This window comes from Haliotis rubra, unplaced genomic scaffold, assembly GCF_003918875.1.
Source record: "Haliotis rubra isolate DU_JTF1 unplaced genomic scaffold, ASM391887v1 Scf31, whole genome shotgun sequence".
Lineage (NCBI taxonomy): Eukaryota > Metazoa > Mollusca > Gastropoda > Lepetellida > Haliotidae > Haliotis > Haliotis rubra.
Genome location: NW_025766980.1, coordinates 3,625,903 through 3,697,991, shown reverse-complemented (window position 1 = coordinate 3,697,991; position 72,089 = coordinate 3,625,903). Strand labels below are relative to the sequence as shown.

Genomic DNA, 72,089 nt, shown 5'->3' with positions numbered 1-72,089 from the left:
GTCACGGTAGCTGAATGAATGATACGTCATGTTATCTAAATTGCGACGCTCGATGTTCATGACGTCAGTCACTGGGTTGCCTGGTCAGAATCGAATATTTACAGAACGCTGTAATATAGCTGTAATATCGCTGGGTACACTTACCCGACAATCAGGAAAACAAAATTAAGTCTCCTCAGTTTTGGTTTCCAAAATCTCAATTACATGTTGACGTAAACATCGCTTTGGGACAGAATCAGTCTCAGGTTGAATACATTACTCCATTTTTCGTTGGAGTGCAACGCGGTGCTCGTGGAGTTTATGCATCATGTCAACTGGAACAGAGCAAACCTGTTACCTTTGATGTTGTTATCGACTGCACCTAAAACAGGACTGAGTTAGCAGTAAGTTGACAAACTGGCACTGCAACATAGGCAAATCCTCAATTTGTAATAAACATAGATATTGGCACTAAATACATGAATGCCCTGTCAATTTGCAATATTCTAAATATGTCGGCTTATGAAATTGCTTTGATGGAAACATGTGCGTATTTTTCAAGTTTGTCTTTTTACCAACAGAGATATCCTGTGGTTTGGAAGGCATCATTCGAGAACGTGGCAGCATCTAAAGGGAATGGCGTGTTTGACGACGTCATATCTTATTTTTTGCAACGTGGGTCTGCGAACAAGTGGGCGGTAGCAATGGCAGTATGAGATACAACGAGACGGGGAGCTGGGACCCGGACGTGGTGTATGGGAACCCGCCATTATGTGAAAGTAGGATCATTTTGTTATGTTTAGGATTTGCATCCGTGACATTTGCGGGGTAGGAATTGATCTTAAGCATCCGACTTTTAACGTTAGAATCGATCAACAGAACCAGGTGGTCAGGCTCGCCGACTTGAATAGTTAAATACCGCTATGTTGGCAGTTGCATCGATCTATGCTTACGATTTCTATGACTGAATGGTCCATAATCGAATATGTACAGATCGCCGTCATATAGCTGAAATATTGCTGAATATGACTGTAAGACACAATCAGAAAACAAATCTCGTCATTTTATGCTTCCAAGCGTAATAATATTTTGGCTTAACCGAGGTTAACTGGTGTACGGTCAAATCTGCTCCCGTGCCGTTGTACGTGTAACAGGATTGTCAGCAGCAAACAGACAGAAGACGCTGCCGTGTGCCTTGTATCACTGGAATATTGAAACAATACAGTGATGTAAAACAAGACATGACGTCACTCGACAAGAATCCTTGCAAGACTCCTGTTTATTATATAAATACATTGATCATGTATCACAATCAAATTACATGGAATCGCCAAGCGTTAAAGCTTATGCAAAGCCCAGTGCCATGGCTATTCGCACATTTCTGAATGGACGTCTGTTTTAAGTTACTAAGAAACTATATGCATATTACTGTGTTTTCAAGCGTGTTTTTCAACAGAGATATCCTGTGGTTTGAGCCCATCATTCGAGAACGTGACAGCATCTCAAAGGGAATGGCGTGTTTGAAGACGTCATATCGTACTCTTGCAACATGGGTTACGTACAAGTGGGCGGCAGTAACGGCAGTATGCGGTGCAACGAGACGGGGAGTTGGGACCCGGACGTGGTGTATGGTGACCCGCCATTATGTACAAGTAGGATCATTTGTCATTTTGGATTTTAGTCGTTAGTGTTCACATCTTCGAAAACACGTGGGTTAGATTTGGTTTTCAGCAACCAATGCTTGTCGAAAGAGGCGAGCAACCGGACCAGGGTGGTCACGCGCCTTGGCTTTAATGATGCAATTCATAATATAACAAATGCGTACATCGATGATTATGATGTCAGTGACTGGGTTATCTGGTCAGATTCGAATATTTACAGATCGCTGACATTAAACTGGACTATTAACTTGGACCATAAACAACAAACAGAAAAGCAAACTTCATCGCTTTGGGACAGAATGCATTCTCCATGGAACGAAAGAACGCAACGTTGTGGGAAGGTTGTAGATTGGTAACGTCATGACACAACGTTGTCACAACGTTAGCATTACGTCATTTTATAACGTTATCTCACAACGTTACAGCAACGTTACATACGTTGTCAAAACGTTGTGTATCGACTATTACATAATATCTTGATAGCGATAGCGTTTAGTAAGACTTTTCACTTTGAGATTCTTTCTTCACTATTCAGCTACAGCTTCAGAAAACACACGACCAAAACAACATGCACATTGACGAATACACATTGAATTGATTTTCTGCTTTGTTTTTCATGTACTGTTCACTAATGGGAAACTATTCAACTATTCACCTTAAAAAGAACCTTAAGACAACGTAAAATGTGTTAACATCAAATAACGTTAACATTGTGACGGCAGTATGAACATGACGTGTCACAACGTCAAACCACAACGCCAGCTGGCAGCGTAATACCACGTAAATGGGAGGGAATACAGAATAACGTTTTAACAGCAGAAAGCAAAACGTTGTGACAACATGACATTATTAGCTTCGGTTACACTTGGAATTTATGTATCTTGTCAACTTGTACACGAGATAAACCTACCACCCCTGCTGACGTTATCGAATGTAAGCAGGACTGCGTTAGCAACAAACGAACAAACACATGTCATATCACTTCTGGGTTAAAATTACCCCTAATATCTCCAAGCTGTTTTGTTTTGTTGTTTAACGCCGCTGAGTGATGTGGGTTATAGACTACTTATATCGTCCCATTTGGGAGGACATTATCAATTATATTCCAAATGAAATGATAATAATGCACATTGCACATTAGATGCACTCAGCAATATTACAGCTATATGGCGGTGGTCTGCTGCAACTATTCGAGTCTGGACCAGACAATCAGTGATCAACATTATCAGCATCCATCTACGCAACTGGGTTTACGATGACATGAATTAATCAAATCAACAAGCCCGACCACACGACAATACGTTAGTCGAGTTGATGGTGACATAACACGGATCTTCACGGGTATACCTTCTCAAGTCCGGGGTGAAAAACTGACAGTACTCTGTAGAAACATCAACCTCCTATCTGTAGAGGATTACAAGAAGGATCACGTTGATTCTTGAATGATTTGGTGAATGTTTACAATTCAACACTCTCTTCTCCAGGAGGAACATGCTCCGTTAGGAATGTTCGAACCAAGACACAAGCCCCTTGCCACAGCGAGCATTTCTTGACTACTAAATCTCAGAGAGGGCTCCAGAACGACAGCGCAGACAATTAAAATAAATCGACTTTCAAGTCAAGAATGAAGTAATTATTTTAATAAAGGCGAAATCAGAACATTGTATAGATCAAAGGCCCCCAAATTTGCAGGGGACACCAGGTTTTGTTCTCTCACCTGTTTGATCTGCAAATCAAAGACTCACCCTATACTCCAGATAGATGACCTACATTAACTGAGAAATGATTATGCTGAGTATCATGTGAATCAAAGAATGGCACAATTTGTCCGTATCTTATGAAGAGTCTCCCGAAACTGTTTTCAATACCGATGTCAGTCTCAGTGACCAGATATTGGATACGTTGAAACGATTTTCCCAGAAGGTCTAGAGCTCATTAAGAGTCTTAAACAACTTGTGACCTAAGTTGCCAACCAAGTTAATGAATCGTAACTTGAATGTGTTACTTCTGTCATTACAGAATAATACATAAGAGTCAAAAACTCAGGAATGGTTCTAAGGGGTTTCAATCTAACCTTAGTTACACAGCTTTTGAAAACGTCTGATCTTGACACCAGTCCCTTAAAACGCTATCATCCCACGTCAGATCTGCCTTTCCTGTCGACGATCATAGGAAAAGGCAGTGAAACCTCGACTTATCAATCATCTTTCTACTCCTGAGCTTATGTACAAATATCAGTCGTCATACAGAGGTTCCCATAGTACCGACACGGGTCTTCTATGTGCTGTCAGTGGAGTTCATCAAAAGTGTTGATGCCAGCAACATTGCTCGACTTGGTCTACCGGACGGCGTTCTCGCTGTATTGTCAACCATAACAGAGTACTAAATACATAAGCCATTATCACCACACCTGTTGTCACCACACCTACTTGTGTGATCAATTTCAATCTGTAATAACTGAAAACATTACCTCCGAGAAATAGAAACTATCAAGTGGTTTGCCACAAGGATTCGTGCTTGGAATAGTCCAATTTACTGAGTACAAACGGCAACTCGGTAGTCGTATTGACAAATGCGATGTTAGACGTCACTCCGTGTGATCTTTCAGTCTTGTCAAGAATTGACTACTTCAGTATTCTATGTTCTTCAACATTGTTTGTGTGTGTGACTTGCTTGATAAAGGTGCTGGCATCTATACTGCAAGTCGTGAATCCATAACATGTCTTCTTCATACCAGCTTCTAAATGCCACTTACAGAGGTAGCACTCACTTGTCAGCAGAGAAATTATGAAAATGTACAGTACATGACAGAAAAACTCACATGAAGAAATATTGAGATACCCGCAATCCGTTATATCATATATAAGGATAGCAGCAGCTCCTGAAATTCGAATTTCAAATGTTAAGTGTGTCAACCAATGGTTAGTAAGCATTCAGTTAACGTTCGTATGATATCAAACATTCCATAACTGTCACACAGTCTGATTATCCAGTTATAAAAATAATGAACGGCAGTTGTTTGGGATAATTCGATGTGATGCATTGTGAGCAAAATACTTGACATGAAAGTTGATGCCGTTATAAACTACCTTTATCATCTACTTAGCATAAAGTTTCAAACGGCTTCATGTCACAAATATGAGCTGTGGGATAGCCTGGTGATAACGTTTGGCACTTTACTTGGACACCCGGGGTCGAATCTGCAGAAATACTTCTAAATGAGACCATTTATTATCCCAGTGTATGTCTTTCAGAAATATCCACAACCAGTGTCCTGTCAGCGTCCAGTGTCACCGTCGCCCATAATGCGGCGTCAACGGAGGCGTCCACCGCCACGTCGGTTGATTCTGGTTATTTAACCGGTGCTTCGTCAGTTGTACTCACAGATCACTCAAGCGGCAGCATCACTGCATCGTTCACAGCAACACCGTTCACTGCGACGCCGTTAGGGTATACATCTCCGTTACCGACGCTGTCCAAAATGGTAACATCGTTTTCAGCGACTGTACCAAAGATAACGTCAACGCTGGATGTGCCGTTATCAACGTCATATCACATCAACGATGCATCTGTACTTCTTGTAAGATGTTTCCATGTTAATGTAACGCGTTCTTCAGAAGAGTATACTAAAAATATTCCAATCACCAAGAGGTTTGCGCCTGAGCCGAAAGAAGCAAAAGGAGGTGAAGCTCTAGGAGCTGTAGCTATAATAATACTGGTGTCCAGTATGTTGTGCATTGTTGTTATTGATTTAATGAGCATTCAAAGGCATTGCAAGACCCTTAAGTCAAATCTGCGGGACATGAAGATGCGATGTCGGGAAGTTACCGATGATGACGTTGTGCATGTTGAAGATACCAGCAGGAAAGGAACGACGGCAGCTAACGACAATGTCAAGGTCGCCACAATTTTCCAAATCTCCAGAACATGAGGTATTTTAGTGCTGTAATGATACTGCTGGAACATACCATATATATGCTATTATGACACAGTGAAAGTGAAAATACATAAGCTCCACAATGGACGCTGTGTAGACTGTATGTTGAACACATATGATATAATTCTTAAATTTAATATCTCTTTCTGACGACTATAAGTGTTATTATTTCGATGATAATAAATATGCATTTTAACCTATTGCCTGAGGATGATGACCACGATGATGATAGTGATGATGATACCAAACATTAGTTTTCCTCAGTAAATATGTCATGTACAAGATTGGTTCCACGGGAAGCTCTCGGGGAAATATCCAAGATTCATCTCATCACCTGCAGGAGGTGCCCATAGTTGGTATCCTGTTTATTATTGTCAGTATCAGACTCTGTGAGATGTATAATAATACTTAAATTGTAATATTTATTTAAATTTGAGATCTGCCCTTTCAAAATTTAGATGCGGAAACTTTAATCTAGCAATAGAGACTGGGAGATATGAAAATATTGCTTCTAATGAAAGATTTTGTTTATTTTGTAAATCCAAAGGTATTAATGTTGTTGAAGATGAGTGGCATATTTTGTATATTTGTGAATGTTTCTCTGATATTGGAGGGAAATATATTGGGAAATATTTAAGTAAGCCGCCGAAGATAAACAACTTTATCCATATTATGCAATCTGCAAAGGTCGATATGATTAAGAATGTTTCTTTATTCTTATATAATGTACAAATTAGAATTAAGAGCAGAACATTTTTATAAATCATTGTGTACCATTCATGTGATGTGTGATCACGCATTTGACTGTATTATGGGCCAGTGGCCTTTTACTAAATAAAACTGTCTGTCTGTCTGTCTGTCTGGTATCCTGCGTGTGGAGTAAGCTGCTCAGAGCAGATGCCTGCAGGTGAACTCATATTTCCTTCATGTGTTGCACATCTTCTTCGAGAATTGCGTTCATATATGTGTGTGTAATTTCATGAATGTATCTCATTGTACATTTGACGAATTGTAAATAATATCTAAAATGTCCTGTATTGTTGAAGCCTTGTTTTCGCTCAGACCTGATACCTCGTTGGCAACAGAGCGATAGTTTTAAAAAAACCGAACAAGCTGATCCTGGCGTAACCAGCAGAAAAAAACCAGTCGATTGAATTCTAGCATAAAGACATTTGAAATGAGCCAAACGTGCTAAAATGTACCGTCTTTTGGGGTATATGAACAATTCCGGTTATCATATCCGTAATCAGCATGATATTACAATCATCCTGTAGAAACTGGTCTTCGGGATGTTAAGGCACCGGTGGGAACGTCATGGTATCTCGGTTATTCGACAGCTACTACTATCTTTGTCTTTGTTAATTATGGATCTGAATATATTGCATCTTGTTATGATGAATGAGTGAGTGAGTTTAGTTTTACGCCGCACTCAGCAATATTCCAGGTGTATGGCGGCGGTCTGTAAATAATCGAGTCTGGACCAGACAATCCAGTGATCAACAGCATGAGAATCGATCTGCGCAATTGGGAACCGATGACATGTGTCAACCAAGTCAGCGAGCCTGACCACCCAATCCCGTTATGATGAATGCACTTACCTATGTAAATACAGGAATCTCTTGAGCACAAGAAATGTTTCCATTGTAAAAGGAACATTTTGAATTTATATCAGTATTAACAGTAAATGTACCACATAGCTGCCTTTACGATTGCGTTAAGTATTGTTGTGTGATTATTGTTTATATATGCTCTTGAACAACCGTCCCTGTTGGAAAATTAAAAAAATAAACGACATGTTCCAGGTGTAACCATAGCATCCATACCCCGTGAAGGAGCGGGTTCGGACATGCGTAGAACGTCTGTCGGGAGTTGCAGACCTGGTACCCTGGAATGGCTTGGTTTGGCTGCGCTACATAGAGCAAGTGCAACCATTCCATGGGAACAGGCTGTAGCAGCTGTTGGCATGGGTTCGGAATGCACCACAACCATCATTTAGCATATCACATACACCTGTCCTATCCACTATCGCAATCAGTGTCACGCCATTAAAAATCATGTGCCTATGCTCTGTCCCTATGGCCTAAGTGAGTGAGTTTTAGTTTTACGCCGATTTTAGCAATATTCCAGCAATAGCACGGCAAGGGACACCAGCAATGGGCTTCACATATTGTGCCTATGTGGGGAATCGAACCCGAGTCTTCGGCGGGACGAGCGAAGGCTTAACCACTAGGCTACCCCAACGCCCCCTTTCCCTATGAAGCTGTGTAAGTGAGAGGGTGTGTTTCTACGGTGTAGCCAGGACAGGGATGCATCCCTGTGTCGTTTCTTTTATTCCTCTCCAGACATGGAACCGCTTCCACTTCAACAGTGATGCTGATTATTGCACTGTATACTGAATGGCATTTGGGTTGACGATATCAAGTGTTAACATTAGGTGTTAATTGATAAAGCATTCTTTCATCAACTAAAAACATAATACAATAGAAACTGAGAGTTGTGAGATTTTTCTTACACAATAGTGCACAGGTATTACAGAAGTGATTCAAAGACATTTGACTAGCTATCAAAACATCAGTAGTGTTTTCTAACTGACTGGCAAATGAGTAGCGGGGTATATTATTGCATTTGTGGAGGTATAAACGGGAAATATACGATCTGCACACTTTAGGTTCATCTGCGTCTTGTCCTCGTTACAAGCAATGAAAGTAGAAGTGACTAAATGTGGGTACAGTGGCTGGTGGTTAGTTGCTACAGTGGATGTTGTTAAAGTGGTGGTGGTGGGTAGTTACTACAGTGGGTGTTGTTACAGTGGTGGTGGTAGGTAGTTATTACAGTGAATGATCGTTTGTTACTACAGTCGTTGTGGCTACAGTTTGTGGCTTGTAGTTACTACAGTGAAAGTGGTTACAAGTTGTACACTGGATGTGGTTAGAGTGGGTGGCGGGTGGTTGCTACAGTAGCTGGTTACAGTTGGTGGCGCGTAGTTGCTACAGTAGCTGTGGTTAAAGTAGGTGGCGGGTAGTTACTACAGTGGATGTGGTTACAGTGGGTGGTGGGTTGTTGCTACAGTGGATGTGGTTACAGTAGGTGGCGGGTAGTTACTACAGTGGATGTGGTTACAGTAGGTGGCCGGTAGTTACTACAGTGGTTGTGGTTACAGTGGGTAGCGGGTAGTTACTACAGTGGTTGTGGTTATAGTGGGTGGAGGGTAGTTACTTCAGTGATTGTGGTTACAGTAGGTAGCGGGTAGTTACTACAGTGGTTGTGGTTATAGTGGGTGGAGGGTAGTTACTTCAGTGATTGTGGTTACAGTGGGTGGAGGGTAGTTACTACAGTGGTTGTGGTTACAGTAGGTAGCGGGTAGTTACTACAGTGGTTCTAGTTACAGTGGGTGGAGGGTAGTTACTTCAGTGATTGTGGTTACAGTAGGTGGAGGGTAGTTACTACAGTGGTTGTGGTTACAGTGGGTGGCTGGTAGTTACTACAGTGGATGTGGTTACAGTAGGTTGAGGGTAGTTACTACAGTGGATGTGGTTACAGTAGGTGGAGGGTAGTTACTACAGTGGTTGTGGTTACAGTGGGTGGATGGTAGTTACTACAGTGGATGTGGTTACAGTGGGTGGAGGGTAGTTACTACAGTGGTTGTGGTTACAGTGGGTGGAGGGTAGTTACTACAGTGGTTGTGGTTACAGTAGGTGGAGGGTAGTTACTACAGTGGTTGTGGTTACAGTGGGTGGAGGGTAGTTACTACAGTGGTTGTGGTTACAGTGGGTGGAGGGTAGTTACTACAGTGGTTGTGGTTACAGTGGGTGGCGGGTAGTTACTACAGTGGTTGTGGTTACAGTGGGTGGCGGGTAGTTATTACAGTGGTTGTGGTTACAGTAGGTGGAGGGTAGTTGTTACAGTAGCTGTGGTTACAGTGGGTGGCGGGTAGTTACTACAGTGGTTGTGGTTACAGTGGGTGGAGGGTAGTTACTTCAGTGGTTGTGGTTACAGTGGGTGGAGGGTAGTTACTACAGTGGTTGTGGTAACAGTGGGTGGAGGGTAGTTACTACAGTGGCTGTGGTTAGAGTGGTGGCGGGTAGTTACTTCAGTGGTTGTGGTTACAGTGGGTGGCGGGTAGTTACTACAGTGGTTGTGGTTACAGTGGGTGGAGGGTAGTTACTACAGTGGTTGTGGTTACAGTGGGTGGAGGGTAGTTACTTCAGTGGTTGTGGTTACAGTGGGTGGCGGGTAGTTACTACAGTGGTTGTGGTTACAGTAGGTGGAGGGTAGTTACTACAGTAGCTGTGGCTACGGTGGGTGGAAGGTAGTTACTACAGTGGTTGTGGTTACAGTTGGTGGAGGGTAGTTACTACAGTGGCTGTGGTTACAGTTGGTGGAGGGTAGTTACTACAGTGGTTGTGGTTACAGTTGGTGGAGGGTAGTTACTACAGTAGCTGTGGTTACAGTGGGTGGAGGGTAGTTACTACAGTGGTTGTAGCTACGATTGTATGTTGTTACTTGCTGCAGTGGATGTCCACAGTGTGGACAGGAAAAGGTGAACTTTGTTGTAGTAGTTGTCCTTGACAGGGTGGTAAGTAGTTTCTGCAGTAGAGGTTGTTGAAGTACGAGGTGTTTCGCTAATATAGGACACGCGATTGCAGAGACGCATAGCGGGATACAGCGTACATTGTGAGCGTTTATAAAAGACATGAAATAACAAATACAAACGAAAGATGAACAAATATATACCAACTATTTAGTTAACTGACATTTACCATTGACATAGACATGTTCCAAAATGAATGAAAGGAAACTTTGATTGTTCTTAGCATACATTATTTGCAACGTTTGACTTTCACGTATAACCTTTCGTTCTTTATCTGTCACGTTGGAGGCAATGACGTCATAAAACATAAATGCGTTAGAACCTTTAAAACCATTCAAACCTCGCTAAAAGAGCAGTATCAATTCTACAAACCCGACTGCACTATTAACGTATGCTTGTGATGACACAAGGTGTTCGCGAGAGGGTGAGCGCGTTCTAACCCACCCGTGGTACCCGTCATAACAAAATACACAGGAACGTATAGTACAAGTGAAATAGGGAGACTATCGGGCACCGTTATTGTCACTGACACGAGCTTTATGTGAGTAAGAATGATTTTACGAAGCCTCTAGCAATATTCCAGCAATATCACGGCGGGGGACACCAGAAATGGGCTTCACACGTTGTACCCATGTGGGATAGATCAGTGAAATTGCATATAGAATGATAAAATAATGATGCAAGTCGTCATTCCGAATGTAATATTTTGGAATAATATGAAAATATGTATGCCTAAGTCCTACCAATCAAGCTGGTAATAACAGAATATTGAATATCTTGGTGTCTCCATAATGTATATTTGTTTTAGAAACAAAGCAAATTTTGAAACATAATGTTGATCTTATTTCCTTTATAATCTGAAATCAGATGTGATCTAACTCACGACACAAATGCAGAGAAATGTAATAAAATTAAACCTTAATACTCGAAACTAGCTAATCAAGGAACGAAACATGGTGATATTACGAGCTGAGAGAAGACAAATTAATCTTCAGATCTCTTATTTTTCAAAATAAACTCATAAAGTTGTTGTCACATTTTTGGTGAATTACTCAGTAACTTTAAACTGTTATTTCATGCCCGCAAAACACCTATCATATCATGCAAAATATCGTTTTCGAAGTTTTCATTTTCAAATTTTCAGGTTAGTGGCAACTCACATAACCGCTCATTCATAATTGATACATAGGACTCTTTAGAAGAGACTGCCAAATTAGATCTCTGTTCATCTTTGAACTGACGTGTAATATTATAGATCGTAGATAAGCGCTGCACGTTTTGAACAGATTGAATCCAGGCTTGCAAACTATCGACAGATTAAATCTGTTTTTGCAAAGTATTACTATGAATGCTTCGGCCGTTTTATGTCTGTTGCAGAAAATATATGATTACGGTTTTCTAAAATTAAAACCATTAAGCCTATTGTCGAGTGTTTTGCCCTAAATTGATCGGTTGTTAAGAAGGAGGTGAGATAATGTTTTCACTCATTTAGCTTCTTTTCTGTTTAGAGATTCGAACAATGGCAGCAATTAAGTTTGCTAGATCAGTAAACACTATTATCAAGAAAGGCAACGTGACGACCGATACCGTTATGTAGCCTATGCCTGGAGATGATGGCCTGTTGTCTGTTGCACTAGTCTTCTTGCTGATGGTGCTGGTGAGATTGGTTGTTTTCACTTGCAGCTTCTGTTGGAGATGTGTTTTCTGTTCAGAAACAGCTTTGGTTGACAACACATCAAGGCGGTCTTTGGATTTACAAAAGCATGAGCATTTCGCCTGGACATTTCTGACTGGTTGCCCATTGTGGTCCAGCTGAACAGTTGTTGCCTTCGGAGTTGTTGTGGAGGTTGGGTATGAGGAAGAGGATGATGTGGTCGACGATGCTGAATGAGGTGTTGTAGCATACAGGTTTGATGATGTCGCCGCATCACATCATATAAATTCATATGTGTTGCGATACTTTGTCAAAGAGTATATGTAAAATATTATCATCGTGGTAAACCGTCATGTCATCCTGAAAATATAATGATAAATAGAAATAGGTAATAATTATTTTGACAAGGACGATATCGCTTTAGATACGGACAAGTGTGTTTAGTACACAGCAGAAGAGAAGAACAAGACTTTACTCATAAACTTTCAAATGAAATTTTGAATTTAGTAATTTGGGTTTAATTATACAAATAAGGGTCTTCTGAAAGCGTTTATCCCTAAACCACCCGTGAAGATCCGCGTTAGAACTGATCTTCAGTAGCCCATGCTTGGCGTAAGAGGCGACTAACGGGATCCGGTGGTCAGGCACGCTGACATGTGTCATCGAATCCCAATTGCGTCGACTGATGTGCATGCTGTTGATCACTGGATTGTCTGGTCCAGACTTGATTACTTACAGACCGTCGCCATATGGCTGGAATATTGTAAAACTACACTAACTCATTCACTCACTAACTCACTCATTATCCTTAAGCCGATAAAACACTGCCATACAATACATATTTGATTCAAAGGATGACTGGCTTATATAAAATCACAAACATTTATAAACAATTAAGATCACAACTAAGAAAATCAGATTTTATTCAGATGAACTGTCACTAGCCGCACATATACACCAAGTACTTCATCATCCATTCATTCACCTCATGAAGCTTAAGCATATTCTCTGAAGTGAGTGAGTGAGTTGAGTTTTATGCCGTTTCTAGCAAAATTAAAATAGAAATCTCATATTGCACCCAGGTGGGGAAACGAACCTAGACCTGCGAGATGACCAGCGAACACATACCGTATAGGCTTCCCCAGCGCACATATTCTCTGAAACCTTATGTTCTCAAACATAAAGAAGTTGATCACCATACTTCTTCACACAAAGTGTTTCACTGTATGAAATCTAATTCAAAACAAGATCACAATTGTTTCGTACATATGTCTCTGAGAGCACTGCTATAATTATTTAACTTACCAGACTGTCCGTCCTACAGACTTCATTGTGATTGTGGCATAACACCCAGGGCACCCTGATCCCATCAACTACGTCCACTTAGATATTCTGTGTGATTTGTGAACCATGGCAGTGTTCAGCTAAATGGTATAGACAATCTTATCTGATGTTTCTGTCGCTTCTGTGTTGATGCATGTTTCGTTACGCTTCGAGTCAATGCTGTGTTTCCGATAGCAGTGGTGTGTAACTATTTGGAACATTTTCGTCGGAACAGCACTAAAGTGAAGGGTCTGTTGTACCGTAGAATAATTCTTTTCATGATGTACCATTCATCATCCCCTGGTAGTCCCGGAGCAGATTTTACCATAGCTTGATCCAGCTTGAGTGTAGTTAGAGCCTTTTAACGACATTTTATTCAAACTGAGTGAGTGAGTTAAAATTTCAAGTCACATAGGTAGTAGTTCAGCAATATCGTTGACTATGAAAACTTTATATTAATAAAAAAAATAATAACATAAATGGTATGCATATCTGTCAAAAAAGGACAGTAAAATAACTAGAATATCACAGATTTACATATAATATACCTAGCACTTAACCATAAAATGATATTTGTATTCATGAGACATTGTAAAATCGGGCTATAGATCGACAGCATCTGTCACCGACATCAAAGATGATCTCGTCACATCGTCAGAAACATCGTGACGTGCCTGACACAAAGTAAGATCGCTCTTACGAAAGGCGAACTAAGCCAAAACATCAACAATATGTTAACCTTGTTATACGGTACTTAGCGTTACTTAGACCTTACAGAGTTATGTTAAATGGCGGCCCAAAACTGCGAGGAACTTATCTCCGGGTTTGATGCTTCCTTTGCAGTTCGGGGCGGTGGGGTAGCCTAGTGGTTAAAGCGTCCGCTCGTCACACCGAAGACCCGGGTTCGATTCCCCACATGGGTACAATGTGTGAAGCCCATTTCTGGTGTTCCCCGCTGGAATATTGCTAAACGCGGCGTAAAACTCTCAGTCAGTCATTCAGTCAGTCCTTTGCAGTTCTGTGGGGAAATTAAGAGACGAGGCTAGGAATTCAATAGGCTGACTGACTGACTGACTGAGTTTGGTTTTACGCCGCTTGTAGCAATATTCCAGCAACATCACGGCGGGGGACACCAGAAATGGGCTTCACATATTGTACCCATGTGGGGATTCGAACCCGGGTCTTCGGCGTGACGAGTAATTCAATAGGCGCTAACACCAGTGTTATAAGGTTAAAATGCATCCCTAAAACCACGGGAGAATTACATCCGATTCCGTATTTAGATTTGCAGTTTTGCTCATGAGTCATAACGGTTAGGCACGGTATGGAGACGGAAAGTCTCCATAGAATAGCCGTAGGCTATGGAAAGAGAGACAGAACACATTCGTCGTGAAATACATAACAGATTAATCTTACATTGAAACAATAACAAATCAAATAAAAGAGGTGAGCCACCAAACGGTGCTGCCCGATATTCATCCAATCACAACACACAATATTAATCCAATCACGACATACATGAGTCTAAGATCGGATACAGCATTAACGAATTAATGTGACCAAAAATCAGGATAGGTTCGAACCATTTAAAAAGACATGTTTGGCACTACGAGCTCAGTTCGAGCTCAACAGTTAGAAAGCCAGTCCAGGCCACTCAGTTGCCCCGTGTGGTACGAGCCTACCCTGTTTGTTGATGAAGTTGTATTTAGAGATGGACTGAGACAGAGTAAAAACTATGTGAGTATAACTTGATGTTGCGTTTATCTATGAATGTATCTGCGCCAGTACATGCATGTTATGTAGTTAGTTAGGAGATACGGTTGCCCGACCCCTCACTCCTTGACTTAGCATCCTGCAACGGACCAAGCGAGTGGAGCGCCAGAGCTACCATCTCCCAGGAAAATGTGGAACGACCATAATTAATAGGTAACTGTGGTAGGGTTTACTGAAGCCCAATCGCAAGTTACGACACCAGACACTGACTGGACATTAGTCTTCCAATCACGGCATAATTTCATACGTTTCCTGTCTGATATATGTTCAACAAATAGAAATCCCAGGACACGTGGCATCAACTGGATTTGGACACATTATAAAGGTCTAAATGTTAAGAGAGATGCATGCATAAATTATAAGTATACTGAACAGCAGAAGAAACGCAAGTTTCGAAAAAAGGAAATCTCATACAAGTAAGCGTTCATGTTTTTGTTTTCTATTTAAAAACTTGACAAAAAAATAGTGTTGCGTTTCTTTTGCTGTCAGTACAGAAGCCTTGGTCAGTTACTGGACTTCACGAATTAGGAGAGAGTAGCATCGGAGACAAGAACGGTTTGAAAACGCGTAAATAGACAATAGCACATTTGTCAATGATCATTGAAAGTTCCGAAATGTGATCAGGTAGTGATTAATTTAACAATCTTACCAGAAATGTAAGTTCTTAGATTGCTTGAAGGCCAGTTAAAAATAACGTTTTAACGATCGGAATTATCTATTGGGATTGTGCAATTTCCATGGACAGGGGAGATTGTCAATATCTACCAGGTTGTAGTTCCGGGTGAAGAGATCATCACTCTCAGTGAACTGTAAGCATAAAGAGGTTCAGTGTTATGGATAACCACTTCAGGTTGATTACATACATGGCGAGGTTTCCATGAAGACATGCGGTAGTGGTATAGGGAAGGAGGCCATGAATATAATCAGTCAGTGCCCAATACTTTATTCAAACTCAATATGGACATGGTAAATTTAGCGGTTGTCATGCTGGAACTTCATATAATCAAGTTCGAAAACGTAACTGACAGTGGGTCAAAACCTACAGATGAAATAACTCCCAGTTTCACACAAATCACAATGGTGCAATCCATCTGTTTTCGATGAATCATTCCTCCGTGGTGTAGTGGTTAGAGCGTTCGGAGAGCTGAAGGTCGCGAGTTCGATCCCCGGCCGCGTTATACTACAAGACGTTAAAATATTATGTGAAATATATGTTGGTCTCTGCCTGGCGCTCGGCATTAATGGCTACAACAAGGACTGGTCGGCTCAGAGTCAATATAATGTGTCTGGGGTATTCATGCTTCACTGCGGCATGGTATCTCAGTGGGCCAGCACTATAAAACCAGCTTAAGTCTGGGCTAGTACAAGCAGCCGCACATACACATACACACGCATGCACGTCGTCATATGAGCGAAATATTCTTAAGCACGACGTTAAACCCCATTTCACCTCACCTTATTTGGTCAGCTGTGATGATTTTATATGTCATATCCGTGGAAAATAAATGGATCTAAGACTGTAAGAGTTTGGATGATAGCTGGGATCAAATAAGTTTATTCCAATTCTGTTTCCTTTCTTTCCAGTTTGTGCATTCTACCGAATTCAACATCAAGGACTGACTTCAACCATATGAAGGGCATTTAGCAGATTGGTGTTCTTTAATGACTCCCTTGAAACGCTCAAGTGATTTCCATTGCGCCAATGTTTATGACGAAATGAACCACTTAACACTTTATTCACGCGTGCGTGTTGAACCCGTATGTTTGCATGGCAATGAATAATTTACAATGTGAACGCTGTACATGTAAGCAAATATCAGTGTCAGGAACGTTGAAGATGTGATGTCTTTCAGTTCGAACAAATTTCACTGCATGTTCGCTGGCTGTAAAAGCAATACTGTTTTATTGTTACTGATCCAGGGGAGTTCACTTGCCATCTTCATTGCTTAAATATATATGAGAGTGTTTGTGTGAACGGGTATGATACAGCACGTGAGTGTAACGCAACATAACACAGCGCTTTGTGCATTGAAATATATAAGTACAAGACAGTACTCGTCGTCCGTTTGGTGGTAGGTTGGTAGACAACAGATCGGGGTGACCGTGAACATTGTGAAACATGTTGCTTTTCGTCCTTACATAATCTAGTATCTATCTAGTACTTATACTTATATATTGAATGGTAGACACTGGAGTACCTATCAAGTAGTAACCATGAAGCGTTCCTTTTATACTTTTTCCATTTTCCAGACATGTTCCTCAACATCTTATCAAATAACCTATATTTATGCCTGACTGACTGACTGAGTTTGGTTTTACGCCGCTTTTAGCAATATTCCAGCAACATCACGGCGGGGGACACCAGAAATGGGCTTCACACATTGTGCCCATGTGGGGATTCGAACCCGGGTCTTCGGCGTGACGAGCGGACGCTTTAACCATTAGGCTACCTCACCGCCCCCTATATTTATGTATTGAATGGTAGCCATTAGAGTAAAAAACGTTTGTACATACTTACCCTGTTTGCGAACACCTGGTGTCATCTCTGATTTTTAGTTCTCCACTTATCTCAATATTGTGTAACACGTCTATGTCTTACCCGTGAAGATCCGGGTTAGAATTGATCTTCAGTAACCCATACTTTCGTAAGAGGCGACAAACGGGATCGGGTGGTCAGGCTCGCTGACTTGGTTGACACGTGTCATCGGTTCCCAATTACGTAGATTGATGCTCATGTTCATGATTGATGATCACTGGATTGTCTGGTCCAGTCTCGATTATTTACAGACCACCGCCATATAGCTGTAGTGTTGCTGATTGCGGCGTTAAACTGAACTCAATCATTCAATCTTCCGTCCGTTAGCCAAGACTGGTTATTATTTGGCGTTGGTGTTTCGTATGAACTATTTTGCTTATTTACGCGAGTGAGTGAGTGAGTGAATGAGTGAGTATAGTTTAACACCGCGTTTAGCAATATTCCAGCAATATCACGGCGGGGGACACCAGAAATGGGCTTCACACATTGTACCCATGTGGGGAATCGAACCCGGGTCTTTGGCGTGACGAGCGGACGCTTAACCACTAGGCTACCCTACCGCCCCAGAAAGAAAAGTAGCCTTACCCATTTATGAAATAGTCATTAATCAGTTTGAAAATATAGTTAAAGGAAATATTTTAAAATAGGCTTAAGATAGCCTTATTCTATGATGTGGAACGAAGTGCAATGCTGACTGTACTGTGGTCATGAGGCTGAAAGTTATTCTCTGGCGTTGACGTTGTATTATAACCATATCCTATTTAAACAACAAAAGATATAGGACGACAGATCATGATGTTGAACACACGATTAGAATCTTAAGATACTGATGCGTTAACTTTAAAAAAATTCTACTTATTTGACACGTCCTGAGCTGGATTAATGGTTTCAAGGTATTAAAGATTGCATTAATTCAAATTTAAAAAAATATGCCAATGTACGGTTTGGGTTAGTGAGGCACAATAATTTACAGTTATTGCTTACCGTACAGGTCGGATAGTGGCTGTAGGATTGCTGTGCTAGTCGTACACGGACGGCGCTGGACGTAGCTGACGATGCCAATCACCGAGCTGTAAGGCCCGGAATCAACTATACAGTATATTTACTTTATGGATAACAACTTCTTTTTTATTATGATGCGACGTTGTCAAGCCAGAGTAAATTGATACAGCACAGATCGTGATGAATAAAGAAGTTGTTATCCATAAAGTTTTATACTTTTCTTATGAGAGAGAGAGATGACGATGACACTAACACAACGTCACACCTGGAAGATGTCATATCGAAATAGTCACCTACTCGCATAATTCGAAACTCAACCTCAGTCTGTATTCATACCTTACCTGGGCTACAATGGACTTGCTTTGTCAAGGACACTGACATATACCAGCGCCTCCATGGAGGCATAGTGCGCTATGGATATATGCGCCATATAATATCCTATATTAATATTCAAGATTTTGCAGGCCAAATTTATTCAAGACAATTCTGAGTGAAAATAATATTAAAACATGGTTAGTACTGGGAATACAATATAAAATCATCATGCATAATGTTCAAACCAGTCATTAGTTCCACAGAATTATGAGAAGAGTTATCATGAGTCACTGATTGTCCAATAGTCTATAATAGTATGCATTTCAGGCACTCATATTGATATGATTACATCTTCTTCATCTTGGTTTCTTCAACAAGCGTAATTGGTATGTATGTCCTTTAGAGGTTCGTGTGTTCATTGTCGAATCTGTGTGCACATCCGTGACGGTTTAACCTATTACAACACCATCAATCTCTGCCTCACACAAGAAATACTGTTGCTGAGAACAGAACTCGTCATCCCAGAGGAATAGGTTATTCTCTCTCCAGACCATCAGACAGTTCTGGTGCGTGTTGTGGTCGTCCATATCGTCATTATTTGGGTCGCTGCCGTTCCACCATGTCAGACCAATTTTTCCGCCCCCGAAACCCCATTGCCATTCACCCTCTATTAAATAGTCCAATCCCCCCAACCAGACTCCGTCTGTTGGTATGGTGGTTGCTTCCTTCTGCAATTGGGCCTTCACGAACTGATGCTCAGCGGCAGTTTGGACATAAGCAAGGTGAGCTCCAATCGCCTGACAGTATGTTGCCGCCTCTGCCCAGCTCGCCTTAACTCTCACCAAGGCATAGCAAGATTCGTCGTGGTGGATATAACCATTTAAACACTGTCCAGCAACAGATGGTACTCCCAAAAAAGCCAGGACAACAATAGAAAGAGAAGTCATCACGCCAGGATTTTCAGGGGACTCAGTTGTTCAGTTTACAGCGCTCAGTTTGCCGTACTTTAGCTCTGTCTGCATTTATATAGGCAAGTAGTGAATATGCATTAAAGTGAAACTTCAATTCACTTCATACACACAAATCTCAGGATGATACCACTTGAACAAACTCACAGGAGGCCAGGTAAGTGACAATTAGGATTGATAGCGCTACTTATTCAAATGCAAGAAACTGCTATGTCAAGACTGTGATTGTATGAGCTTGCAGAACGTTTCTTATTGTTATCAGACTTTCTCCTAACCCTCAAATCAACAACAAACGCATAAGCCACGTATAAATATGCAAACGGAAGTGATTGATGTATCAGCTAAAAGAAGTTGAGTAATTAAACCCCCAGTGAGCTTATGTGTGAAGGTCGTATGGACACCATCCGTAATTGTCATCGTTTGTCACGATTATACAGACAGGTAATCAACAAACGTGTGCAGTGAATGTATACCACAGACAAGCAGCTCAAACTTAAAGAATAGGGCCATTCAGCTTTGTGAGATATCTTAAGACATGGACATACACTACACTTAGAGGATAATAAATTGAGTATAGTGCCCTCTCCAAATTATACTTTTTTGATAAACTTTCTCGTGGTAGACAGTAGGTTCTATGATAATGATAACTAGCTCGCTCATGGAATGATTGATGTGCTGACAACATACATACTTGAATAAGCATGAGTGCTTTCTGTGCAGTCATCCTGACAAAACAACTGGTGAAACCTATGAAGGCTATGTCTAACATTAATATTTGAATGATAGTTTTCAGAGAATAGTCCAACTCGTAATATTCAGTCAACGTTTTGTTTCGAATTCCATGTGCCGAACTGGTAAAAGCTTTGTCCCTCTACGATCCGTATTTTGTTTTCGTTTAGCGTTTGTGTTGAATCTCTGATAAGTCAGGGTATTCCCCTAGGTTTGTCTGTATCAATTCCTTCTGACGTACGTTAATAAAGACAGGTTGCTTGAGACCCCTTTTATAATACAGGAAAGTGTCAGAACGAATTCCATAAACATAAGATAGTACGAACATCTTGTGTCACCGCCGATCAAAATAATTTTAACCAGCTAGTAATAAATCGCTTTTCCAACAAACAACATGTAAACACTATGCAATTATAACATAAACAGCTGCATTATACAATAAACTAGGTCGACAAATCAATACATATTACTAAATTATAGTAATAACTTACGAAATACACTTCAGAGTGGCAGTTGAAATTCAATGACAGTCAGGTGTTTATAGAACGGAAATATAACATGCTGGTGGGCACAATACTTTCGAGTGCCTATTGTCTGACGACACTATGTTGCTACTGAGATACATTTCTGACCAGTTGACCAAATGTCCGTTTAAGGCGTATGTCCCCCAAGCAACCATTTTATGTAGGATTGGTACATCGCTTTACAATAGGGTACGTAAGTTAGAATCGCGGTTGTCCATGGTTGTCGTAATTTTCGTCAAGAGGTGACTAACGGGATCGGGTGGTCACACTCGCTGACTTGCCTCAACGTTGGCACACATGTCATCGTATCCACTTTAATAATCCAGTAGACCGATGTTCATTCGGTTGATTATTGATTGTCTGGTCCAGACTCGATTATTTACAGACCGCCGCCTTATAGCTGTAATATTGATGAGTGCAACAAACACACACATTCAGAAAAACCTCCCGGGAGACTGGGAAAACACTCGTTTTGTATATGTCAAGTTAACAAGTTTTCATCCCAAATGAATATTAACAAGGGTGTCATAACGCTTAACTCCATCAGATGACTTCTTTGAGAGGTATTTAGAAGTTGGAGCAGTAAGGAAGGATAACAATATATGGATAACAACTTCTTTATTGCTGCGAGAGCTTTTTACAAATATATTAGTTTCCAACACTATTATAACTATTGCAGAAATATTGCAAACTTCATTTACAAAATTCACACTTATTGAATTTTTGAGAAGTTTCATATATATTGTCTTAGGCAATCTTTCTGCTCTCTATTTTATTAATTTCAATGATCGGAAGGTTATACAAGTTTGTGTTTTCAGTGCAGTATTATAAATTCTTTGATTTTTATGTTTTGTTTGTTTTGTTTTACATATTGAATGCGTCATTGAGTGTCCGTCACATAGACAACTGTCATACATCATTAATCTGAAATTACTTGCCTGCATAAAATCTAAACTTGCATTGGTTTCTTCAGCATGTAGTATAGAGTCTGCGTGATTGATTCTTAAAGCTCACTGCTTGGCGACAACGGATGCCATAACATCGAGCGATGTGTTTCACTTCAAAACAGAAGGCTACTGATCGTCCGCGGAAGCCATTGTTGTTATTGTCACTGAAACCGTTTGAGACATGGCTTTGGTTATGGTATGTATTGTTTAAATGTGTGTGAACACTGATGTATAATGTGTTCAACATAAGGATTAAATTTTGGCATCAATGAAATGCACCTGAAAGCGTAGAATACATATGGTTTCCAGTAATGGATTAAATACACTTTTTGAGTTAGATAACGTCAATTATGACCCAAGTGGTTATATGTTATATATATGATATAATTTGTTATAAACTAAATATAATAGATCATGTATGTTACGAAGTATATTACTATTAAGCTACCCCATGTCGAGTAAAATATATTGTATCACTCAGCTCATGACAAGGATATATTTTGACAATGGGCGCAATATCGCCTTTTCCTCGACAATCGATTTTATTCCTTATATATGTCCAAAAGGATAATTTTATGATAATCGTATGATTACTTTCAGAACACAATCCTGATCATCGTCGTTTGGACAAGGACGGCATGTAACCTATTTTGTCAACTCATTTATTCATTTAGTCATAAAGACTTCCATTTCAAATTTAATAGGTATTTCTGAAATCTTTCTTGAAGGTGTCTCTAACGCTGTTTGAAATCATTCTAAAATGATAAAAAAAATGATGACACAGATTCCCTTTACTATACTTAACTGAACACTGGTTAATAATTAACTTGCCTCTGTATGTGTTTCTTGACAGGATCTTCTTAATTGGAACCTGAAATTGGGATTGTTTTTGCAGCTGGAACGTGGAGTGCCTATCGTTTAAAAGGATATTCGTACAAACACCTAATTGCTGAGAACAGGCTATCAATTTCCCTGTTAAAGATTATGGCCACAGAAATGGGAAATTGGGGGTGGGGGAGTCGGGGGAGAGGCTGACAGCGTCCTGTAAAACAAAATTTACATCAATAGTACAAAGCAAACCTTTTAACTGAAATTGGTAATTCATTATTTCAAGATGACCGTGAAGTTCTATAGGAATGAAATAAGGTACAAAATAGTCGTTCAAAAATATAATAGCCATGTGTACAATCCGAACATAATTCAGGAAATGTAATCTTGAAAACCACATTAAGATATAATTACCATGGATTTCAGAATCATTCATGATAATCACATCACACATGCTATGGAGCACATTTGGAGTCAGTGAGTGAGTGAGTTAGAATTTTACGTCGCATCGGATTTCTTTCAGCCATATAGCGACGACACGAAATCTGCAAGTATAAACAAGTCCATTCTAATTACAAATATAAAAAGGAGTTTCTTATTACATATATTTCTTCATTGAAGTATTTTTTAATATTAGAAAACGCCCTAACATAAATTTAAGAAAAGTTCAATTTGCCACACATACATACTTATTACACAAAGCCAATTTCTCTTAAATAAACTAGTGCTCAAAATAAAGAATTGCGTGTGTTGACCAAAAGTGAAGCGAGAAGAAAAGCATAATATATGAACAACTGTTCAATTTCAGTGGAATATTCAATTCGACAGCACATGACAGTTCATTTCATACAAAGCCGAAAGTTCCGTTTGACTAACACTGAAAGACACGTGGTATCATAGCTGGAAATTTCACACAACTCGGTTATTTTGGCAAACTGTCATCAAATGTTGAAGCAATAGTGAGTGTGACCACCATTGGCTTCCATACGCGTCAAAACATGTCCACGCATTGATGCCGTAATACGACAAATGACGTTAGGCGTGATCATTCCTGTAGGAGACATTGTTGTTGAGAGGTGACAGGTGGCGCTGGTAGTCTTAAGATTTGTCGATCCAGGTAGTCCCATGAGTGTTGTATCGGATTCATATCGGGAGAACATGCTGGCCACGACAAAACAAAGATGTTAGCGTTATGCAGGAAGTCGTTTGTCAGTCTTGCTGCATGAGGCCTTGTGTTATCGTGTTGGTAGACAATGTCACGTGGTTGTTGCTGGATAAATGGTAACACAACTGGTTGCAAAACTTCATCCCTGTTTCTGCGAACATTCAGGTTGCCATTAATAATCACAAGTCTCGTTTTGAGATCGCTGTAGATCTCTCCCCACACCATCACGCTACTGGCTCCAAACGGTCGGACTTACTTACCGCAATTCGGCGTTAAACGTTCACCTACTCGTCTGTAAACACAAACCCGGCCGTCAATATTGTACAGACAAAATCTAGCCTCGTCGGTGAAGATTGTAATTTTCCTTTTCACTCATTACTCACGTATTAAATGTGAATATTAGCAGAACATAACTCCAGATTCAAAGACAGGTGAACAGTTAGTATTTTGTCAGGTCACAATGGGCAGCAATGCAAGCTTCAATGCGGCGGGGCATACTACTGATCAAAGAAGTTAGAAAGTCGTGGTCCATGCTGTCCCAATATCGGACCACCTCTTCTTTCATTTCAGCAATATTTGTCAGATTTTTCATATTGACACTTTCCTTCATAAGTCCCCAAACATTTTCTATTGGATTTAGGTCAGGGCTATAGCTTGGCCAGTCTAATAATGTCATATTTTGGGTCCAAAACCAGGCCTGTGAATGTTTTCAACGATGGTTTGGGTCGTTGTCCTGCTGGAAAATCCAAAACTTTCCATAGAACACGTGAGCAGATGGGAGTAATCGTCCCCTCGAGAATATCTGTGTACTCTCACTGATTCATATTCCCTTCAAATACACAGAGGTGCGTTGCCCCAAACACAGATATGCCATCCCACACGTTAAATTTCGGACTGTACTTTGGGCGCTGATACAAAGGTTTTTTCAGTTTGTTTGGTCCAGAATTTCAGTGTATTAGGAAACAGTCACACAGAACTTTCATCTGACAAAATCACATTGTCCCAGTTAAAATTTCTATGCTGTAAGCACCAGTTCAACCTTCGCTCCTTTTGTTCAGGTTTCATGATCGGTGATGGAATTCCTCGACTTTTCTGCCAACCCATTGCATGCAGCTCAGTTCTAATTGTCTCCTTACAGACAGCCACAGTTCCTCTATCAATCATATCCAGCCTTAAGTTTTCTAAACTCTTTCGTTTGTTTTTAGAAACAAGAATACCAAGCCGCCTCCTGTCTCCGACAGTCAATTTTCTGGGCCTAACTGCGCCTCCCTGGTGTTCAATGCCATATCCATTTGCAATATTTTTCAAAACACGATAAACAGTGGACAAAGGGATGCCTGTTCTACTTGAAATCACTTTAGCTGATCTGATGTCCTTGTTATAATACTCTAAAATCAACTTCCTCTTCTCTAAATCATCCATACTGAGGATCACTGAAAATGTCGTCTGCTAGCAAGTAAACAAAGGGGGATAACTCTTCACAAACTAATGAAAAAGGATTAACGGAGTTGTCTCTCTTGAATGAAACCAAGCACTTGATAGCTGGTCAAGGTTGTTTATACTATATAATATTTTTCAATAATTTTTGGTCATACTATACCTTGCTGTGATAAAGTTATGATAACATCTCTCTAATCAGGGGTACGTTGACAGCCGTGAGGCGGCATCTTCAAGCAGACGATATTCCGAAGGTAAGCAAAGGGAAATAACTGCAAAAATATACTCGCTATCATTTACACACCATTAAGAAATAACATGCGAAATTTCGTAGCGATGTTTGCCGATTTGCCAAAACGCGAAGCCATAATAAATTGTCAAACGTTGTGACCCGACACTGCGCAACTATTTTTGCGAACTCACTTTTGGTCACTGACAGTAGTTTCTTTTGAGCATCAGGATCAGTCGTAACATATGAATCACCCTTTGTAGTCGTAAAGTAGATCATGTTTTTAAAGTAAATTCTTCCTATTGCAAAAATACTGGGGGTGGCTGTGATGGATAATTTCAAGAAATAATATCTCTGGGATAGCGCCATTTTTTGTTTAGCGGTATGCTATAAATACATATGTGTAATATTTCCCTTCCTGCCACAATGTGAATCACGAAGAAATAAAAGTTGGATCACAAGTTCATGTTGGAAAACCACACTGTGACTATGAGTGATGCAAACACAAAGTGATAACAATATTATCTAAACTAAACACAAGGCAAATTCAATCACAGCATCAGGACTTCGTATTTTCTCGTGATACTAGGAATAAACTCTATATTACTGTCACAACAATTCGTCATGTTCTCTCACGAACAATAAATATTATATTGTAGGAGCAGCGGTAACAGCAGAAAACAACAACGGAAAGGAGTTTATTGCAGCTGTCTTCGGCAATGAAAACCAATGTTACGCATCCTTACACTTCACTGGGAATAATGGAACTGTTATAAACATAACAAGTCATGAACCTGTACCTGCGTTCACGACTCTTACCATTGGCGGCGACTTCAGGGGAACACATGATTTAGATCCCCTCCTATGCTTTAATGTAAAGCAGAATACTAAATCCCGTAAAGGCTTCAGAGTTACATCTACTGATGACATATCCCTGATTGCTATGTCTGTACGAGACTATCGAGAGAGTACTTTGCAATTTCTGGCGTTGATTATGAGTATTCCAAACTCATGGCGGTAGCCACTGAAGCCGATACTGATGTCAATATCTCTGTGAGTGTTGTATCTGGAAGTTGCGCAGATTCAGATTACAATGACGAAGAAACGATTAAAACCAACCTTGGAATGATGGACGTTTACGGGTTGTTTTGTGACGGGGATCTTACTGGTACACACATAACAAGTTCCAAACCGATAGCTGTGATCTCTGGTTCATTTACAGTACGGTCACTAACATCAGGTAAAACCCATAAAGACCTAAAAGCTGAAATGGTAATCCCCGTTCATATGTACGATAGAACATATATATTGTACAACATTGTGGACGAAATACCAGTTGTGTATCGTGTTCTGGCTGGAAGAGACAATACCAGTGTAAAATGGGGCCAAGATGATCACAATCTTGACAAAGGGAAATTCATTGATATAGAACTTATAAATGCCATCTGCTTGAATGCAAGTCAGCCTGTTTTAGTCGTTTTGTTTACTAAGTGTATACCAGATGTGTGTGACTCTGTCATTGCCGTTATGCAATCAACAAATCATTTCATGAGTTCGTATTTACTGAATACTGCAGCAAATCCAATTACATTAACAAGTTCGACAATGACCATTCTCGTCAGCTCTGACCCAAAAGTTAAATCCATGGTCTTGGACAAAAAAATGACAATGGGATACTCACAGTTTGCCTGTGGATTTCAAATTTGGCAATTTAATGCATCCTCAAATGTTCTTGTAGACCTTGATGCTGCATCGGTTTTTGGACTGCTGTACATCCAATATGGGAAGGGCTATGGCATGGGATTTTCTGGTGGCTTTTCCCACGGTAAGTCTTTTACACAACTGCTCTTGTTAAGCGTAACTTCTTAAATGATGTTCGTATTATGCTTCACTAAAGAAGGCTCGAAAATGAAATGCAATCGTACTCATTTAACAAATGCTATTATTTGGTTCTACGATTCATACCCCACAGGTCACGTGACAACAAGCACGCATTTATCAGAGGCTGCTTCTAACACAGCTCCAACAGCAGGACTTGCCCTTACAGCAGTCACGGTAACCTCAACAACCGGTGCGGCTGCCATCTCAACCACACGCTTCTCAGGTTCTGACTCAGTGGGAGACGACACATCTGAAACTATAACTTCTACCACGATGTCTGCAGTGACGTCAGCTTTTGATACCACTTCAATCTTAGCCCCTAGCTTATCAGTTACATCCAACATCCCTTATTCTACAACGATGCCTGTGACGTCAACATCAGCACCGGATTCTGCTGAAACTCCAGCAACGGACTCATTTGCGACAAAGGCAACATCTGTTCAGCTGGATCACAATGAACAACCAGTCAGAAAGGTCCGTGAAGAATCCACCTGCTTCTGTATACCCAAAGGTCGCCTTGATAAATTGTCAGATAAGGCTGTTTCTGAGAAGAAAGCACATCTCCAGCAGAAGCTGCAAATAGACACAACCAATCTCACGAGCACCATCAACAAGAAGACCAGTGCAACAGACAACAGGCCGTCTTCTGCTGGAATCGGTTTTGTTTCACTTGCTTTTGTGGTATCATCTTTTCTACTTCTTATATTTTCAGACATGGTACACCTGGTAGCTGTCCTCATTCACATCTGTAAACAAAAGGCAGTCCACTTTGGAGATACCTAAATTGATATTCAAAGGATAACAATTATAATTTGTCTTTTTCAATTCGCTTTTTTAAGATAACTACTTTACGTCACCATATATTTGGATATGATGTGGATTTTATTTCTTGTCAAAAACGTGGCTGTACCTTCGAATGGGGTTGAAGTAGCGTGAAATTGTTGTCCCCTGAAAGGGTACATATAGAGTCCCAAAACATTTGAAGTAATGTTAAGGTTACAGTCTCACTTTAGTGACCCTACGAACTCTGTTAGATGCTACTCTCTGTCGACTGGCTATTATCTTTTGGGAATGTCAATCTAGGTGCATAAATGACCACATTCATCTGCACACAACAGACTGTATTGCTACGTGGGTTATGTTTATCAAGCTTATCATATGTTGTCTGTTGCTATGTATATGCTTGTTTTCGATTACACTCTGTTTTCGTTGTCAAATACGTATTGACGTTCTTTGCGCTTCGGTTTTGTGATTCTTACCTCATTGAAGCGAAACATACACACTGGCAATCCTTACTTATTCCCTTGATACAGTCCTCCTGGGAGGGTACGTAAGTCCCGAAACTTTCAAAGTAAATTTAAAACTTATCAGGATTTTAAGCGTAGAATTTTTGTGATTTTTAATTATGGCTAAATTTGACTATAATCGCTGAAGGGATGATGTAAATCCAGCTAGTCCATGTAGGTAACAGAGGTACTGTAAGTCCCCATGGTCCCTAGTATTGTGATCAACCTTCAGTTGTTGGTCATCTATAGCCCATTTTATATATTGTATTGTTGTCTTATTTTTATGATTGCGTACTAGTTTTAAATTAAGAGCTGTGATAGTCTAGTATTTGTACTGTCCTTCTACGACAGGCTTTTACATTCTAAGTTTATTGATTTTAATATTGACATAAGTTAAATTGTTCTCGTCACGATATGGCTGCAATATTGCTGATGTGACGCTAAATATTAACTCACTCACTCAATCATGTGAACTTGATGTCCTGTCACCTGTCAGCTTAAACCAGATTACGGACACACATAACTGGAACAGACTTAAGTGGAACCACTCAATTACATCAGTATACTTGGAGCGTCTACATAGTGAGTGGTGTAAAGATAAGCTGGATTGTGTGGTAAATCTGATTCATTCTGATATTAATGAAGCTATGGCTTTATTAATTGGAGTGTTACAGGATTGTGGAAGTTGTTTCGCTAGGACGCTACAAAAATCACCTTCTATCATGAAACAACCAAAGTGGTGGGATATTGAATGTGAACACTTAAAAAATCTTAAGTATAGTTTATTGAGAAATTTTAGACATAGTGACTCAGATGTAGACCTGAATATTTACCTAAAAGCCAAAAATATATTCAAATCAACATGCCACAAGAAGAAAAGTAAACAAGGAGAAAACAATGTGAAGAAGCTTTGTGATAATAATATTTCTATTTCAGATATGTGGAAGTCTTTAAAATATTTTAATAATAAATCCACTCAGACAAGTCCTGTCTCTCCAGATGAATGGATTCATCACTTTCAAGAACTCTTCACGAAAACAAACCATGAACTAAATGATGACTTTGAAGACTTTGTGAAAGATTTTATTGATAATGACAGTGAACCACATAATATACCAGATAGTATTGCAGACATAGACTATCCTATTTCATCAGAAGAAGTATTCTCGACAGTGAAACATTTTAAAACAAATAAAGCTCCAGGACCTGATGGAATAGTTATTGAAATGATTTTATCTGGACTCAACTGCCTTTTACCATATTTGGTTATTATATTTAATTATGTATTAGAGTCAGGTAGATATCCACAATCATGGTGTGATGCTATCATTCATCCTCTACATAAGAGTGGTAACACTTCAGACCCTAATAATTTCAGGGGAATCTGCCTTTTGAATATAATTGGTAAAATTTTTACCAATATACTTAACAAAAGAATTGTAGCTTGGGCAGAGGATCAAAGTAAACTTTTTTGAGGAGCAAGTTGGATACAGGCGAGGCTATAGTACAGTAGATAATATATTTATTCTTCAATCAGTTTTACAGAAATATTTATCAAAGAAAAAGGGTCGCATGTATGTAATATTTGTAGACTTTTCCAAGGCTTTCGACTCTGTGCAGCACTTCTTATTATTTTATGTCTTGTTAAAAAATGGTGTCTCTGGTAAAGTTTATGATGTCCTAAAGGCAATGTATTCACAATTACGATCTTGTGTAAATACTAGTTTTGGTTTGAGTGAATATTTTGACTGTAATGTCGGTACGAGACAAGGTTGTATGGTCAGCCCAACACTGTTTATTTTGTTTTTAAATGAGTTTATCGATATGATAAAGCAGTCAGACTGTAGAGGTATTTATGTTGGTAATTTTCTAGAAAATTTCACAACATTGTTATTTGCTGATGACATGGTAAATGCGGCGGATAGTGTATTTAGATTGCCACAGCAGATAGATATTTGATGTACATTCTGCAATAACTATGGTATGAAAGTAAACATGCAAAAAAAAGATTTTGGTTTTTAGAAGAGGTGGGATAATAAAATCATCAGAAAAATGGAATTCTGAAGGGCACGTTTTAGAATCAGTTTCTAATTATAAATATTTAGGCATTTATTTTACACCTGCTTTAAGTTGGGGAAAAGCCTGTCAACATTTATCTCAACAAGCAAAGAAGGGAACCTTTTCTCTTTTAAAGTTTATTAAGCGTTATAACATCAACACTTCCAAATCATTGTTTTTATTTGATAGAATGATTTTACCAATCCTTGTATACGGCTATGAAATTTGGGGATAACAAAATATGTCATGTATTGAAAGTATTCAACTTTATTTTTGCAAACAATTACTTGGTCTTTCAAGTAATACTAGTAATGCCGCAGTACTTGGTGAATTAGGAAGGTATCCATTATATGTAACGTATGTAACAAAATTCATTAAATACTGGTTGAAAGTATTGTCTATGCCAGATTGTAGATATCCACTTATTTGTTATAAAATTATGTACTCTCTTGATAATGTTGGTAGACAAACATGGGTTGGATTTGTTAGAGACATTTTGTTTGAGTATGGTTTTGGTTTTGCTTGGCTAAATCAAGGTGTTGGAAATGCGCATATGTATATGTTTTTAAATTCTTTTGTACAAAGACTCAAAGATGTCTCTTTTCAAAAATGGCTATGTAATATAAATGAAAATGTTAAACTAAGTTTCTATGAAAAATTTAAGTTCTCACTTCAACCTGAACCATATTTGATTAACATAAACACACAACTTTTTAAAAGGTTTTTGACCAAATTTCGCTGTGGGAACCATAATTTACGTATTGAGTCAGGACGTTGGGAAAGTATTTCAGTTGAAAATAGAGTGTGTTTACATTGTGAAAAGATTTATTCAATAAGATTGCTTGAGGATGAAGAACATTTTCTTTTAATTTGTCCATTGTATGAAAACTTAAGAAATGAATACGTACATATTGCAAAATATTATTATAATGTTACTAATATCATGTCAATTTGTAACAAGCAGCACGCCTTGAAGTTAGGAGCTTTTATATTTTACAGCTTTAAATTAAGACAAAACTGGACTGAAAACAATTGTAAATGATTTAAATGTATCATGTAAGCATATTTAAATGTTGTTGGTAAACCAATCAAATATTGTCACATGTCATAATTTATGTAATGGGGTACTCTGTCAAGTATATTAAAGGACTATGTATGTGAATTATGGGCCGGATGGCCTACATTTCTGAAATAAAATCAATCAAAATCAAACTCACTCACTCCCTTGATACAGGAAACCGCCTCCGTGGTGTAGTGGTAGAGCGTCCACCCGGAGAGCGGAAGGTTGCGAGTTAAACTACAAGACGTTAAAATATGGTACTTGTTGGTCACTGCCTGGCGCTCGGCATTAATGGGTACAACAAGGACTGGTCGGCTCGAAGTCAGTGTAATGTGTCTGAGTGGGGTATTCATGCTTAACTGCGGCATGGTATCTCAGTGAGCTGGCACTATAAAACCAGCTAAGTCCGGGCTAGTACAAGCAGCCACACATACACACGCATGCGCGTGATCATATGAGCGAAATATTATTAAGTACAGCGTTAAACCCAATTTCCCCTCATCAGGTATCATCAGGTATCAGCTTTACCCCTCAAATCAAACAACAGTAAATATTACGTCCACATAATCAGTTATACGTTTGAATGCGTGGGTTACAGATTATCAACGGCCTTTCATTTCCCTACGTATGTTTTGTATTATTTTAAATATTTATTAGACCTTTAAAACGTTTTATCACAACGTCGAAATCTGTGTCGGATGATTGTGCTTATTCATGATAAATGAAATGCCATTAAGAAAATGGTGAAAAGTAATTATATTTATATGGGTTTTTGTTGGGAGAGGTACACAAAGTACCTTTTTCTCGACTACCAGGTGTCCGATTTCAATTTTGTGGAAGCCGCGCTGGCTGAGTGGGTTAGATCGCGATCCGTAGGTCATTAAATGAGGAAGTACCATTTACTTAAATATTCCAGTTTCGGTCACTTTGATACTTTGTTAGCAGGTGTCTCATTTAACGCAAATTTTTTGCCGATTGGTATCTGACTGTCACATAATACACTTCTAGCGCCACAGTGAATGTTGAGATGTGTTATTTGGGACTTGAAGTGAAAACTAAATCAATCCTTGTTCAACGAGGGTTCTGACCAGTGAGCAACACTCACACTATACAGCACAAGAGTGCCAGGTTTACTGGCGCGGACACCTCACTGTGCCTGCACCTATTGTTCTTGGTAGAGGTTCAGTCGGCCATTGTAGATTGGTAAACAATGGGGGATTAACTATAGTTGCAGTGAAGTAGACTTGAAAAAAACCCAAAATATACATATTACAACAAATATACTATATACACCACAAATAGTGATGTAATTTAAAAATGTGCTGAATTATGCAGTTATGGAAGTAAAATTTATCAAATCACATATTATTTTTTTAAAATTCAACTAACCCATCAATTGCTGGAACAGACTTGCTTTTCATTGTGAACTTTCGTTTTCAAGTTAAATAAGAGTTCCTGAATGACAATAGCTTTGTTGTTTCCAGGATGGTTGTGAATATCACGATATGTTGTGGTGAAGTGGTTGGATGTGTTTATTGTTGCTGGGGCAGTTCTTTCTACAGCAACGCCAGTGCACAGTCGTGTTTCTTCTGCTCCTAACTGTAAATCTGTGACCATTACCAATCATATTCAGACATTAATGACACTGTGGTCACTCTGTGACATGCCAACTTTAATTAAACAGCCTATAACCCGAAATGTTGTAAACTGTGGCTTTTAATCCCTTGTAACAACATATAGGGTACCGGTACAGTGAGGTTAAACCTTACTGGGTATCGCAACTGTGTGACACGACAAGCTCATAAAACTCGATAGCAGTATGAAATCTTCAGTGGACTTGCAAGTCCACGGTAATGCTTCGTTACATGATGGTGGCTGAGACCAGTCAGATAGGTTATGACAAGCAATCATAAAATGCTACCGACCAACTCAGCAGTGATGTAGTGAATTGAAACGAAAACAATGAAACATTCAAATATTTATTATATAATATGTTGCTTCACGTCCCATTAGCACTTGTGAAGACAGGTATGGCAATCCCGCTCTTCACAACTCAAAACACTTTGCTACCGTACTCACAGACGCGTATCATGCATTAGGTATCACCTTTATATCTGCATGGTCATGACCAGTGTCGACATTTGTTTTAAATTATACTACAAACAAAAAATATGGGAACACCCTAAAATTCGATAGTCATATATAAACTGAAACGTAGTGAGGTCATTTATATTCCAAGGTAAATGCAACTTTTGTGTGCTTAATGGGCACTTTAAACGACATGTTGGAACATGCAGTGAACCAACTGATTCAATATTCGTTGAGTTTGAGTGAAATGAAACATTGTGAAAAAAGAGAAAAACAAGGGTGCTGAAACACACCAGCACCATGTTTGATTCAAACGCCCAAACACAACAGCCTAGTGCATGTGGAAGACAGACTTCCATTGAAGCTTGAGGTTCTATTATGAACAGTATAGACCAATGACAATGAATAGTAATCATTTACCCTACCTTACTCATTAGCATGTTTTGTAATATTTCTGATAGTCTAATGTCAGTGGCAAATATACAGGGAATTTAATTAAGCATCAACCATATATTTTTCGGACTGAGTAACTTTAATTAAAAGGTGCACCAAGGTTTCCACGAATGGTAATGAGGTCCATCTTGCAACCCAAGGAAATGTGGGTAACTGTCGTGACAGATGCATGTCTTTCGTTCCAGCTTCCAGGAAGTAACATTTTGCAGAGGTCCGATCTGGTCTAGTAGACAGTAGTAGAATATATTAACAAAGCCGATCTGGGGCGGTGGGGTAGCCTAGTGGTTAAAGCGTTGGGTCGTCACGCCGAAGACCCGGGTTCGAATCCCCACATGGGTACAATGTCTTACAGATCGCCATCATATAGCGGGAAAATTGTTGTTTGAGGTGTTAAACAACAAACATAACTTGCATTCCACCCGTTATTACAACAAACGTCTGTAGACTAAAGCAGCAGTGCAGAGTTTCGTTTCTATGAAACCTAAGATTCCATTTCGTTTCCAAGTCTGTTTACGTAATACTGGCAATTTCCTAACATGCGGTAATATAACTGGGATAGCCCATTGTTCAAGGTGGCGTAAACCAATAACACCCACCTATACCCCTGATTCACTCTCTTACTCACGCTACCAACCCCACCCCCTGATTTACCCACCCACTCACTCACTCAACCTCGAATCACCCCCTCTTGCTCACTCAAGTATACCAACAAAACATATATAGAAAAACAGACATGTTTTTTGTATAACATTTTTTATTATGACATATATACAAGTACTATATATATGGATTTCCACAATGTCTCTACATTAACGTGTGCCTGCATGTGAAGCCAGGATACCATACAAACAGTACCCCAGGATGAGCTACATCCAATCAGTTACGTTACTAGTATAGATTGTGCAGCTGTTCTGCATCACATGTTGGACAGTGTCGTGGCAATGATAGCACATTAGCAAATCCTTGTCATGTCTTCAAAATTTGCATTTAATTGTTCCCCAAAACGTGAAGAAAAAATGGTATGTCCGAACAGTCAATTTCTCTGAGTGATAATACATGGCCGTGGATATTGGATGGTTAACTAAAGAGATTAATCAATGATCTAATGCATGGACGTGTAGTTTCCTATGGTGAGTGCAATCCTTTAGTTATGACTATTATGCCATGTTCTGAGTATTTATGAAACAAATAAAGTATAAAAGGTAAACTACCATATGTCGTATGACATAATTACAACATCCCTGTACAAACACGCATTAGCCATTACAAGAGGGAAGAAATCTGACATTTGACTTTCGGGTATAGACAATAATAAAAACCGATGGTTTGTTCCGGATGAATAGATTTTCACTGCTCTAAGGCAGTATACAAAATGTGTTGTATAAGAAATGTACTGCCCCGTTATAACGTGGGCGGGAATTCATAAGACTGATGTCGCTTTTTGCGTAGATGCTTATCACAAAAATATTATCATAAAAGCCAAGTCATAAAAGTAACTTTTGAAAGTATATTGTCATCGTCCAGGGAGAAATTAGTGAGATGGGTTTTTTTAACATCCTCTCACATCGATACATGCAGTGTCCTTCTCTTCCGTGACGGTGTAACGAGATTGATGGGGATACATTATTGCAGGTCTACCCGGTTCCAGCTGAAACAGAAAATTGTGATCGTTGTATGACATAAATCAACATGAAACTACATCCAACGGTTGAAAATATACATCCACAATTCTCACCTTAATAACATTTTACGATTGTTTGTTTTTCAACCAACCCTCACATGGATTACAAACTATCTCAGCTATTCTGTACCACCTTCAAGGCACACTATTTTGTACCAGCATTTATGATTTGAAATGTATTCTGTCACGTAAAATGTTCCCTTTTAGACATTTTAGCCCCGCGTAGCCTGTGGTCAAGTAATAAAAAACACGGATCGTTGTCGGCAATTTGAGCGTACCATATCTGTATCATTACTTTATTTCAATGGTTTCTGCAATTTTAAATTTGACCTTTCCAGCGGGTTTTGGCAGTTCAAAAAATACAATATCCTTGGATCATGGATTCGTGGACAGGACAGGTAATACAAAACAATAAGAATGCACAATGCCAGTTAGAAATTAAAGCGGTCACATGTGACATGTTATATGTTACATTACACTTTCAAAGTACAGGTTCTAGTACTTTTGTTGGGTTGAGTCCCATTCGGGATTCGAACCTACACCCTCAGAGTCAGGCACATAATCCAGAAAACTTTCCCGCTGCGCAGAAAAACGCAGAAAAGCCCACATTAATCGTGGAAATAGCAACATAAACACATTACCTCGCTACTGAAACAGTGAAAACGGCAACGAAAAACTATGAAACTGCAACATTTTTTATATCAGCGAACTTTGACCTCTACTGCGCATGCGCATTACGATCTCGGCGCTTTCCAATTTCCGAGCAACCGTGAATCGCCTCGCGTAGAAAAAGTATTAAATATGTCGAAATAATTGCTGTCAATCGTTTCATACGAATGGAAAGTAAACCTTAACAAGTGTTCACACAAGTATCATGATGATAAATGCTAAATAACACAACAGAAATACTTAAAAAGGAATGTAACTTTTGTCCAAGCTGGAAAATGTCAACATGTCAACTTCCTCTTCCATGTGCGCATGCGCAAAATCGAAGTTGCGGGCTCCTCGTTTTATGATGCAGTGTTAGCGATTTAAAGTTGCCGTTTTTACTGTTTCAGTAGCGAGGTATTACATTTATGTTGCTATTGCCACGATTAATGTGGGCTTTTCTGCGTTTTTCTGCCCAGTGGGGAAGTTTTCTTTGGTAGGCCTGTAATCGCCAGCACACAAAGTCAGACACCTAACCCACTCAACTATCGCGGCATCCACGAAGTGCCTGACTCTGAGAGTGCAGGTTCGGCGAATATTGACGATCGCATGATGTGTTAAAGGGAAACAACTCTGCATAGCTCTTTGCGGTGCCTCTGATGACCGGATTCAAGACCTCCTCTAAGTGTAAGATGGTTCTGTTAGTTTACCAGTGACTCCGTGCATCTGATAGTTCCCGCTTCTTGCTCTCCTCTTCTTGATGCTGCTACCGCGACACGTGGAGTCGTACAACAGAACTGCTACAACGAGGATCAGCAGGGTTGCAACAGCAGCAATGGCCCCATAGTTGGCCTCGTCAGAGGCTAAAACTTGTTCCACTTTGTCCGACATGTTTGCTGGAAAAGAACATATTTATATAATCTTCATGGAATACTAGTACGTTACGATCTGCTGTGTGTATGTCGCATTTGCCTGATGCTGGTATCGTTGTTCATGCTATAGTCCGTTTGGCTCAAAAGCGGACAGATGAATAGAAATCTAACTGGGAAACTAATAAACATATAATACGCAATGAAACACTGATCATAATCAAAACATCAGACCAACTCTGTGAGGTTTTTTTTTGCAGAATTTATGTCCTAAAAAAAACAGTTGTTTAACAAAATGTCATTAAAATATTGACCCAGTTCATTATTTGTTACGAGGGAGGAGTGCAAAGAGAGGAACAGCCAGGTGTTCGAGAAAGGATAGAGATGGTACAGCACAGATTAATGAATCAATGACTTTGTCGGCACTTGTGCTCGTGCTTCTCGTACACCTGGTTGTTCTCTCTTTGTTAATGAACATTATATGTTCGGATATGTGGGTGTTATTGAGCAATCGGTTCCCGGAAATTCTAACATTTGAAACACCCGGTTCCGCCTTAATACCCTAAATTAAACATTTCATAACTTTTTTTTAAAACTTTAGGACTGCAATATACTTGAAGATTCACTGTTCATTTTGTCAGCTCATTTTGAGACCAATCGAAAAACGTATGTGAAAGTCACCAACAACGGGTAGACACACGGGATATGCAAGTTATAAATATAACCCATTTGTCATATGACCCATTTGTCTAACCCATGCAAGCGACCTTCTTGGGCTTGCACTTGTATTGTTGCATTCCGTCTCGATCCCCGGTGTTATTGTTCGGTTTGGACGATATGAATATATGCATAAGTGCCCATAAAATGTCCTGTGCATGATGATGGGGTAAGCAGAAAGGGAATTCTCTCGACTCCAATTGGGATTTTCCAACATGGCATTTCACGAGTGTTGAAAGTAGTCCTCTTTGATGGGCGCGGCCGTATGTTTTACATTCATTGGGAAATGAAAGCAATGACACGTGCACGGTTCACGTAATCTGAATACAGGAATTACAATGGATATAACGCAATTAAAGACTTTGTATTATCATTTCCTCGCATTATGGGTTTTCGGACATTTTCTTTGTTCGTCGTTTGTCGCCACATTTACAACTATAAAACACGTCACTATAGCTTATAAAAGATGACTTTGTGAGCTGATATGTTTTGACGTGAGTGGTTGTTTGATGTGTCCAGACGTGTTTGGATGTAAAGTCGTTTGTTTTCAAGTGTGTTGATGTTGATGCGTTTGTAGGTAGGCATATCTTTGTTTGGGTGGGTGTGCATTTATGTGGATGTGAGTTAATGTGTTATAGGTTTTAGGGTGTGAGTTGTTATATTTGAGCGCGTGTGTTTTTATTTTTGAACTTGGTGTTTATAAATGGACGCGTGTAGATGTGAGTTGCTGTGTGTGGATGTGGGTTGATGTTTAGATGTGTTGATGTCAGTTGATGGGTGTGAATGTAGGTTGATGTGTGTGTGTGTGTGTGTGTGTGTGTGTGGAGAGAGAGAGAGAGAGAGAGAGAGAGAGAGAAAGAGAGAGAGAGAGAGAGAGACGTTTTTCAAAGATATAATATATTAGTTTGTAACAAATGTAATTTAAACTTGCTTGAAGATCACATGTTGCTAATATGTCCATTTTACAACCGATGCAGATCCGAATGTATTCGTACCTATTTCTACAGCCCGCCTTCACGTGTCAAATTTCGAGCCCTTATGAAGATACAAAATATCAATGTTCCTAAAGGGATATGTATATTCCTGAAGCAAAATCTACGTTAGCACGATGTGTATTATCATGTATTATATTTCAACTCTACACACCATGACAATGTTGTAATACCTGTTGTATTTTTGGCCACATGGCCTTTAATTCTGAATAAAGTGATCGGATCTTTGAATGTGGGTTGATGTCTATATGTGGACGTGTGTTGATGTAAAGTGTTTTTTGTGGATGTGGGTTGACGTTTATATGTGGGCATGTGTAGATGTGAGTTGTTGTGTGTGAATGTGGGTTGATGTTTAGATGTAGACGTGTGTAGATGTAAAGTGCTGTTTGTGGATGTGTGTGGATGTTTATATGTGGGCATGTGTACATCTGAGTTGTAGTGTGGGTGTAGGTTGATGTTTAGATGTGGACGTGTGTAGGCGTGAGTTTTGTGAATGTGTGTTGATGTTTAGATGTGGAGATGTGTAGATGTGAGTTTTGTGAATGTGGGTTGATGTTTAGATGTGGGGGTTTGTAGATGTGAGTTGTAGTGTGCGTGTAGGTTGATGTTTAGATGTGGAGGTGTGTAGGTGTGGGTTGTGTGGGTGTAGGTTGATGTTTAGATGTGGACGTGTGTAGGTGTGGGTTGTAGTGTGGGTTGATGTTTAGATGTGGGCATGTGTAGATGTGAGTTGTGGGTTGATGTTTAGATGACGTTTATGGATGTGTGTGGATGTGGGTGGGTGGGTGCGTTTAAATGTGGGTTTATGTCTGTGGGTGTGGATTTATGGTGTGGGTTGGTTTTGATGAACATGGATATGGTTGTGTGAGTTTTAATGTGTTTGGATGTGTGTTGCAATGGAAGAAAAAACATCGTGTTATCGCCCAAACTGTAAAGAACTCCTATAATGTGCACGTGAGCAGTGACGCGGATCCAAGCTCCGAGCTGTTCAACGGGAACTGCCACAGCTTTCAATGCTTTGAAATATACCAGTCAGCTGATAATTGTTAAGAAGCTATACAAAGTTTGGCCTATATAGTGGAATACCTTTATTCCCGCGACTGAGTGACACAGCAAGATGTCGTCCTAACTCAACACCACTTTCCTACAATCCGGAATCTGTCATTAACGTCTGATTCAATATCAAGATGACATGTCCCTGTCTTATGTGGACGGGACAAACCAGTGACTGGAGTTCGATCCAAACCATCATGACACGAAGACCGCCAAGTGATATCCTTTGATCGCCTGAACGCATGTAGTCGCCTCATTACCCAGGGACATATTTTAACTCTCCCTCCCCATAAGGAGTCACTGACATGCATTATCTGTAGTCGCTCAGATGTAATTAATTTCTGTTGATTTCCAACTGATTATCTATTGTATACAATGACCACATAGTTTTAATGTTTAACAAATATTAATCACATTAACAGGGTATGTTACTAATGTCATTAAATGCGTCTCTGTTTTAACGTGTATTAGGGGCTGTAGGTATCCTATTGATTAAAGCATTCGCTCGTCACGCCGAAAGTCCGAGTTCGATTCCATCCATGGGTGCAATGCTTGAAGCCAGTTTCTGGTATCCTCCCATGACAGTTCTTGTATTTTGCAACAACCCTACGTAAACAACACTGAACGTATTTACGACAGCATATGCACATGTATCACAACGAAACGTGTAGAATTATAAGAATTATAAGATATTTGTGAAAAGAAATAGTAATGTCATTGCCAATGTCATTTAAACAAAGCGCTTCAAGTGGAGTTACCTTAAAGCGTGTATGTATTTCACAATTAGACAGGTTCAGGTGTATGTATCCTGGTACACAATGCTAGGTCACAGGAGTGAGTGTTTTGCACGGCAAATGTCAGTCTTGTATGACTAATGGCTTGTACTGACGTCGATGTTGGTTGACCGGGCTGTCCGCGAAAGCAATACCTACAATTGTTAAGTGGCGACGATGTGGCGTGTTGCAAGAAAGACAAATAAATTATTTCGTTTACAAGATACTATAGACTGGAAATGTTACATAGGTACGTTAACCTATCACAATAAAGACGGAGATGTAGACATAGCTATGTACTGATGCAGTGAATCTATTACGTCGTTAATTCCCCCAAACGTACATGAATATATGGTAGTATATCAATATCAGATAGGAAAATATCCTCACATCAACATCAGTTGGTCACATACAAGCGCTGCAAGACAAGTTGCAAATGCGTATGGTTAAGTTGTAGCCGAATGTAAAGCTTCTGTAATGGCGTCTGACAAACGCTGCAACGGAAATGTCGTCGACATGTTACCTGTCCCAGGTTAGACCTGAGCTCCATACAACTGCAACCTTCCTTGAATCTATATCTAAAACATTTAGGCTTACCTTATCGTGAATTATACGAACGTCCAAAATAACTTGTACCAGAAGGTGTTGTGAGACAAGGTGTGTCTCTCAGACCCGTCAGTTTACTGATCAGATTTACATTCCAAACCATTCAAGCGGAAACTCCCCGATATAGCATGAACGAGGTCGTCTTTACAATTTAGGCAAACATGAAAAGCTTTCCATCCGGGTCTCCACCATGCAGTAAACATAACCCGTCCTGCGGGGTTACTGCCTGCATTGTTTGTATACCTTAACCTGGGTGAGTGCGGAGACATGCACTCGTAGTGTGAAGCCTTTAGCATCTGAGAAGGCGGACATTATTTAGATATACGTTAAAACAATATCAAGGACATGATGTGCGCAAATTGTGCTGAATATATTATTTTTATACAATGTATCTTTCGGGATCGGTGATACAGATTATTCTATTTTTTATAATCCTGAATAAAATACGCAGTGGCGGAAAGTTCACCTTGTAACAATGATAGGGTTAAGCCAGTCGTGTCGTATGAGGCTTGGGTGGTATGCACAAGAATAGACGCACTGATGCTTCATGAATATAGTTTTGCGTTGAGTTTAGCAATATCCACGGTGGGTGCTCCACACCGTGTCCTAGGTGGATGAGCGCTCTAACCACCAGGTTACCCCACCACCCCTGATAGTCTAGGGTAGATACATAACATTGCATTGTCTGTGTTTCTAGCTCAGAGAAAGTAACAACAGTTTGTAAACTTAGTAAAACATTCAAATATTCATTATTCGTAAACTGTACTTGGAAAGTTGGAGGGGTGCTCTTCCCCTTTTGGAAAAGAGCTCGAACATATATACACTGTGGAGTTGCGTAAATGTAATGAAAGCAATTATAACACTATGTCTAACTCAGTGTTGTTTTCACAAAAGCAATATGATATTCAACCAAAGTGTTTCGAAATTTGTTTGCTTTCATGCAACAGAACTTTACACATAGAAATCTTGCATTCATTATCCATATGGAGCAAATAAGCAATTTCTTAAATCACGCGAAGCACATATGATGCATTGCTGTAATGTAAATACCATTTTGACATAAAATAGACACGATTTTATATTTTAAGTATAATGATGTCGCACAGAGAGAGAGAGATGGGGGTGTGTGTGTTGAGATTTCCATACGTTATTTGTGTTTACATCCATTTTCAGCTGTATATATCAGTGATATCATGGCATGAAAATGATGATGATTATAGGTGTGGACAGCTACCACTTTGGTGAAACCCATGAGCTCGGGTATGGTGCTCACAGGTCAAAACCCGGTATATATCCTGGATTCGAACCACTACTAACACGTGCTCTGGACGCAGTTTCTGTTTGGGTGTTTGTTTGGAGGGTGGGGAGTGTAGAATTTAAGCGACATCAAGACCAATCCTAACCCTTACAAGAAACTATGGTTTGGCGAATTGGTATTTTGTTATACACAATGCCAAGCAATGACGATAAACCTAAACAACGAATAAACTGTCAAACTGACTGTCTAAATCATAATTAATTCATTAAGCAGTAAAACCAACAATGTGAGGATGTGTTTTTTGTCTTACACGAATACATTAAAGTGAGATAAGGACATGAATACTGTTGACAGTTTAGATCAGTGTTTGCTCCCGTGGTCTGTGTCAGGTTGTTCTGCATACACCTCACCGACAAAGTCTGTCACTGGTTACAGTAGACGATAGTGTGACTGAAACTGGCAGATACCATAGAGACATGGAGCTGAAAACAAGCACCGACATACTTTAACAGTGAACCAGAGGAACAAATCATCACGCACATTTAGGACAGATGACTTTTTAAAACATTATACCCAGCGTTTATAATGTTATGATCCTTGTTAATATTAAAACAACAAAGAACTACAAAACGTTTAAAGAGTGAACTTACAACTTGCTTGCGTACATGTGTATTTGCCAGTAATAAATCTATGTACTTACTTTAACGAAACATATGAATAGTGGGATGCCCATTACCTACACTAGTAGTTTCGATCTTACTGCGTGAAACAAAGTGCAGAGAATTCAAAACCCAACTGTAGTTTCTTCTTTAAATTGCAATATTTCAGCTCCGCGCAAGTGTAAATGTATTTACCCACGCTTTCTCGTGTTCACATCAGGTGCTGTGTGCTGGCAACTAACACGTACAGTGTAATAGCTGGTGGAAGCATGACTGGTACCTTTTAGGGCAGCTTCTTTTAATTGGGACAAATGCGTCAACCTGACGTTGTCTCCGCGAGGTCTTAGCGCTGTCACGCCACTGTGTGAAACTTCAATACCACAATTAAACATTGTGCGACATTACAACACTATCGTGAGGCACTAAGCTGCTATGACACAATGCAGTATTATTGCTATCATCACATTGTGTGATACTAGAGCACTGAGATGCCTCACCAAAATATATTGAGAAACAAAACAGTCCACAATCTCGCCACCAATTACATACTTGCTATTTGGCTTTGGGATATTATATTTAAAAATCATCTAGGTGTAACCTGTTCTTTATTTCTTTGTTTATAGAAAATATAAGCATGAGAGTAAAATGATAAAGGATAAATACACTTCACATGAACACGCACTAGCGAGTGAGTGAGTGAGTATGATTTTACGTCGTTTTGAGCAATATTCAGGCAATATCACAGCAGGGAACCGAACCCGGAGATAAAAAGTAAAACAAATGGGAATCGTCAGACTGCAACATACCAAAACCAATTTGCTTGAGGTTGGCAGATAGTATGTAGAAACTTTAACATAAAACCGCTGCATTTGTATCATTTTCTAGGTGGGTTTGACTACTTTTTCAACGCCCCTCGCAACTGATTACATATTTCGTGGAGAGTTTTGCTGCTGGGTTGAAAGATGAGATATGATCAAGAAGGGACTTGAAACACTTCGGCCAACGTGTCCTTGTCGCTTTAGTCCATACTAGATAACCTATTCAGGTAAAGCCGTGGGAAGCGACAAACACAAAAACGTTCCAATCAACGTTACACAAAACGCACTGAAGCATCGTTTCAAACACACAGTCATGTTCAAGCTGTCTGGTGTAACTGTAATCCTCATCTTGGCTACAACCACGCGTGTGGTGTGGTGTGAGTCCTGTCCTAGACTAACAACTAGTCTCTGAAATGAACATATTTTACTGGGAAAAAAGTTCATAGTAAAAAAAATATATATATAATGAAAAGGAGCCCTGAGACTTTCTTCATTTTCTGAAGCTGAGGAAATCTAGACTTGCCACATTTTCTAGACTTGTGTGGGCTTTCTTGGATATATTTACTTCAGGGTCTGTACGACAGACTAGTCCTGTCCCAACGGCTTCCTGTGCCACGACAACTCCTTCTACAGCCTCATCCGTGTCCAAGCATCATGGGCGGAGGTGGCCGCGCAAGATGGGAACCTATGGGAACTGTCAGGCTATTTTAAAGGCCCAAATCCGCCCTACACAGAGGAAGCCTCGGAACACATCTTTGTGGAAAGTGTCAGGTGTCGATTTTCACGTGGAAACTATAACTAAGCCAATAAAACTTTAAGGAAAAGTGAGTGAGTGAGTGACATACAAACAAGCAAGAATAGGTTTTAAAATCCATCCAAATAACTGCAATGTAATCATAATGACAGTACACGATATGGTGGCAATACAAAATTTAAAGGTACTTCCATTACAAAGCCAGTGTAGAATAATATAGCATTGGAAATATCAATAAATCAATGGTAATATTTTTTCACCTGGCAGTAAGAGTAATCAAGCAGGGTGAAAACAATGATCTTCACGCCATAATTTGTCGAAAGGTAATGTGAGAATTGAAATGAATAACACTGCCATATCACAAAGGTTGTCTCAAGGTGAAGACTCTACACTAAAAACTGTTATCGTGACATCTTGGTACCTTGACATCATATTAGCTACTTAACTTTGAAACTGGGTTTATTTGCCTTCATAGATTCTCTGTAAATTGTCACACATTATATCCTCAAGAGATTTCTAATATATTTAACACCCAGTCCATTTGTACGTCACTACCTATGTAATTGTATTATTCTTCGGGAGCGGCATTGATATAAGCATGTTTATATTTGTTTGCCAATCCCGTCATGATCATGTGAATACATATGCTTAAGCCACAGTAAAAACTGATAGTGTATGGATAGGCGGTTAGATGGACTTGGTAAATATCCAAACCACCACTACCTGGTGGAGTATGAGGCTGACACATATTGAGTCCCTTGAGACAGTATTGTGTTTCTAATTTAAATGTAAGAGTTTGTTTGTTTGTTTGTTTGAATATCGCAGTATGTTTTAACACTGAATTGATTGGACCAGTTACCCTGGTAATGCCAGTGCATGTTCAGAATGTGTAAGACGTATGATACTTCGGGATATGCAGCTCCTGGGGAAATGCTTACAAGAGATGTATGTGGCATTTCAAAATTCCGTGTAATAACATGGATAGTGATCCATAATAAATCATACCGACGATGATTCACTGTTTCAATTTTTAATTCGAAAATTCTTTCCCCATCTTACGTACACGCGTAAATTCGTCAATTTAACTGTCTGTAACAGTGATATATTTAACGGCAATTTGAAAAGGCTAAATGCTTTAATATTACTGTCAATTGGCACAATTGTGATGTACATCAGTGTTGAGAAAGAGTATATGGGACAACTCCTCCTTTTCTAACAGTGAAAGGTAACATCGTGTCTCATGGTTATGACTTGATCAACGAGTTGTGACCTAGAGCTGGTTTAAGCTCCTGTGAAGGTTGAGTTTGAAAAGAATAGAATGTAATGTGTATTTGCCCCTTGAAGTGTTGTTGAAAATATCTATGGTCAGAGTGTGAGTTTCAGGCTATAATGTTATATAATGAAATTTGGTAGCGCCGTGGGCTGACACCATCAAAACAGGCACTTGACCAGACTACTTCAAATAGCCACACAAAATTACGTGCGAGTACATCGCCATAATGTTAATTTTTACATCAGAGTAATAATCATAAAGGCTACGTTAAACCCCATTTCACCTCACCGCAAGTGTACACCTCCTTCAAAAATGCGGAGTCAGTACTGCGACTGTAGATTTGAAAATATTCACGTAAGTGCCAGGGATAGCGTTGATCTATCGCCAAATGGCTCATGCGATGCGAAATGTTACACCAGTCACTCACAACGTTCAAGTCGTAATGTTAAAACACTCATTTATAGAGTGCACCATAATGATCTTTTTGTTAATCACTGCTTCTGGAATCAAATACAGTTTCATAAGGAGCACAACTTTTGCCAAAGTGGAATGAAAAGCGAGACCTGGTCAGAATTTCACTTTGTCGCACTTTATTGATGTGGTGCCGTTGTGCCGTGGTACCGAGGTTAATATTGCTACTTTGGGCAATTTTGTGAAGCGACAATGCAACAACACGACTACGTCCCTCCTTGGATGCCGTAGATTCCCCGGATTTACTTATATTATCACTGGCGCAGACAAGACAGTTTGAAATTAAGATTGTGGGAGCCATTGTTTGGTTTGACAACTTAAATTGGTCGACGCACATTGAAGGTCGTTCATTGTTTAAAAGGGGAATCAATCTCAAAGTCCAAATTTATAACGGTTTAACTCTTGAAACAATGAGTTGTTGACATTTAAGTCAAGGGCTTGAGATTGCATTGACAATAAAAGGGATAAAGCAAGGAGGGTTACCATTCAGGGGTGTACCTTCAGTGACAAAACGTCCTATAGTGAGCTACAGTACAGAGCGTCTGATCTGAAGCACGACAACAATGTGGATCCCATCTGTGACGTTCCTTCTCTTCCTGGCTGTTACGAAGATTTCAGCTGAAAATTGCCCTAGCGGGTTCACACGTCAGGTTGATTCCTGCTACAGTCTTATACGCTTTACAGCCACATGGGCGGATGCGGCTGTGTACTGTCAGGCCATAGGTTCCCATCTTGCATATGTCGAAACAGCTGCTGAACAGACTTTTCTGGAAGGGTATCTCAAGCGAGAATCATCAACTATACAGTCCTCTGGAGTCTGGCTGGCTGGTTTGACCTACCTGACAGAAAACGAGTGGCAGTGGGGCTTTAAAGGCGGGCGCATCGCCAATACGTGGTGGTCTCCGGGAAACCCAAATCATGACGGGGACCAGTTTTGTCTCATGTTGTATAAACCTCAGGCATTCAAGTGGGATGATGCTGATTGCAGCTACCCACATTACTTCCTGTGTGAGCTTGAGCTCAAAGATGTACCTAACATTACAGGAAAATAACATTTCTGTTCAGCTAAAGGGTACGTAACAAATGTCTACTCAGCGGACACTACTGGACATCGTCCTGGACACAGTAAATATGTGAATGACTTATTCCGTGTTTAGAAAAGGAAGACATTCATTATTTGTGAACTGGTTATCTTTTTCGCTATGTTTTATGTCGTTTTAGTTAGACAATAAACCAGTCATGAAAAGTATTGATAGTTTGATAGTATTTATGCACTCGACAGATATTATGGCTGATGGTTTGGATCGCTATTAATATCCCGCTCCAACATGGTACCCCGTCATAAAAATTTAATGAAAAGTTAAGTTTATTTGATTATTTTATGTTTACTAATCAGGAAATTGTAAAAGTCACTACATGAGTTAGTTCTAGTGTTGAAAACTTCTGCTTTGCATAGTGTATTCCATCACCTTTAGAGCCTCCGTTGGTGTGTGAAACTGTGACATAAAACCGTCAATATTTTATGCTACTGCATAACATGTCAAACCTCAAGAAATATACCTCTGCTGTTTTCCTGTTTTCACAATACAAAATACCAAGGAATAAGGGTTCAAAGGTGTGCTTACCTGTGTTATTAATGAGCAGGGATGTAAGCGATATTTATTGCAAAGTAACATTTGGAGCATGTTACAAATTCGTTACAGATATAGATACATTCCTGAAAGATTCTGTACAGCCACGTCATCAGGTTATAAACTGTGTTACTTTGTTAACATTTTGATCGTAGAATAATGTGGACATACACATATAAAGTGATGTCTATCTTCACATCAAACATTTTTTTTCGAAATCTACATAGTCTATGTTCCAACAAAATACTTATATACATGTCTGTTTCAGTAAATATATCATGTGAGCTACAACGAAATCAATAGAGATAGGCATGTCGCTTTAACATGCCAGTACTCTTAGCATACAATGATCTTTTAACGTTTTTCACACTGTTGTCTACCGACTCAAACACAAGCCTGATTGTACACAGAGCGACCTTTCAGCTCTGATAGGACATAAGTCTTCGGGGAGCATTGAGGTTCCATGCTTCAACACAAGATCACACATAACAGAAACATGATTAATCGAAAATACACGATGTCTTTTATAAAGAGGCCAAATGTAACAAATGTTATATTTGTAAATCCCAAAGTGTATAGAGTGGTATCCCAAATATAACATTTGTTACATGATTAATCACGCGCATAGGTTTGCACAGACAAAGTGAGTGAGTGAGTGAGTGAATGTACCTTTACACAGCTTTTTAGCAAAGTTAAAACAATATCCCGACGAGGTAAGTAAAAATGGCCACACACTGTACCTATGTGGAGAACTTAACCCGGGTTTTCAGTGTGACGAGCAAACGCTTAAACTACTACGCCCGTTAACAATGAATAGTAGACGTACACTACTATTGCATTTAAATACAATTCCTTTGTTGTTTATGGTCTGAAAACGTTTTTCTTACGATACTAATCTTAGTGTCCTAACAATCCTTTAGTTTACTGTTTTCGGCAACACTTGAATATACATGTAATCTCAAAATCAGTGTAAAATCAGAGATATCTTTGTAGACATTATGCATGCTAGTGCATAATCTATACACGATTTATATATGTTATGTTAGATAGATTAGATACGATCACTTTAGGCGTAGACATCAAGTGTCTACACTTATTACGTGACACAAACACATATTAAAGTGTGTGTGTGTATGTGTGTGTGTATGTGTGTGTGAGAGAGAGAGAGAGAGTGAGTGAGTGATACAATTTACTGTTGGGCCCATTCGCTTCGTAATAAGGTAGTTGTGTGCGTCCACTGCTAAGAACAGTGGTATTAAAGGGAGCCCCGTTACCGCTAACAGTGCAATGTACATGCATTTATATGGTTGATAGCCTATGATGTCATTTGGATTCTGTGACCCTATACAATCACAGTAACATTCAGAAAGAACATCTAAATGTGTTCGTCGATTTCATTTAACTTAAACATATATGATATACAACTTGTTGCTGTTATCACACAACTAATATGTCTGAGACCTTTATGTTTGTATGAAAAGTTAAGGGAAAGGGACACGATTCAGACCATAGTTTGGTTGCTACCCGACATTCAGGTTATGCTGACTGATACAGCAAACAGGGTGCACCTCTCTTGCATCGTGGTGGTGTAAATCAATACCAAGTCTGCACTTTTAACCTGTAGCTGTGTCGCAGGGGTAGAGATTGTGTTGAACAGGTAAACTTGAAGCCACACTGGTTGCAAGTGTTCTTAAAACATGTTTTACTCATCAATAAGTATCACTGTCCTCTTGGGATTTATGCACGTGGTTTCCAGTGACTGTCCCAACGGCTTCCTGCGCCACGACGACTCCTGCTACGGCCTCATTCGTTTCGATGCATCATGGGCAGAGGCAGCCGTGTACTGTCAGGCTATAGGCTCCCACCTGGCTTACGTGAAGACGCCCTCGGAACAGACATTCCTTGAAGGTTAGCTCAAACGAGAAGACTCTACTATAACTACTGATGGAGTCTGGATCGGTGGGTTGACATACCTGATAGAGAACGAGTGGCAGTGGGGATTTCAGAACACCCGAATCGCCAGTACCTGGTGGGCTCCTGGGGAGCCAGATCATGTTCACAATATCCAGTTCTGTCTGATGATGTACAAGAAAGGCGACTACCGGTGGGACGACAATCAATGTCAGGCCAAGGAGTTTTTCTTATGTGAACTGGAGCTTGAGTCCACCCCTGGAATAGTTGGGAAATAACAGTGTAAGAAAGTCCGACTTTTCCTTACTACTAGTAATGTGTGGCATAGTTTAAAATGTGCCTTTTAATAATTACTGACGGATACATTGATTGTATACTCCAGTGATGCCACTGCATGATTGTAAAATTATTTATGATCTCTGTTCATTCTGAATATGCATAACCTCTGGAAATTCTGAAAAGGACATGGACAAAGTATTATCAGTTGTTATTTAAATAAGTCAGTGTATTAGCATGCATAAGTCATTGTAAATAATGCCAGAACATTAAATGTTTAACGAGTTTGATTGCTTGCTGTTCGATTTAAACAGCCCATTCAAACAGAACATCTGAGAACTGCTTGAAACGGTTTTGGGCTTTCACCGTGTGATTGCAGACATGGAACTGTGTTCATTTGGTGATTGAAACGATAACAATTTACGGTGAATTTCTGTACTTCTTGAAGTGTTACTTGCCCAATTTGCGGTTATTATTTTGGGAAAAACGTTTGTCCTATTACTGCCATCCGTGTCCAAGCATTGTGGGCATGGGTGACAATGTACTGCTATACGCTCCCACCTGGCTTACTTGATTACGGCCTCGGAACAAGCTGGCCAGTACCGATCGACTAGCGACATAGCTATAGTTTATAATGAACTGGAGATGATACTGTCACTTATCGCTCTCACTCATTTTCAAAGCATTATCTTACTGGGCATATCCTTCGTTTTGCACTGCTGATGTCACCTTAAAGCTACGGGGTCTATGCCTGCTGTTGGTTGATAAGGCGGATAGGTTTGTTGTTGATTTACAGATAGGAACCCCTCCTGTATGACATTCAATTTATGTTTCGTAGCTAGTTACAAAACTCGGTAATGCTTCGTAATGTTTCGTTTAGCTTGTCTCAAGTTATAAGTTATCTTGCATCTCGGGTGTATCAGCAAACCAGACATATATTGCATTATAAGCCGATCTGAGATACTGCTGCTATCTGACTCATTAAAACAAACTCTGTGACTTACATCAACTAAAGGAATTCTTAGACAATGCAACACGATCAGACACTAGAACACTCTGACACACTACAATATGATCACATGTTACAACAAGACACAACAGAGGTCAAAGAGCATACAGCACAACAACGTGAGACACCAAGGAACAATCGGACACTTTGTTGTGGTGGTATATCAGGGGGTTTTGTGAGCTGTGAGACACTGGATGTTTTTATACTATAATCCACAATAATCGTACACTTGCTTGTACATTTAGAGTTTAAGGTTATCAGTTGAAATTTCAAATGTCTGACAGCGACAGGTTAGATAAGTGGGACAAGCTTGGGGCATATCAACACCACGATGCAGTATAACATTCCTCGGAACTAGAACAAGATCAGATGGTACAGCGATATGTTTCTTTCATTAGGCCATGATTGTTTGGTTGTTACCCTACATTCAGGTAATGACTAACACAGCAAACAGGGGGCACCTGTCTTGTTTCGTGGTGGTATAAATCAATGCCAGATCTGCACTGTCGGCCGTTTACCTTAACACAGGCTTGCTGCACCACGAGGCTGAGATGGCAGTTTCCCAACTGGCAGTGTCCCACGCGGAGACAACCTCGGAACAATTTTTTTAACATTCCTTCAAGGTCACCTCAAACGAAAAGACTTTACTGTAACGACAGCATTTCGCTGGGTTGTCGATTTTATATGTCCTGCTGATCACGCTTTGGCCAGAATCAAATGCTTTTGCAACGGGATGTTCACCTTGTCTGTCCATCTGCCAGTTTCATTGGCTGTCTAACAAAAAACGTTAAACAGGCAACACTGACAAGACGATATACCGAGTGCCCGCTGCTAAGGCAGAAATACCTTTATAGGGTATAGTTATGTCAGGATTTTTCAGGATGAACACATATCCGAGTGCGTGTGTGTGTGTATGTGTGTTGTGAATAATTAATAATTAATATGTTGTGTGCAGCATTAACACTGTCGGAGAAGGCGAGATACAACTTACTGTGGGGCCCATTCGTGTTGTTATAAGGAAGTTGTGTGCGTCCACTGCTAAGAACAGTGGTATTACAGGGAGCCCTGTGTTGTCATTTGGATTTTGTGACCCTATACAATCACGGTAACTTTTTGAAAGAAGATTCCACGTCTTCGTCGATTTCATTAAACTTAAAAATATATAATATATAACTTGTTGCTGTTATCACACCACTAATATTTCTGTGACCTTTATGTTTGTATGAAATGTTCGAGGAAAGGGACATGTTTTAGACCATATTTTCGTTGCTACCCGACATTCAAGTTAGGCAAACTGACACAGCAAACAGGGCACCTCTCTTGCCTCGTGGTGGTATAAATTAATACTAAGTCTTCACCTTAAGCCTGTAGCTGTGTAACAGGGATAGAGCTTGTGTTGAACAGGTAAACTTGAAGGCAACGCCAATTCGAAACATTCAAGCAGATTCAGCGGTTGCATGTGTTCTTAAAACATGTTTTACTCATCAATAAGTATCACTGTCCTGCTGGCAGTTGTGAACGTGGTTTCCAGTGACTGTCCAAACGGCTACCTGCGCCACGACGACTCCTGCTACAGTCTCATCCGTGTGCAAGCATCATGGGCGGAGGCAGCCGTGTACTGTCAGGCTATAGGCTCCCATCTGGCTTACGTGAAGACGGCTTCGGAACAGACATTCCTTGAAGGTTATCTCAAACGAGAAGACTCTACTATAACTACTGATGGAGTGTGGATAGGTGGATTGACGTACCTGATACAGAACGAGTGGCAGTGGGGATTTCAGAACACCCGAATCGAAAGTACCTGGTGGTCTCCTGGACAGCCTGATGATTATCACAATATCCAGCTCTGTCTGATGTTGTACAAGGGAGAGAGCTATCGGTGGGACGACAAAGAATGTAACTTCAAGGAGTTTTTCTTATGTGAACTGGAGCTGAAGTCCACCCCTGGAATAGTTGGGAAATAACAATGGAAGAAAGCCCGGCTTTGAGGATAACAGTTCTTCTGTCCCGAGAAACACTGTTTTTCTAGTAGTAATGTACATCATGGTTTTAAATGTATTTTGTAATACATAATGTGTATAATTACTGACGGATACATTAATTGTAAACTCCAGTGATGCCCCTACATGATCGTAAAATATTTATGATCTCTGTTCATTCTGAATATGCAAGCCTCTGGAAGTTTGAAAAGGACATGGACATAGTATTATCACTTACTATTTACATTAGTTGATGTATTAACATGAATAGTTCATCATTAATGATACTAGAACATTAAGTATTCAACGCTTTTCGTCGTTTGTTCGATTTAATTAGTCGATTTATCCTGTTCCGGTTCTGCTCAAACTGAACATCTAAGAACCATTTGAAACGGGTCTAGGTTTACACCATGGGATTGCACGACCATATTACCAACCAGTGTCGTGACCATATTACCAGTCAGTGTCGAGACGCCATATCTGGTGCACCTCCTTGATAACTACAAGGCTTACGTGACACCACACTATCCTGTCCTCATGAGGTTGAAACATTGAACTGGCGGGTTGACTTGGTGCTTGAGACGATAACAATGTACGGTGCATTTGTCGTCCTCAAATGTTACTGGACCATCAGTTATCATTTCTGGGTAGATTGGGGAAGGCGTTTCCCAACTGCTGCCATTTCTACATAAATCACCTACAGTTGTGTCAGAGAAGGGGAAGGGGTGGGGGGTCGAGAAGAAGGGCTGAGTTTAACTATGTACTGCTCATTGTGACAGTCAATCCGTTGGCAGCGGTGAATAAGGCACCTAATCGCCAGCGCACGGTGGAAGCCGCGTTGGCTGAGCGGGTTAGACGGCTGACTTTGTGTGCCGGCGATTAGGTACCTTACTCTGGGGGTGTGGGCTCGAATCCCGGATGGGACTCAAAGCACCAAAACATTACTAAGAAAGTGCAATCCCAAATATAACATATGCTACGTGAAATATATGTTCTTAAATGACTACCGTGACAAGTACTGATTCACCAGTTCCCGTTCTTGGTGTGTGTATTTCACAGAAACGAAAATCAATCCCCTTAGGAGTCCGAGTTAGAATTGGTGTTAGAGTGCTTGTCGTTAGTTACACTGTCGCATTTCGTTGACCCGTTCATGTTGATAGATATCTGTACATCATAGTCTATATGTAGATGTACAAACATCTTGTACATGTCATACACGCCCCAAACTTAGTAAATTACGTACAAACGATACCAGGTTTATGTCGCCCGTGCCATTTCGTCTTTTCAGTGCATCATAACAGTTTCTGGAATATCTTGTTCATGGTTGTCTTATTAATCTTATCCAATACGATAATACACTAGTATCGGCGTTCATAAATCATGGAGAACTGCCTCATTCGGCTAGTATGACTTTATTCGCAGCTTTGTATACTGCATGTAATAGACATTTACAGAAATGTACTTTTTCTATTGTTTTATTGTTATGTATGCCCAAAACGTCTGAACCATACGCCAAGATCGGTAGCATTATTCCGACGGATAATCTAAATGACGATTTGATTGGCATTTCTGTACATTTGGTTAAAAATTCTTTTGTGACATGAGAAATTATTTTTCCTTACATAGAAAATGCCTCAAGGCTCTTGAGAACATATTTATACAAGAAACTATACCTATATATTTATGATATAATACTACTTCACTTTCTGTACGGTTTAAAAACCATTTTTGATGTTCTTTATCGAGAACTGTTGGATAATCTACCTCCGTTCTCAGAAACTGTTATTTCGTTTAATCACTATTTACTGTTAACCCCCACTTTAAACAATACTCATATAAAACATCTATTTTACGTTGTAACAGAACCACAGAGTCTGCAAAGATAGCCACAACGTAGGTAAAAAGTGACACAGAATAGTTTCATCGTGTTTTAAGTATATCTCTTGTATCATTCGACAGTATTTTCTTTACAAGTTCTTCAGTGTATAACATCAAGAGGACAGGCGACGAAACAGAACCTTGTCTTACACCAGTGAAGGTGGTTATAATATGTCCGTCATTTCCCACTTATTTGTTTTTACAGAAGCTGTAGCATTAGTGCACGTTTTGTAGAAGCGTAAAATCGATTCCTATTTACACCTGATAACAATTTGGAACTATGGACAGTATAAAATGCGTTCTTGAAATCAAATTTGCATTAGAACATACCCTTTTACCCAAGTATGACACTATGCAGTCTCAATATATGGTCGATGGCTGAGCATCCTTCTCTGAAACCCGCCTGGCATTCTGAATTCAATTGTTTTATAGATATCCAAGACTTTATACGATTGTCGCAGGAACTACAAACGTCCGAACTCTGGCTGAAGTGTTTAGTCGTAAAGAAACCTGTGGATTAGAACAACACGTTAAACTTCCCTGACATGATGTGCACTGGGGCCCCTGGCATTTGCAAATGTTATAGAAGACAGTCATGTGACCTGCCTCCGCAACATGTGCAGGAATTGCATGTGCCAAGCCCATGATATACCTTCTTTGAGAGGCATTTTAGAAGTTGTATAGATGAAGGAAAACCAAGTTTTATGTAGAGGGTAATGTTCGAGGGTCTCTCCATTCCTTAAAATAATGGAGCCGAGGCCCCGGAGGGAATTCTGGTATGTCACGTGTTGACCTCATACGGTATGAAACAGTTCGCCATCCATCAAGTAGTTCGTTTATCTATGTCTTTGGTGTTGGTAATAAAGGCTTGCTGGGCTTTTTGTACCCCCCTGTTCTATGTACTTTTTTTTTCTCATCCTCGCTGATAGTAGCAGACTTTTACGAGACTTGGACCGATTTCTTGTTTCATTTTATCATATTTTGCGAGTTCAGAGAGGATTAAACGAAACTCCTCCTCCGAGATTTTGTTGTCAGTGAGTGCCGTGGAAATATGATCATCTATTGTGTTAAGCTTTGCTTCAGCCAGAACTCTGATCTCATCATGCTTCAATGCCTTACGATGCAGTCTGCGAGAAACAAACTTAAATACCAATCCAGCCAACCCTGACACCCCAGCCGTTATTTCGAGTCCCAACACTATAGGTGCAGCCACGATGGTTGTCAACAACCCAACACCTGCCACCCCTAGTCCCATGCTGGTTGCCATAAGGGTAGTATCGGCCCCATCCACGGCATTGAAAGCTCTATGGTATTTTTATATAGTGCTTTCCCGCTTGTCACGATCTTGTTCTAGTTGGCGTCTTACATCACATAATTGTCTCAAGCGAAACCCGTCTACGGTTTCCAGGGTCTTTACTACTTCATCTATGCCTGGATACAGTCCCATCCTATAATATATATTACAAAAGATATTTTAATTGGGCATCACTTAATAGTTGGCCAACGTACCTGAGGCTTATAAAACTTAGATTCTCATATGTGTAGATACGGGAAGGGTCAATAGGTAACTTTTGGTCTATCTCAACATCATAGCAGTTTATTATGGGGGGTAGTAATCCCTGTTGGGAGTCCCCCAATCGTATCACGAATATGCAAGATAAAAAAACCTGATGTTAAGGGGTCGTTACCCCAACGTATTGTTACACCAGGTAAAAGTTCCAAGTTTGGGGATGGGTCAAGGTCATCCAAATCAAACTTATCCTTGTAACCGACTTCTACGATGAGTGTGGAGTTTGTTTCCATACCCCTAACCCCTATTATGGAATGATGGTGGTGGGTGGCTATTAACTGAGACTTCCTGGCTGAAATTAACAGGGTGTCCCTAGGCCAATATTCAGAGTTAGAAACTATCATCCTTTCAGTTGGAATGAAAGACGTGAGCAAGGTACCGTTGTTCCTAATTTCAGAGACATAACCATCTTTGTCTAGTGAGATATAAGGTGCGGTGGTGGTCACGTTGATCACCCATTTAGGTTCTTTAAAGACTGCCAGGTCCTGCCGTATGTACACACCGTTGTTAAATAATAGGACGTATGAGGTGTTTTTATGACCAGGCTTATCAAATCCCTCCGTGTCCCCTAGATCGTTAAGCGTAGTGTTGGGGTGAAGCCAAGACATTTCTATAATACTATTACGATATAATTTCCAACTAGTGTTCTGGTACTAATTCAGGGATATAGCTCAATCCCATAATATATTTTAATTGGGTTTCATTTAACCTTCGATTAATGTACTTAAAGCCGATAATACTTAGATTAACGTGCGTGTAAAAAAAGCGGGGTCTTAGCTCTACGTCCATTAAAGAGACGAACCCCATCAAGGGTTGGTACAGGGTCGTTTCCTGATACCTTAATAATACAACAACGTTGGTTATTACACCTGGCTTCCCAACCTATCACCATATCATCTATAATGCTAATATAACTACTAGTCAAACTTATATCTCCGAGATAGACGTCTATGATGAATGTGAAGTTTTCCGCAACATTTCTAAAAACCTCTTGGTAATCGAGTAATTTGATCTCTATCTTTACCCTCCCACTGTCTGAAGCTAACATGTTGCCCGAGTGGTCTGGTATTGGTATGACTTGTACACTAGATTCCGGAACGAACGATCCTATAATCATACCGTTGTTCCTAATCTCGGAGATAGTATTCTTTTGTTTCAGGGAGATATAAGGTGAGGTGAGGGTTAAGTTGACTAACCATTCAGGCTCTTTAAAATCTGATAACGACACCCGCCTATACACGTTGTCTTTCAAGTGCAGGATGTATAAGGTGTCTTCCTCACCAGGCTGATCGAATCCCTCCGTGTCCCCTAAGTCGTTAATCGTAGTGTTGGGGCGAATCCAAGACATTGCTATATTATTACGAGATAATTTCCAACTGGTTTTCTGATAATAGTTCAGGGGTGCACTTCACCCCCATGAAGTGTATGTTGTCGGGTAGGAATATCTTGGTTAGTGATATAGTGTCTTCCACGACCACGGTGACACCCTGCAGACTGGTTTTGGAGTCGACACCCACCCGCACGTAAACGTTGCAAACGTGATACTGTTGTTGTTTCCCCCACCGGAGTTTGACCCCCTTCACGATCTCTACATCATTCCGCGATGGTTCCCCTAGGTAGACTTGGATGACCAGTGTTGAGTTCGCCGGTAGACTCTCCAGGATCCTGACCACACCTTCGAATTCAGACACCAACTGCAATACCACGTTTTGCATCCCCGCTTTACTCGATAGCATGTGGGCTGCCATACTGGCGAGTGGGCTGATGACTACGCTACGTCTCTGAGTCGGGATGTAAGCCACGAGCAGGGTTCCGTTGTTCACGACTTTGTTTAGGTGGTTGTCTTTATTATCCGTAAACACGTAGGGGGAGCCGAGCCTAATATTGAGAAACCAGTCGACTTTACCCGGTAATAACACCCACTTGTCATCATCGGTGAAAACGAGCGTATATGGTTTGTTTCGGGCGACGGTAGTGCTCTCAACATCGGTTAAGTCGAACAGTTTGCCCCCGTATGGGTATATCATCCAGTTATCATCCCCGGTGGTGACAAGGGTGTACTTAGTGTTGACTGCCGCTCTTGAGGTATCTACTATATCGCTTAGGTTGCTAGTACCACCGGAAACTTCAACGCGTTTATAAATGCTGTTTTTAAGTTGCAAGGCGTACACTTTACCATCTACTCCGGGGTCGTCGAATCCGCGTGTGTCCCCGAGATCGGAGATCCCCACATTGGTGCATTTTTTCAACTTCATTCCGGGACCTTGTGCGCTGGTCATTTTATGTGCAGCGTTACGCTGAGGTATCCTATATTCACGAGATTATGATTTATATCTAACACCGATATTATCAGCTCAGGGATGTTGCCCTGGGTTAACCTCTTATATTGCCACGTTGAAAACGACTCGGTTCTGCCGTCGTTGTATTTCTCCGTTTTAACCGGCACTGCTCTAAGTATAGTGGAAGGGTGGCCTCCTTGAATATTGTCCGTTGTGCTAACCTGGTTGAGATGAATGCACAGCTCTCGGTACGGTACTAAGTCGGGTAACTTCGCGCCTGTGACTGTAGTCGTTGGTTTTACCTCGTCAGGCTGCATACCGAGTGTTCTAGCCAATGGCCGGCCTAGCCGCAAGGAGTTTCTTCCGTTGTTGATTAACACCACTGTGCCGTTTGAGTCGTTCATCTTGAGTTCGGCTCCCAATGGTTTGAATACCTCGTCGCTTAGAGAGCACACGCTGTAGTAACCATCAATTATCTTGTTGCTAGCGCCACCTACGAACAGTTTATTGTTGCTAGCGTTGATGTTAGTCCATCGTGGTAGGTAGGTTATATCGCACAGTGCTATTTCGAGTTGACCCGACGTGTTATCGATCGCGTGCGTCAGCTGAACGGCCTCGCCGCTCGTTATTCCTGGGAGTGTTATGTACATGTTATATAAACTCATTATATAATAGTTTTAAAACATGAAGATCGTGGTCGCTGATGGATTGTATTTCGACGCCCAGTTCATAGATGTGTTCGATAAGTATAAGTTTTCGGTGACTAACGTTAAGACAGTGCACGCTTGGTTCAACAACCCGATGCAGTTCTGGCAGAATCAACTCAACTTCGCCGTGTGGTGCGCTACAACGGGTGTGGTGTATCCGACACTCGGCGTGGACCGCTGAGTCAGTCTGTGTTCACGTTTCACGTGTACTACCAGGTCAGGCGTATCCTCAAAGAGATCAGCGCCCCACCTCACAGGAAAAAGCGTGGAATGCAGTAAACAACCAATACGATAGACGGGCCTACGAACGTATTTGCAACGAATTCGAATCGACACTAAAACGGATTGGCGTTTGCCGGACCGAACCACGGATTGGGTATTCCTATCGTTCACAACATGCCCTCGTGGAAGCCAGCGAGAAGTTGAAAGAATGGGGTGGTGATACAATGCGAATCATTACGTCACAACAAACGAGTGGGATGACCGTTATATGGCATTCGACGACAGCAAGGATTACCGAGTTTGGAGGTTCGAGCAGGGTGGTGACTGGAAAAATTCATGTTGGAATCGAAAGGGTATACTCGTGCCGGCACCGAACGCTTGAATGACTCGATTCGAACGTACGTGGGCACTGTTGGTGCGCAGACGCAAACGCGTTCCAATATATCCTAGGTAAGGGACTGCTTACGACGCCAGAAACAGTTCGTTGTCAACGTTGAGGATGCTATCAATGCTCCAGTTGATCTCCCGAGTGCCATCAAACGCTACCAAGACGTGTTGGAATACGCCAGGTCGAAAGTCGACTACGTGTTCGACGTGGGACTGTACATGGCTCCGAGCGATATGCAACTGAGAGTAAAAAAAGTGGTGGGCTACAACAACGAAATAATTGTAGCCACGGCGGGTCAAAAGTTGGGCGTCAACCTCGATGTCAACGTCCCCCACGTCCCACCACCCACGACCGGTGAAACGGGTATAGTGGCGCCATCCCCGGAACCTAGGGTTCAACACACACACCTACAGCCCCAGTCTGCACCCACTGTGGGTTCACAGCACATCGATCGTAAAACAGCCATGGTGGTTGGTGGGGTGGCTTTGGGGCTCATTTGGTTAAAAATTCCTTAGCCGCTACGTACACCAAACCAGCTACTGCGACGATGGCTGCCCACAGGTTTTGACTGAGCCACGTAGCAGTTTTAGCTAAAACACTCAGCAACCACGAGACGATGCTACCCAGGATGCCAGGCAGGGCTTCGGCGGCCTTACCAGCCAGTTTAGCTAGAGTTTCCCCCTAGTTTTTTAATCCACTCTTTAACACCACCTGTGCCACCACCGCCACCACTTGGGGGTGTGGGGGTACCCCCACTAAGTGACACCACCAGGGTAGATATGATGAAGCCCAATGCAGTCAGAATGCTGGCGATGGTGATGCCTTGTTCACGGAACAGGATTCGGATCCTGTCAGCTAGCGTGGTGTCTTCATTTAGGACTCGATCGATGGTTTCCCGTACTCTACTGATCTGTGATCGGAGGGCTTCCCGGTTCGAGGAAGCGGATTCCAACCGAGTCCGTCTCTCGTCTTCCAAGTTTTTTTATTCTCTCCTCGATGCGACGTTTCATATCATCGTCTTCAGTTTCGGTTAGTTTTATTTTCTCGCGAGCGATGCGCTCATCGACTTCGTTCAGTTTACCCATGTTGTTAACGAGTTCTCCACGTACATGTTTCAAGGCTTGTCTAAGCCTCGCAGTTCTCTCAGAGGAAATTCGAGACCCGGCAAGGGTTTATCATGATACGTAGCCAATATTTTTTCGATACTGTCTGACGTTTCTTTAGCGTTCCTAGTATTGACTCTGGCTGCTTGCAGATCTTGGACGGTCTTAGGAGGAAGTTTAGGTCGCGCGCCGCCGTAATCTACGAAGCCTAGTTCATCACGGATAAAGTTACTACCATGACGACTGGTGAGTGTTGATAAGGCAAGCGGTTCTCTCGTGCGCTTATTCATGAGATCGATCTCCGGGTAAGCCTTCAATCGCAACGTGCCCTTATTATCGACTGTAAACTTGGAATAGTCCCTCCCCAACGGTTTGATGTCTTCTATTTTCAACTGCGTTGTAATAATCGTTGACAGTTGGCTGTACGAGTTCACCACTTAATGAGGATGAAACATCATCCAGGGCACTATTATCCCACATATCCTCCATAGGGATATACTCGGCCATTATTTAGTATTAAAACTTATATATTTCATTTATATAACAATGTACGGTAGAAAACTAGATCCTTTCAGAAGATCGAGAGAGCCACTAGGTGTCAAAGCCGTGCGTCAGTCGGTGACCATCACCAACAATCCCAGCAAGATAGACCAGAATCAAACGCTGCTGGTTAGATTTCCAAACCTTGGCGCGAATGACCTCATTGTACCAGGCACTGTTCGACTGGCGTTCAACATCACGTTGACCTCCGACAACGACAAACGCGAGCTAGTGCGGAACGTAGGTCGAGCTATTATCAAGAAAACCACCATCAAGATCACCGGTAACGAGGTGCTGAGCATCGACGACAGCGACGTCTTTCACTGCTACAAGGACCTCTGGAAAAGCGAGGGAGAACGCGTCAATGACGTGTACCAAGGTATCAGTAAATCGACCAGGTCGCGCATTGGGTATGCCTTCACGGCAGACCAGTTAGACAAGCTATCGGACGGTGAAAAGGCCATCGCTCAAGCGTACGGGAACCGGTTCTGCGTGCCGCTCGACTTCGAGTTGCTCACGGAACACGCGCCGTTTTACCAAGCCGCGCTGGGTGATAGGCTTGAATACGAGCTCACGTTTAACGACTACAGCAAAGTAGTGCGTACGCCGAACGGTGATGAGGCCAGTTATACCATAGACAACATCTCTCTGGAGTTCGACATGGTCACTAACCCGAGCTGGCAAGGCAGGTTCGAAACCAGTACTCGGGTAATGTAGCCATCCTGTACGATCGTATACTGAGGCATAGATCCATCGTGCGGGATAAGAGCGACACTGTGTGGAATATCAACCTGAACGTGCCGGCGCGATCGATGAAAGGCATCCTGGTAGTCCCTGTGGAGGATTACGAGCCGTTCCGGAGGGACAGCGAGAAGTTTTTCAACCCAGAGATCGAAAAGGTGGAAGTGACCATCGAGGGCGTGCCCAACCAGCTGTTTAGTCATGGTATGCGTGCGTACCAGCAGTGGGATGAGATAAAAAAGCTGCCGAGCAAACATCCATATATAGCCAAAGACCTGGACCTATCCTCCGTGCAAATCGGTGAATACTTAACTAACAAGTACGCGCTGTGGTTGGACATGCGATCCACGGATGACGATAAACTACACGGTAGCGGCCGTAGAATAGACAATGGTAGCGAAGGAATTACTATCCAGATTACCAAGAAGGCTCAACCCGCTGGCAAGTTGAAATTATATCTGTACGTTATTATGGATGCGCAACTTAATATAGACAATGGGAGATTCGTGCAAGCCATTTACTGATTTGCCTGGCGGCAAGCCATTTACTGATTTGCCCCGCGACCCACACTGCGCCATAGTGTGCGGGCAGACTGGCTGTGGGAAGACCGTTTTCGTGTTGGATATGTTGGAGGGGGTACTACAGGGATGTGTTCGACCACATCGTTATCATGTGTCCTACTCTGAGCATGAATAAAACGTACACGGAAAGACCTTGGGTTATGACGGACCCTGACGTACACAGAGTCGATCCGGGGCCACGTCTACAGGACTGGTTGAAAGCTTACCATATGAAATTTAAAGGGGAGTCGACGTTGTTCATACTGGACGACTGCAGCGCTAATCGCGAGATAACAAAAAAGAGAGATATGCTATCGTACCTGGCATTTTCAGGCCGACACGCAAAGCACAGCGTCTGGGTGCTAACGCAGAAGTTCAACTCGGTGTTGAAAGACCTCAGGGAGCAGACGCGATGGGTTGCCTTATTTCACTGCAAGGACAGGGATTCGTTCGAAGAGTGTTTGAGAGAGAACGATGTGATGAGCAAATTAGAACGGGGAACGGGTGAAGAAACAGCTAGCTGAAACTAAACACGCTAAGCTCGTGCTTAAGACAGACCAACCAGTAGCCTATAGTGTGTTTTAGCTTAGCAATGCTTAGCAATGCTTAGTAAATTTTAACAATGCTTAGTAAAGCTTAGCAATGCTTAGCAATGCTTAAATAAATACTTAGCATTTAGTTATAGTTATGGTATTTGAAGTGCTCGTCGTGTGCAACTTAACCTTTCATTTCTCTGTGTTTCGCTTATATCGTATATTATATTGTTAAAACTAAAACTTACTTATCATATTATAGGATGGAGTGTGAGGAGTTGCTAGAGCAACTGTTGGTACCCCAAATACAGGTGGATGATGATAAGCGAGAGAAACTGGTGGCGTTGGCTGTTGGTGGCAAAGCCAAACATTACTTTGGGGAGTACACTCCGGATAAAATTCACAAAATGTCAGCCGAAGAAATCGATAAACTGTACGCTAAATACGAGACTAGACTAGGTTCAGAGATGACAAAGACAATAGGATCGGCTATGACCCAGATATACACTGGTATTGCGTCATACTTCCTTCCCATCCCCCCCGGAGCGTCGACTTTACCTGTGGGAAGACTTAGAGAAAGACCCTTTTATCGAACACGCCTTGAGCTCTATTAGCTGCGAGCTGTACCACAAATACGGTATGTTGTTAGCCCCGGTGACGGCGGCGATTATCACGGCAAAGCATTGTCAATTTGAGAGGAAAAATAATAATAATAGTATAGATGGATGCTGCACAGGAGACCCCCAAGGAGGAGACCCCTTCAGAGGAGACCCCACCCCAACTGGAGGAGACCCCCTCACAGGTGACTGTGAACCCTCCCACAGTCACCAGGCAGAAGAATCCTAAGAGAGTAGCTGCCGGTAAAAAACGGTGGTGTAACCAACATAAAATTATCAGGGTGACTCACCCGGGAGCGACTCTTGTTGGTTGTATGCGCAACTGCTGCCGTGGCTATCTCGTGGTTATATACACGACACAGGGAGGGAAACCCTCCCCCACAATTAGAGGTCAACCCGCATATCATGCAATAAAATATATATTTTTATATCATATACATAATGTCTGAGGGGAAAACGTTCGTCAACGACGCATACCACGCCACCGTGGTCGCCAGTCTAGCCGTAGGATACGCTCGGTTGACCAAAATGGTGCTTAAACAACCAACTATCAAGCTAGATTTCAACCTGCAGGATATGGGTATGCTAATAATGAACCTTGGTATGGCGATGGCCACAAAAGACATCCTAGTAAAACAAGGAATAATACCTGAAGATATTATGAAATAAATATAAGGATGGCTACGATTGCTATGATGGTCGGTGGTGCGTTAGTGAATGCCCTGGCATTTTCCGGGAGTAATTTCTCTTTCTAAACTACGAGAGTCACACGCGGCTGAAATACAGGCGGAGAGGAAGCGGCACGATCTCGCTATTGAGAACTTACAAATAGCACAGGCCGAGTACGCTAAACAACGCCTCCAGCGGATCGATTACATTAACGAACAACTCAGGCGTGAAAACCATGCCGTTCAAACATTCCACGATGTCGACGACGCAGCGAGACAATACTACTTATTAACTGGTAAACGATTGGAGCCACTACAGAAGCCAACACTCGCTCAGTACTACACACCATCCAAGGGACAAATGGACCGTGAACTGACCTTCATAGCGCTGGGTATAGCGGCGACTGCTTTGGTTGTGAAGCAATTAGACTAATACACATATAAATATGTTAACATGTATAGATGTGAATACATACTTATGGGGAAGACCGAGACCTGTGGTAGGGTATGCGGTACTCATGGGTACTGTTATTTCCACATGGGAAGTCCCAACTACTCGTGTTCTGTGTGTGGTATAGGAGTCAAAGGACACTATTGTTTATGTAAAGCTCACGGGGGCGAACGTAGTCAGACATCACCTCATCTACGAGAATAAAAAGGCCTACATAAAAGAACGTAGGCGATTTCTCAAGATAGACCCCAATTAGAGATTATTACACACTTACGTATAGATATGTTTGTGGAACTTGATCCCAGTGAAGACATAGAATCTCAGGTAAAAAAAACATACTCAAAGATAAACTAAACTTCAGATTTCAGGTAATATTGAAAATGGTATGGATTAAAGATGGTGTTAAGTATACTCGTCCCTTCGTATGTGTGGGGACCATCACGACTCAACACCAGATAGATTGTTTTACAAGTATATCGGAATACCTGCTAAACTTCAAGGAATACTATATCAAACAGTGTGAGCACTGGATCGAAACAGCCCATCTAAAAATAGTTCATTGGGGTAACGGAGAGGATATATGATTTTTTTACATTTACGGCGGCCCAATTAGACATTAATTCCTTAGGTGTGTACGCAATTATGAATACTATACAGTTCGTACGCACTGAGCGCGCTGTAGGTAAGTATTTAAGAGGCTGGCGCATGCGCGTTGATAGGAATATAGATGTCTCAGATATTAAGCCCCTGATAGATGATAAAATAAAACAGGAACTAGCCAGTCTTGGAAGTATCAAATTTCAAATCACAATTAAAATGACACTCGAAAAGAACGTAGGGGATGTTACCGAGTACGTTCAGCCTTACTTCCGAGGTGTACAAGAGGTCGTGACCCAGATAGAGACTATAAACACATCGATCGATACTAGTTTTCAGCAGATACAGGAATACCTAGAACGCTACACACACTTGGGATCCGGGTGGGCTGTAGATAAAATCGATATTGTCTATCTAGACATAGCTAACTACGTGCCGTTCAAAGGCGGGTCATACCTAGACTTGCCTCCCTACTATAAGAAAAAACAGGCCATAGTAAACGTTAAGAATAGAGGAAACGATTGCTTGAGATTAGCTATCAGATCAGCCTTGTTTCCAGCTGACACTAATTCGAACAGGCCTTCTAGTTATCCCCAAGACGATGGACTCAACTGGGATGGTATAGATGAACCAACCACCATATCTCAGATCACTAAAGTAGAAAAACAGAATAATCTAGCTATAAATGTCTTTGGACACGAAGACGACACAACAATAATACACAGGCTCAGCTCGTTGGTGGGGAAACGTGTTATCAATATATTCATGATCCAACGAGGTGAAAAGTATCACTACACGTGGATAAAACATTTCAGTCGGTTGTTGCACGATCAGTCGAAACACAATGGGAAAAAACACTTTTGTATGCGATGTCTGCACGGTTTCAGCCGAGCTGATTTATTAGAATCCCACCAGGAGTATTGTCAAGGTGTGGGACAGACGGCTATACGCATCGACATGCCCGAGGAAGGTGACAATATCCTAAAATTCTACAACCACAAGCACCAAATGTCTGTTCCTTATATTATATACGCCGACTTTGAAGCCTTGGTCAAACCAGTTGATATTGGGGGGACCCCCAATGCTCTACCCACAGGTGAGAGCTTCACATACAAAACACAAGAGCATGAAGCATGTGGATTTGGATACATAGTCGTCCGTTGTGACGGTGAAACGAAATCTCCCGTAGTGTACAGGGGTCCTGACGCGGTTGAAAGGTTTCTAAAGTGTTTGAAGGAGGAAGAAGAAATTATTAGGGAAAAGTTGCATAGAATCGCTCCCATGCGTATGACCCAAGCCGACAGGTTAGCTCACTCCCGTAGCATTAACTGTCACGTGTGTGACTCACCACTGAACGGTGATTCGGTGAGAGATCACTGTCACATAACCGGTAAGTATAGAGGCGCCGCTCATAACGAGTGTAACCTCAAGCTTAGAATCAACCCTAAAACAATAAACATTCCCGTTGTCTTTCACAACTTGAGAGGGTACGACTCTCACTTAATCATGCAGGCCATCGCGAAAATCGATGGTAATATAACGTGCATCCCCAACAACATGGAGAAATATCTCTCTTTCAGCTTAGACGGACTTAGGTTCATTGACTCGTGTCAATTTCTATTGTCGTCATTAGCCAGCCTGATCAAAGCCAACGATACCTTCCCTATCACCGATCGATACACAGACGCCGAGACTAGATCTCTGCTTATGAGGAAGGGTGTGTATCCCTATGAGTACATGGATAGTTGGACTAAGTTCGCCGAGACCAGACTACCTCCCATCAGAGAATTTTACAGCAATCTGACAGACTCGGAAATATCCGAAGACGATTACTCGTACGCTATTAATGTATGGAATAAACTTGGTTGTAAAAAACCTGGGTGACTATCACGATCTGTACTTGAAGATGGATGTACTACTATTAGCCGACGTGTTTGAGACATTTAGGAGGACATGTATCAAGCAGTATAAACTAGATCCAGCATGGTATTACACCAGCCCAGGCCTGTCGTGGGATGCCTTGCTTAAAAAGACCGGAGTTAAGTTGGAATTGCTTACTGATTATGACATGCACCTGTTCATTGAGAAAGGTTTGCGAGGTGGGATCTCCATGGCAACCAAACGATACGCTAAAGCAAATAATCAATACGTGAATGGCTACGACCCTAGCAAACCAACCAATCACATTCTCTATCTCGACGCAAATAACCTGTACGGATGGGCCATGAGTCAGTATCTACCAACAGGGGGGATTCAAATGGGTATCATCCGATTTCGATATTATGAGCATCGCGCCGGATTCGAACAAAGGTTATATCCTCGAGGTTGACTTGGAGTATCCCAAAGCATTACACGAATCACACAACAGCTATCCGCTAGCTCCCGAACGTATGAGGGTTAACCCAGACTGGATGTCTGAATACCAACATAACTTGTTAGATAGGCGGGTGACGGGCGTTGAAAAACTCGTGCCTAACTTAATGAATAAGACCAAATACATAGTTCACTATCGCAACCTGCAGCTGTACCTGTCGTTGGGTATGAAACTGACCAAAATACACAGAGTGCTGAAGTTCAACCAGAGCCCATGGATGGAGCCTTACATCAGAATGAACACGGACCTCCGAAAGCTTGCCACCAGTGACTTTGAGAAAAACTTCTATAAGCTCATGAACAACTCGGTATTCGGTAAGACGATGGAGAACCTGAGGAAACGCGTGGACGTGAAGCTGGTTCGGTCGAATGAGGAGGAAAAACTCAGGAAGCTGATCGCTAACCCTGCATTCAACCGTAGTAAGATATTCGATAACGACCTGGCTGCCATACACATGAAGAAAAGTCACATAATATTAAACCGGCCTGTTTACGTTGGGATGAGCATCCTCGATTTATCCAAACACTTGATGTACGACTTTTACTACAACGAGCTGAAGAAACAGTACGATGACAGGTGTGAAGTGCTATACACTGACACGGATTCCCTGCTGATGGAGATTCGAACCGAGGACGTGTACGAGGACATGAAAAAACACCTCGATTTGTACGACACCAGCGACTATCCCAAGGACCATACCATACACAGCACGGTGAATAAAAAGGTCCTAGGTAAGATGAAGGACGAGTGTGCTGGCACGCCCATAGCCGAGTACATAGGGTTGAGGCCTAAGATGTACTCCATACTGAAGGCCGACAATGGTGAGATCCGGAAAGCTAAGGGTGTAAAAAAATACGTGGTGAAACAACACATCAAACACGCCAGATTCAAGGAAGCCCTGTTCAAGACCCGTACCTTTAAACATAAAATGAACACACTTAGAAGTGATGGGCATAGGATATACGGGCTGACTATAAATAAAACATCATTATCCCCTATGGATACCAAACGTTGGATAGCCATTGATGGGATAAACACGTACGCGTACGGGCATGAGAAAATTGAACCAAGAACATAGGTATAAATAAATAGTGACATGTCACGGAACCAGAAAAAGTTTGAGGCTATTTACTATAGTCCGCGTGGGTATTGGAAAGGAGCTAGCGCTGTAGATAAGCTAGCTAAAATGGCTCGAGTATCCCCGGAGGAGGTCAAAACATGGCTTGAAAAACAAGCACTTTGGCAGATATATTTACCACCACCACGCTATGTGCCTAGAAGGAAGTTTGGTATTAACATACCTAATAACGTTCACCAAGCAGACCTGCTGTTCCTACCTCACGACAGGGTGAGACGTAAAACCTACAAGTATGCCCTGACTATCGTGGATGTAGCCAGCCGGTATAAGGAAGCTGAACCATTGACCACGAAAGATTCTGCCCAGGTAGCTCAAGCCATTGAACGCATATACAAACGCAGTCCACTAACGTGGCCAACAGAGCTCCAAGTTGACCCTGGTCGGGAGTTCATGGGTGTTGTATCACAGTTGCTGACTAAGCACAAAGTACGAGTGAGACGTGGCACGGTTGGAGCCCATCGCAGCCAAGCCATAGTTGAGAGATTTAATAGGACTTTGGCTGAGCGTTTATTCGGGTATCAGTATGCGAGAGAAATGACCAACCCAGAAAAACGATCGACTGAATGGGTTGAACGGCTCCCTAAGGTGGTGTCTGCCATAAATCATGAAATCACACGACTCACTGGTAAGAAGCCGGCAGACGCGCTATAAAATTAAAATCAATAATAGCAGAGTCGGCTGCTCCATTGCGTGGGAAGGAGAAACAGATACCAGATAGGGTCCCTAGTGAGGTATCTATACCAGCCGGGGAACACGAGGGGGATAGCCGGAAACGAGCCACTGATCCTATATGGTCAGTCAAAACTTACAACATAGATAAAGTTGACATCAAAGCCGGCGAACCTACCTTGTATTTCTTGAGGGATGGGCCAGGCAGAGGGTTTGTAAGAGAAGAATTATTGATTGTACCGTATGACACAGTATTACCTCCTGTCAACACGACATAGAGGCAAGATACCACTATAGTAGAGGTAATGAGTAAGGGTCCCCAACTAAAGTCTTATTTGTGAAATAAAGCTTTGTAGAGGGGTAGTAGATGGTAATGGGAAGGGTCCGACTAAGGCTTCATCTATTAAATGAAGCTTTAGATTACCCTGATAAATAACGTGTTTCCCAAATGGATTGCTCCTCAAGGTTTAAGAGCGTTTTAAAATATTTATACAACTCGTTCACAGATACATTTTGTGGTATTTCTTATATTTTGATAACAATAGTTTTAAATCGATCTGCAGAAAGCGACAGTCTTTGCTTCTTGCCGCTTCAACAATTTTATTTTTTACACTTACTTCATAAACTTGCTTCATTTTTTTAAAAAACATTTTGGAATTTTGTCTTACCCCTGAAGTACTGTGCTGTTTGTTTTCCGCTGCGTTTTTGTTGTGTACAGGGCCTTGTGGGGTGACGTTGTCTTCCATTCGGATTGCCTGTTACTTTCATCGCATCATCAATAGTACGCATGCGAAATTACTCATCACCATGAAACTATTTACAAACTTGCCTGTTTCAGTAAAAATGTCTTGTGAGCTGCAACGAAATCAACCGATATAGGCAAGCCAGTGGCCCTTTTAACATGCCAGTACATTTACCATACGATGGCCCAATAACGTTCTTCGTACAGTTGTCTATAAACTCTATCACAGCCGGGTTACAGGTTAAGCATAAATTCTCTGTTTTACAAATGTATTATTGGCCCCACAAATAAAAATCTGTCTGTCTGCCTAAAACATGGATTAATCATGTTTGCACAGAGGAAGTGAGTGATGTGGGTTTACACCTCTTTTGGCCAAGTTAAACCACAGAAAAGGTCAAACATTGTACCTATGTGAAGAATTTTGCCCGGGTTTCAGCGTGACGAGCGAGCGCTTAAACTACGACGCTCTTTAACATAAAAATACATCGACGACCATACCATTGCATTGAG

At 41.0% G+C, this 72,089-nt stretch overlaps 3 protein-coding genes and 1 long non-coding RNA gene across 4 annotated transcripts; 3 read left to right on the top strand and 1 right to left on the bottom strand.

Annotated features, from left to right (window-relative positions):
* Positions 1–35,400: 35,400 nt before the first annotated feature.
* On the bottom strand, positions 35,401–41,912 carry LOC124283128. The gene is made up of 3 exons (XR_006900306.1): positions 41,755–41,912; positions 37,464–37,649; positions 35,401–36,072 (listed from the first exon to the last, which is right to left on the bottom strand). It is a non-coding gene; the product is annotated as an uncharacterized LOC124283128 (long non-coding RNA).
* A 5,572-nt stretch (positions 41,913–47,484) lies between these two features.
* LOC124283127 (perlucin-like) lies at positions 47,485–48,245 on the top strand. Its single transcript, XM_046719158.1, has one exon. The coding sequence runs from the start codon at positions 47,560–47,562 to the stop codon at positions 48,046–48,048; it is 489 nt and encodes a 162-aa protein (XP_046575114.1). The 5' UTR covers positions 47,485–47,559; the 3' UTR covers positions 48,049–48,245.
* A 1,920-nt stretch (positions 48,246–50,165) lies between these two features.
* Positions 50,166–51,102, top strand: LOC124283155 (perlucin-like). Its single transcript, XM_046719182.1, is given in 1 exon segment — positions 50,166–51,102. A coding segment is annotated over 1 exon segment (492 nt). The 5' UTR covers positions 50,166–50,324; the 3' UTR covers positions 50,817–51,102.
* Positions 51,103–53,236: 2,134 nt separating this feature from the next.
* LOC124283157 (perlucin-like) lies at positions 53,237–54,113 on the top strand. Its single transcript, XM_046719185.1, has one exon. It carries the CDS (start codon positions 53,296–53,298, stop codon positions 53,785–53,787), a length of 492 nt encoding a protein of 163 aa, XP_046575141.1. The 5' UTR covers positions 53,237–53,295; the 3' UTR covers positions 53,788–54,113.
* Positions 54,114–72,089: the final 17,976 nt, after the last annotated feature.

Coding starts and splice junctions, on each gene's coding strand:
- LOC124283157 (XM_046719185.1), top strand. CDS start 53,296: ATGTTTTACTCATCAATAAGTATCACTGTCCTGCTGGCAGTTGTGAAC.
- LOC124283127 (XM_046719158.1), top strand. CDS start 47,560: ATGTGGATCCCATCTGTGACGTTCCTTCTCTTCCTGGCTGTTACGAAG.